The 70,061-nt window shown below is 41.9% G+C and overlaps 6 protein-coding genes across 7 annotated transcripts in view; all 6 read right to left on the bottom strand.

Moving 5' to 3' along the window:
* Positions 1–302: 302 nt before the first annotated feature.
* On the bottom strand, positions 303–9,919 carry LOC146718111 (uncharacterized). Of its 2 annotated transcripts, XM_085473537.1 has the most exons (3): positions 9,736–9,919; positions 8,200–8,418; positions 303–2,188 (listed from the first exon to the last, which is right to left on the bottom strand). In XM_085473537.1, exon 3 carries the CDS (start codon positions 1,894–1,896, stop codon positions 334–336), a length of 1,563 nt encoding a protein of 520 aa, XP_085329663.1. In that variant the 5' UTR covers positions 1,897–2,188; positions 8,200–8,418; positions 9,736–9,919; the 3' UTR covers positions 303–333. The 2 variants fall into 2 exon arrangements, with proteins under 2 accessions (XP_085329663.1, XP_085329748.1); XM_085473622.1 differs by lacking the exon at positions 8,200–8,418.
* Positions 9,920–10,043: 124 nt separating this feature from the next.
* LOC146718112 (uncharacterized) lies at positions 10,044–20,048 on the bottom strand. Its single transcript, XM_085473746.1, has 9 exons — positions 19,576–20,048; positions 19,309–19,373; positions 13,732–13,815; positions 12,889–13,004; positions 11,742–11,813; positions 11,521–11,671; positions 11,243–11,436; positions 10,762–10,910; positions 10,044–10,333 (listed from the first exon to the last, which is right to left on the bottom strand). Exons 1-9 carry the CDS (start codon positions 19,676–19,678, stop codon positions 10,101–10,103), a joined length of 1,167 nt encoding a protein of 388 aa, XP_085329872.1. The 5' UTR covers positions 19,679–20,048; the 3' UTR covers positions 10,044–10,100.
* Positions 19,478–33,141, bottom strand: LOC146718113 (uncharacterized). The gene is made up of 16 exons (XM_085464600.1): positions 33,096–33,141; positions 32,467–32,564; positions 31,624–31,739; positions 30,477–30,548; positions 30,256–30,406; positions 29,978–30,171; positions 29,425–29,573; positions 28,946–28,996; positions 28,679–28,743; positions 23,102–23,185; positions 22,259–22,374; positions 21,112–21,183; positions 20,892–21,041; positions 20,614–20,807; positions 20,055–20,203; positions 19,478–19,626 (listed from the first exon to the last, which is right to left on the bottom strand). The coding sequence occupies exons 1-13, from the start codon at positions 33,139–33,141 to the stop codon at positions 20,936–20,938; spliced, it is 1,320 nt and encodes a 439-aa protein (XP_085320726.1). The 3' UTR covers positions 19,478–19,626; positions 20,055–20,203; positions 20,614–20,807; positions 20,892–20,935.
* A 1,842-nt stretch (positions 33,142–34,983) lies between these two features.
* On the bottom strand, positions 34,984–45,322 carry LOC146718114 (uncharacterized). Its single transcript, XM_085464605.1, has 3 exons — positions 44,931–45,322; positions 44,706–44,800; positions 34,984–37,175 (listed from the first exon to the last, which is right to left on the bottom strand). The coding sequence occupies exon 3, from the start codon at positions 37,087–37,089 to the stop codon at positions 34,984–34,986; it is 2,106 nt and encodes a 701-aa protein (XP_085320731.1). The 5' UTR covers positions 37,090–37,175; positions 44,706–44,800; positions 44,931–45,322.
* LOC146718115 (uncharacterized) lies at positions 41,297–44,696 on the bottom strand. The gene has a single exon (XM_085474028.1). It carries the CDS (start codon positions 43,753–43,755, stop codon positions 41,548–41,550), a length of 2,208 nt encoding a protein of 735 aa, XP_085330154.1. The 5' UTR covers positions 43,756–44,696; the 3' UTR covers positions 41,297–41,547.
* A 4,146-nt stretch (positions 45,323–49,468) lies between the features above and the next one.
* The window catches only part of LOC146718116 (uncharacterized), a 59,310-nt gene continuing 38,717 nt past the window's right edge, over positions 49,469–70,061 (bottom strand). Inside the window, exons 34-50 of the mRNA XM_085464617.1 lie at positions 66,787–66,870; positions 65,944–66,059; positions 64,797–64,868; positions 64,576–64,726; positions 64,298–64,491; positions 63,844–63,992; positions 63,366–63,416; positions 63,099–63,163; positions 55,386–55,469; positions 54,543–54,658; positions 53,396–53,467; positions 53,175–53,325; positions 52,897–53,090; positions 52,445–52,593; positions 51,967–52,017; positions 51,700–51,764; positions 49,469–49,977 (exon numbers count right to left, since the gene is read on the bottom strand). Coding sequence (XP_085320743.1) covers positions 49,816–49,977; positions 51,700–51,764; positions 51,967–52,017; positions 52,445–52,593; positions 52,897–53,090; positions 53,175–53,325; positions 53,396–53,467; positions 54,543–54,658; positions 55,386–55,469; positions 63,099–63,163; positions 63,366–63,416; positions 63,844–63,992; positions 64,298–64,491; positions 64,576–64,726; positions 64,797–64,868; positions 65,944–66,059; positions 66,787–66,870 — 1,926 coding nt within the window. The 3' untranslated portion in view covers positions 49,469–49,815. The remainder of the gene's footprint in view (positions 49,978–51,699; positions 51,765–51,966; positions 52,018–52,444; positions 52,594–52,896; positions 53,091–53,174; positions 53,326–53,395; positions 53,468–54,542; positions 54,659–55,385; positions 55,470–63,098; positions 63,164–63,365; positions 63,417–63,843; positions 63,993–64,297; positions 64,492–64,575; positions 64,727–64,796; positions 64,869–65,943; positions 66,060–66,786; positions 66,871–70,061) is intronic.

The raw sequence follows: 70,061 nt of genomic DNA on the forward strand, positions 1-70,061 counted from the left end.
GAAAACCTTATATTATGAAATGAAAACTTAAAACTTCTAAAAGTACAAGCATGAAAACCTTATACTTAAAATGATGCAAACCTTAAATTGAAAACTTTATGTGTAAACTAATGAAAACTTCATATTTAAAATGGAAACTTTATGTTTAAAACTGAAGACTTCAAAAAATAAAATAAAAGCATGAAAACTTTATATTCAAAATGAAAAACTTTATGTTTAAAAGTCAAGACTTCAAAAAATAAAAGTATGAAAACTTGCATAACCTACTAATGTTTTAATCAGTGCATGATCACTTGACAAGTCATTTTTAATCACCACGTCATTTATTAGCAGCTAGTACAAGTTCTCCTCTAACAGAATTGCAACGGGATGTTGTTCTTCTTCAGGCACGGCAACATAAGCAGTCATTGTAGTTGTTATCATCTGTGAAATCATTACTCTTAGGCATGGCAACACACACAACACTAATATGAGCAGTGCTATCATGATGAGACCTAAAAGGAAAAATGGCTTTGCTACAGCAGCCGGCCATGAACCGCTGAACAGCCAGTCCAGCCAGCTTTGTGCTGTAGCTGCTCCAGGTGTGTGTTCAGTGACATATTTTTGCAGAGCGGTCAAATTCTGCAAAGCTTCATAAATGTCTCCTCCAGTTTCGTATCCATCAGGGATAAAAGTGCAACATGTTTCCCCGATCAGCTTGCAAACTCCTCCTTGTGATGCTGTTAGCAGGTCTAGTGTCAGTCTGTTCTGCAGCACCATCGTTCTGATGGCCTGCTGTTCTCCTGCTAAGGCGGTTCCCAGGGTCTTAGTCAAGTTGATGTGTCGTAGCAGAGCATATCGGTTGATTTCCACATGATCTCGCACCTCGGCAACTCCAATGCCGGGGATCAAGCTCTGTAAGAATTTCACTCCTCCTCCCCAGATGCGAAACTCTCCCGGCACTCCAGTGTCCACGGTAATGCCGAAAGAATTGGGGGAGGCGATGTCCACTTCACGTCTCTGCCGGCTGCTTGGGTGATGTGCAACACTTTGCATGAAGAAAACGTGATCTGATAATTCCACCAGGGCGCACAGACCTCCCCAACCTTCAGGGAGTGACAGATAAGCCTTGTTGCCACATAGGAAGTACCAGTCAGCCAAAACTCTGGTTCCTCTGCTGCTGGGTGCCGTCCGTGCACATCCTGTCTGGTACTGAGTCTTTGTTTGTAGTGGCATTCGGTAGCTGTAGTCGGAGCGACAGTTTAGGCCCATCAGCGTCGTGTTACTGGCACAGGTGGCGTTGATTGAACAGGTCATACACTTCCTCTCGTTCCTTGGTGGGCAGAAAGTGTATATGGACTTACATAGGTGAGTAGGCAGCTCCCCCACTGCCCGCGATCCATTGTTCATCACACATACTGGCAGTTGTGATGCGTTCAGTTTGTTCAGTAGAATTACATCAGGCAGCGTGTCTGAGACTTGGGGCCAGGTCAGTAGGTAGGTCTGTCCGGAACAGTTCACATTTGTGAGTGATGATGACCTCCAGGTTGCTTTTGCTGGGATGCTGTAGTTGGCTTTGGACCAAAGAGTACCGTAGCCTGGATGTGTTGCCAGGCCCAACAGACACCAACTGCGATCTTCAGGTATGCTGTACGGCCACAGGCCAGACGTCTGTGAGGATAGGGGCATATGGGTACATGCATAGCAGTCAGTTTTGTTATTCAAATGAGCTGTAGTGTTCATAAACTGCCACCAGAAGTTAGTGGCGTATCCATGGGGAAACTTGGTGTACTTTCCTTTGTCATACAGTGTCTGCCTTTTCTCCATATAGCGTGACTTGTTGTCCCTCACGGAAGCAAAGGTGAGGAGCCCGGCCATGGTCAGGGCCGCTGCAGTTGATAAGAGCCACCACCTCATGACGACGGAACACGCCCTCCTGTCGCGAGTAGACCCCCCGGCCAGGAAAGCTGACCCCTCCACCGGGCGAGATCACAACAAGTAGGCAAGCCTGCCGTCAGCTGTGTTTAGATGGCTTCACTGACTCGCCTGCAGTGACTCTGATGGACCCAGGATGGTCGTTCCGCAATTTTGCAAGCGGTCGGTGTAGTGAGGAGGACTTGGTATGGCCCCTCCCACCTGGGTGTGCTCCAGTTTTTCCTTTGGAGCACCTTGATCAGAACCCAGTCACCGGGCTTTAGTCTGCAAGACACTGGAGAAACATCATCAGGTTGTTGATTATGTACAATGATCTCTTTGTTTTCTAACAGCTTAGACATCCATTCTGCTAATGTGTTTTCTCTGATTGCTTTGTCTATTGGTTGACTGGTAATAGGCAGTGGAAACGGCCTGCCATGAATGATTTCAAATGTAGTTAGTTTATGGGAGCCTTGTGTTAAGCGCATCCACATCTTCACTAAACCCAAACATTCAGGCCACGGCCTTCCTGTTTCTGCCATGCATTTCCTGAGCCTTTGTTTTATAGTGCCGTTAGTTCTCTCTACAAGGCCTGCGCTCTGAGGGTGATAAGCACAGTGGTGTTTTATGCTGAAACCGAGTGCTTCAGAGACCTTAGTGATGACATCATTTACAAAATGAGTGCCGTTGTCTGATCGTATCAAAGCTGGAATGCCATATGTGGGTATGAAGTGATTGCACAGGCACTTTGCTACTGAAATTGCATCTGCCTTTTTCACTGGATAGATTTCCGGCCACTTTGAGAACACGTCTATAACCACTAGGGCGTATTTTGACCCTTGACATTCGCTTAGTTCAATAAAATCCATATGAATTGTGTGAAAAGGATGAGGCGGAGTTGGAAAACGGCCTCTTCTTGGTCGCAGGTTACCTTGAGCATTATATTTTTGACACGTCATGCACGTTCTGACAAATTGTTTTGCTGAAGTTTCAAAATTTACAGTGTAGAAATGAGAGTTGACAATACAGGTCATTCCCCCCGATGACAAATGCGTACAGCCATGAGTCACTAATGCTGCCATCTTGTGGAGCGATTTTGGCAACACTGGCTTGCCATAACACATCATTAAGTCGTTTGTCAGAACTGCACCGTGTTTTAACCATTTTGCCTGCTCTGCTGTGCTTGCTGCTTTTTGTTCACTTTGCAACACATCCAGTGGAATCTGATGCGTGTTTACTGCCATTAGTGTCATGTTTGTCTTTTGTGCCGCCTGTTTTGCGGCACTGTCAGCAAAATTGTTGCCTGTAGTAATAAAAGAGCTATCAGTTTTGTGTGCTGCACATTTACACAATGCGAGTTGTTGTGGTAAATTTATTACAGTCAGCAGTCGTTGTAAGAGGCTTGCATGCTGGACTGGTTTACCGGTTGATGTAATCATTCCTCTGTTTTGCCAGAGCTTTGCAAAATGATGCACAGCAGAGAAAACATACTGGCTGTCTGTATAAACGTTTATTTGTTTATCTTTGTGTATTTCACATGCACGAATAACAGCTATCAGCTCAGCGCTCTGTGCAGAATATGAAGAAGAAAGTGGTTTTGCTTCTATTATTCTACTGTCTGTGGTTACTGCGTAACCTACACAATTACGGCCTGTGTTGTCTTTAGAGGCCGATCCGTCCACAAAGACATCACGAAAACCAGCTTGTGGCTCAGCATGGATGTCAGGGCGGGGTTTGGTGTCTTTGTCTAATTCTGCATGGCAGTTGTGCACATCCCCATCAGCTGGTGTGCTCACTAGAGTCCCTGGATTCAGTGTGCCACATTTTTCCAGTGTGATGTGAGACTGTGGTAGTAAAATGCCTACATACGATAGCTGTCTGGCATGAGTCAGGTAAGAGAGATTGGCTTGCAGCAGTATAGATGTGACAGCATGCGGGACCTTCACAACTAATTTGTGCCCTAAGACAATGTCTGCTGACTTCTTTACTGCTTCTGTGGCCGCTGCACAGCTTTGGACGCAAGTCGGCAGGCCCGAAACTACAGCGTCTAACTTACACGAGTAGAATGCTAAAGGGCGCTGTTTGTCACCAAAAGCCTGTGTCAGAACTGCCTTCATGTAGCCGGCCCCCCCATCAACATGCAGCACGAAAGGCTTGTCATAATCAGGCAGGGCCAGGACTACATTTGTTTGTAAAGCCACCTTTAGGTTAGTAAATGCTGTGTCTGCCTCTACCGTCCACGTTATTGTGTCGCGCAAAGCGAGGTTTTTGCCATAAATCATGTCTTGGAGTGGCTGAACTGTTAGTGCATACTCTGGAATCCAAGCTCTACAGAAATTACACAAACCTAAAAAACTCATCATCTGTTGTTTTGTTTTAGGTTTGGGTGTGTTTTGCACTGCCAGCTTTCTGGTTCCCAGCAGTGTTTTGCCCTGGCCTGTGAGTGTGTGTCCGAGATATGTAACGTTATCACTCCACAGCTGCAGTTTGTGTTTTGAGACTTTGTGGCCCTGTTCAGCCAAATGCTGTAGCACAGCAAGTGTGTTGTCTTTGCACGCCTGCTGTGTATGACCGGTTATTAAAATGTCATCTACATACAGCAAGTATTGACCTAGCTGTGGGAGCTTACAGCTAGACATTGACTTCTTCAGTGCTTCTGCATAGAGGGTTGGGCTATTCTGGAAACCCTGGGGCAAACGAGTGTATGTGTACCTCTGACCCTCAAAGGTGAAGCCAAACAATGGCTGTGAGTCTGGATGTAGTGGAACTGAGAAAAAAGCGTTTGAAAGGTCGATTACTGAGAACCACTGTTCGTTCGGTGTGACCTGATTTAAAACAGTGTGTGGATTAGCAACCACAGGTGGGATTTGTTCAGTCACTTCGTTTATAGCTCTCAGGTCATGTACTAGACGGTATGCACCCGTGATAGCTTTTTTAACAGGAAAGATAGGAGTGTTACAGGTGGCTGTCTTTGTTTTTATTAAAATTCCTGCCTTTTCCATGTCTGCTATCACTGGGCGAATGCCATGTCTAGCCTCAGTAGTGAGTGGGTATTGAGATATCAGTGGTCTGTGTTTTGAGAGAGGTTTTACTCTTACTTCATCTGCATTTTTTATAAGGCCTACATCAGCAGGGCCTGTAGACCAGAGAGTTTTAGGCAGCTGAGCTAGTGCTGCCTGATGTCATTCAGTTAATTGTGCATGTGTTTCAGCGGCATCGGCTAGGTGTACAGCGGGCCTGACTGCGACCAGCCAACCCGTCCGGCGGCCTTGAAGCCAGCCTTCATGAGTGTCTTCCGTTTTTTCATAAGTGTCTGCTTCAACCCTGGCTAACACATTTCCTAAATCCTTCCAGTCTGAATGATAGTCATGCGCTACAGACACGTGTGGCTTAGGCATGCGGTTCAAAGCCTTCACGGCTGCTGATTGGATTACTGAGCACACTGCATTTCCCGACTTTGTGACATACAGGTGTTGTAAAGTCAAACTCTGTTGTCCTAGCTTCCACACTTGCTGATCGTAAAGTGGGTCTGGGCCTGGAGTTTGTTTAAATCTCAACGTGTTGTGATAGTCAGTGGGTTTCTGGAAATAGGATGTGGGGGGTGTATATTTGCGGGCCACATTGTGTAGCTTTGTGAGCTCGGGCAACTCAAGAGTCCAGTAATAATGTGGGACACCGTAGCCTTGAGAGAGACACACGTTGCTGCTGTGTGCCGTGTTAATGCTATCTGGCTCTGGAGTGTTGTCATTTAGCATGCATTCAGCAATCATGCCATTCTCTTCCGGTACCACGCCTATCTTGAGTTCTGTCAGAGCATCTCTTCCTAGTAGGTTTACTGGGCATGACGGGTCATATATGCATTTAATGAAGCACCTGCGGCCACTTTCGGTATGCATTAGTTCTAACGGGGCAGTTAGTTGTTGTACAGTGGTGTGGCCTGTGGCTGACTTCACAACTAATGTGTCTTTTGAGTACTGTAAGTTTTTAGGCGGCTGCCTTAGAACCGTTTTACATGCTCCGGTGTCACACAACATTTGGATTGGTTGCCCGTTCACATGAATTAGCAGCATTGGTTTGTATTCTGACCCTAATAGCAATTGTTCTATGTTAAAAACTTCCCCTCCCTCATCAATGTTCATGTCTTGTGTGTTTTCTAGTCACATGTCATTGTTTACCATAGATTCGCCACTGTTTTGCCTGTCATTGTTCCTCCTACTATTATGTGTCTGTGGCTTACTTCTGCACTCTCGTTCAAAGTGACCTCGTTTTCCACAGTTGAAACAGGCATTGTCTCTTTCATATCTGCTGTCTCTGTTTCTGTGTCTGCGGCCTTGCTGTCGATTACCTTGCTTCCCTTTCTGTCTCTGATAGCCTCCCGAAAATGCAAGGAAACCTGTCTCTGAATCTATGGTGAAGACGTCAGCCTTATTTTTCTGTTTGTGCACTTTTGTGGCGTGCTCAGCATGTAACAGGGCATCTGGCAGGTTGCCAGTGTTCATTGTGACCCAATGTTTCTCTACATGTGCTCTGATTGGTGGGAGCAGGCCATTTAGAAACGCATTTTTTAATTGCTGCTGGAATGGCGTTGCATCGCCATCGGCATAATCTAAACCTGAATGCTGCCTAAAAACTGGGCGCAGGCGGTCTAAAAAATCTGATGCAGTTTCATTTTCTTTCTGTTTTACCTCTCCTATTTTATTGTAGTTTGGCTTGGGGGCCAGCTGTAGTTTCACACGTTCATAGAAATTATGTAGTTGGCCTTCTAATTCAGGGTCACCTGCACGCAGGGGTTGTGGTCCGTTGCCGACCACTAAAGAATCTAAAGGATTATTAATTGCCCCCCCAGTGAAAGAGCCTTTCACTGAGCCAAACTTCAAACCTAAAAGATCTTGAAGTACCTGGTACATTTCATGACCGTTTAAATACCACTGAGTCCTAATTGCTTCAACTGCTCTCTTCCATGTGTCAAAACCGTCATGCAGGGGCGGGACATCTTTAAGAACATTTTTGCGATCCTCATGTGACCATGGTCTAAACACAAGAATTGTGGGGTGTGCGTCTTGATGCCCCATAGGTCCAATCGGCTGACCATATCTGGGGTTAGGTGAACTTATTAATGGAAATACTCCTGGGGGGCTTGGGGGGTCAGGCCATGTTTCCCTGCCTACATGATCTTCCCCTATATCTGCTTCAGGTGCATGTGTTAATGACATTTTAGCTAAATCTGCCTGCACTGAACCGTAAGGGTTATTCACAGCTGCATCTTTGTCTGTTTGCTTGGGAGTTGATGCAGAGGCAGTAACATAGGGGGGAGGGGCTGCAGCCGTTGCTTCAGGCACCTCACAGCTTTGCTTTTGTTTTTTATTCTGTCTCTTTTCTCTATTCTCAGCACGTCTCTGTTGCTCTTTTTTCCATGCATCTAGGAAAGTTAATTCACTTGTGCGTTTTCCTTTCTTTCTAAGATTTGTGGTTGCACTTATTTCCTTTAATAAGCTATCTTTGAGCTGTGTTAAAGCTGCGGGGCTGCACGTACCCTCCCACCCAGGACATGACGTCTTTTTAGGATTACGCCATCTCCTTGCGCTGATTTTTCCTGCACCTGGATATTTATTTTCTATCCATTGTTCGTCATTAATGAACTTTTGTGTATACTGCCCATTATTGGCAAGAGGTTTAGAGGTTTTATTCCCCATTTTTCAATTTTTATTATTTAGTGTATCTTACTTATGTATTTATTTAGTTATTTATTTTTATTTATACACTGGCAATACAGCTGCTATCCACCTTCGCTGATATGAGGAATGAGAGTGGTTGCTCACACGCCCTTCTACTTTCGGACTATTTCCAAAAGCGGTGTGAACTTTACGAGGCGAAACTCGACCGTTCTCCCAAACCACCAGCACTTCAGCGAACAGCAGTGAAAGAAAAACACAGTAGGAGCGGCTCAGTCTCTTATTGGACCGTGAAAAGTCAGCTTGCTCCGTTAGTTACAACAATACACACATACATTCACATTCACACTTATTCGCGCGATCGGAACCCTTATAATAAGGGGAGCTGCCAGTCTTTCTGTAGACGAGCTACTTATTCCCTTGACCCAGCTGGGGGAGCTACTCAGAGCTCCAAACCTAACCCACAAGAGTGGGGAGCTTCCAGTCGACGAGCTCCAAGCTACCAGCCGACGAGCTACTTTAAACCCACAGAAGTGGGGAGCTTCCAGTCGCGACGAGCTGCTTTCGCTATTTTAAATTCCCTGAATTTAAAATACGATTTTACGCAAGATTGTGTCAGTGTGTCTGTATCTACCTGGTCAGTGTCGCCGGGTCTGGTCCACCTCGATCGGGCCCCACCACCGTGGGTCGCTTTCTAAGAACGTTGGCCAAGACTCGAATTTAACGCCCTTGGTCTTTGACCACACACCTAGTGTGTGGGCTGTCGACAGACGAGCAACGTGGACTGGTCACGGAGATGGGACACGATGGAGGCGCTCCGGCTCGAAGGACCAAGAAATGTTGGGGGAAAACTCTGTAAAAGACCCAGGAGAAATAAAGACACAATGAGACAAAGTTACTTTCTTTATCAAACGTGTACACGGGTGAGCTGCTAAGGACAACTCACACCATGCACAGTGGCTTGGTAATTTTTATAGGAAAGACAGTGAGAACAGGATAAGAAAATACAAAACAAATAAAATAAACAACTCCATATGTGGCGCTAGTCTCGTCAGCAGAGAGCTGGGAGAAGGCTGTGAGAGATAAAACAATCTAAAACAATATGTCCCAAAACAGTATGTCTTTGCTGAGAAAGTCTAAAAAGATAATTCTAAACTAATCTAACCATAGACAAAAGGGCATGCTTGCACATTTAAAAGAAGGTAAAGAAACATAGAAACATTTTTCCTGTAACAGATCCAAATTTAATTTTTTTTGTCTCCATCTGTTTTTAATCTTTTTTTCTCTGCACCGTGTTCGATGGAGGATTTTCAGGCTGAAACCTTAAAGTGTACTTTTTTTCTTCATAAAGTTTAGATAAATTTTAAGGTTTTTTTTCATGTGTGTTGTGTTCCCATCTGTAGTTTCTGGAGGCTTTCCTCCTTTATCCAATCAGGGTACTCCACTGATCCCAAGCTGTCCAATAGGACGTGAGCAATACGAGGAAATCTGTACATCGCGTCTCAGTCTTCTGCTCCGGTGGACGTTCCTTTTATTTCAAACTTCCTTCAGCTTGAAGAACAAAAAGACTCGAATCGTATCTAAACTCATTTCTTCTCTGTGTGCTTCTGCTGTCGTCTCTTCACCTGTTTGGAGAAAACAAAAACCTCCAGGAAGCCACTGGTGACCTTTGACCTGAGACAGAACACGTGTAGCTGTTGACTTGGTGCGAAGTGGACTGTTAGCTGTAGCTGTAGTAAACAGGAATGCTTAGAAACGCGATGAGCTGCTGTGTGTTGACCTGATGATCAAACTCTGCTTGCTGTTTTTGTTTTGTAATTACTTTTTAATAAACGCTCCAGAACAAACGCACACGTCGGCATCGTGTGGACACAAATATTTAAAAGAGCAGTAAAAAGGAGTGTTTGACACACCATCACTGTAGATTTGAAAATGACATGACCAAGAGGTGAGTTGAGTTAATCTAAAGGGCGTTAATAAAATGACTGAATTAACCACTTTTTTCCCCTAGCACCACTTTCAGACTCAAATAACTGGACAAACTGAGCTGAGTTTGTGATTAAACCTCATTTCCTGTCTATGCCTCCAATGTTCCCACACAGCTTAAATCACATTTAAGGATCGCATCAGTCAGGAAGGCTTTAGACAAAAGGTGAATGATCATTTCTACCTGCAGTAATTGGCTCCGACTTGATGTCACCTGTTGACACCTGCTCAGTTCCTCAGGCTGGCGGAATAGGAGAAGGTGGGCTGCAAAGCGGCTTGCAGGTGCAGAGATTTGTTTAGGATGTGTAGATTTGCCAGGGCCGTCACAGAGTTTAATTTTGAGGTGCTTCAGGATGTTTCAGCTCTCACCCAACCCAAGCTCTGATAGGTTCGTTGCATTTATAGTCCGCTGTCCTAAGGCGTCCATGTTTCCACACAGACACACGGCTGCTGCGTTCACTGACCTGCTGTTTATCAGGAAAATGAGTCTTTATGTCCTTCAGCTGCCGGCTGATCGCCAAAATGGACTCTGAGCAGAAGAAGAAATCATCAGGAAACGACCCAGTAACCACAAAACAGGAGCTGAAACACCTCTGTCGTGTGTTTTTGTGTCGTGTGTTTTTCACTGTCGAACACGTGATTTATTGTTCGTGTTTCATCTATAAACTGAAACGTCGGAGGCGCGTCGTCTCCTGATGTCTCACAGAAACGTGAAGCTGTGCTGGACTCACCGTCCTCTGGAGGAGCGGGAAAAGGCTCCGACATCTTAGGAGGAGTGCGAGCTGGAAGAGAGGAGAACGAGGAGCTCAGACTGCAAAATAAATGTGACGACATGAAAACAAAAGAAGAAATGACGAGAGTGTCTTTGTCCTCATTAGGATGAATATTTTAAAAAGGCACAAAGAACCAATCAGATCCTCCCATCCTGTTTGGCTCTTACAGCGAGTAATGTTTACTCCTCTCACTTTTCAAATATGGCCTGCTTCTCAAAATCAGCCAGAGCAGAACTGATGGCGATGCTGCAGGTGGATCAACAGGTGAGGAAATAGAAGCTTTCGGGGAAACTAAACACAGATTTTGTTGGTGCAGTGTTGATTAAAGATGAACTCAGCGTCCTTTTCAATAGCAATATTTCACAGATCTCGTTGTATGTACGTATAACTGTATTCGTTATTCAACATCTGAGCTGCGATGCTCCGGGTCCACCTACAGATGGCGCTCTTTGGCTGGAAGATGGCCTTGTAGTCCTCGGCGTTGTGGATCTCAGCAGACGACAGCTTCTCGTCCGCCTCGTCCTCGCTAGGGCTCCGCCTCTCCCCTTCGGGGCTCCGCCTGTCAGACTCTGAACGGTGCTTCAACCTGATGACATCACAAACATTTGTTTGTTTGTTTTTAGAAGAAAAACTGCAAATTTTTTACTTTATTTACTTTTATTAAAGAATCTGGAAGCGAAACTTTTCCACTGAAGTCAAATAAGATTTTATATATATATATATATTATTATATATATATATATATATATATATATATATATATATATTTTATATATATATATATATATATATATATATATGACATGTGATCTGAGTGTTTGATGAATGAAACCAGTGGCTCATGTATAAAACTTTAAATCCAGGAGTCAGTACTTGCAGTATCTGGAGTATTTTCTCCTGTCTCTCAGTGTGCCGTACCTCTGCGATCTGCAGGTGGTCGTGGGTCTCTCGTAGTTCTTTCGCAGTGCCGCTCCTTTGGGGTCCTTCTTCGGCTCTGTGAGCGGCTGGTCGTCCTGGATGATCCTCTGGATCACGGCGCCACCGCTCTTCTTTACCCTCTTCAGATCGACCACGTAGGACGACACACTCGACAGCTGATGAGACACGCCGATCTGACATGTGGAGAAGGTGGAAGATTAAGATTACCTAAAACTTCTGCACAGTACTGTTACTGAGCGGTGGGCGGAGCTACACACCAGCTGCTGGTTGCAGATGGCGAGGTCAGACACCTTTCCCCAGCTCACCGGCACCGCGTCAAAGCAGCGGTCCGGTTCCCAGCCGAAGACCCGCAGCGAGTCCGTGGCGCCGCTGTACAGGCAGGAGCCATCTGGGCTAAAACATATACACCTGAAACCACAGGGACAGGGGTCAGAGGTCACATTCCAGTTACACCCTGCTGCAACGGGGAAAAACTCACCTGACCGGAGTCGTGTCGCCCTCCAACGAGCCGATCATCGTAAACTTCTCCAGATCCCACAGCTTGATGGTCCTGCAAGCACATGCAGAGTTCATACAGCTGCAGCTCATTAGAGACACCTGTAGGTGTTTTATAGTGTCAGGTGAAGACGCTACAACACGGCTGAGGAACAGGAAGAGACCTCCAACAGATCCACGGTCAGCAGTGACAAGTCAGTAAATGAGGAGAAAGAGAAAAGAGGAACGAAACACGAACAAAAGAGGGAGTGGAGGGCAAAGTGCACCTCTCAGTGCATCATGGGAAGTCCCCAGGAACCTGAGGGATGGTTAGGGTCGCCTAACCCAGCTCTAACTACAAGCTAAGCTAAAGACATTTTTATAATTAATTGAAGAAAGTATGTGTTTGAGTCACTTCTTATTCTCATAAATGAGAGTAAGATTTATTCCATCAATAAACTGTTTGAGATAAAAATGACCCTGCTCCCTGTTCTGTCACTAAAACAGGCCAAAACCTACAAAATGTCTCATTTCTTTGAAGTGACACATTCAAAGCTTTAACGGCTCCATCACGATCACATGACAATCGGAAAATCAGGCCACAAACTACAGCTTTGCTTGCTGGTGTAACTTATAAACTGTCTCTAACACCAGGTCGATGTCCTCAAATTAAACATAATAATCAATTTAAGTGATTCATGTTGGAATACTTATTTATACTTCATATGCAAAAATAAAGAAATGATTAAATACTGAGTGCACTTGCTGGTTGTGTTGGAGAAAGGATGAGTTATTATTTCCATTTTATTATATTTATATTATATTTCCTGTTTACTTTTAGTTATAAATGTATGATTTAGTGGCACATGCAGAGGACATGTAGAAGACACAGGACATGTATGTGAAAAAAAGTAAAAGAATTTCAGACTAAAAGAAATGTTACATTTAAAAAAATGCCACAAACAATCAAACTCAGCACCAAAATAAAATCTTGGCGGCACAGAGAGAGGACAACCTCGCGCAGCCTCTGAGCTTCATGAAACAGAAAAACTAAACGAGCCACAAAGTGTCACAAACACTGATTCCACTCATGAGTCGCTCCTTCAGCTCCGAGCTGCTGCGTCTCGGGCGCTCGGCCTGCGGCGACGTACCTGTCGGAGCTTCCGGAGGCCAGCAGGTACTCGTTGGGGTGGAACTGGACGATGTTGACGGCGGCGGTGTGAGATTTGAATTCCGTGATGGTTTTCCCCTGAGCCAGGTCCCACAGCTGATGGAGACAAGAGGACAGGGCTGAGGTCATCGAACAGGAAGAGAGCAGAGCTCACCTCCTTCAGCCAATCAGAATGAGCGATTTTATTACAGGATGCTGCCGGTTTGATGCTTTCACAGCATTTACAGAATAAACACATCATGTTCACACTTTTAAATTCCCAAGATGCTCTCAAACACCCGAACATCCGACCGCTGCAAATGAAATGAAACTTAATTCTAAACATCGATGAAATGTTAGCCTAACGAGTCGTTACACATCACCAGCTTATTACTTTATTTAAATAAATGTAACTGAACCTGGGTCAAGAAGTGTCCTGAAAACTATTTTAATAGAAAAGATGGATCTTAAAAATCCTAAAACACTGAAGTGATTCAACAGACGGACCTTTTAAAACCATTTTAAAATGTAGAAGAATCTAAAAATGTTGCGATTCAATCGCTCGTTTTATTTTATGGGAACACGTGACTACCAAACATGAACCAGGACCAGCTGGAACATTTTAACGTCTTCCAGCCTTTCTGCACAGTTTCCTGCTGCTGATGTTCTGCTTCACAGTTTACATTCACAGCATCGTGTAACTCCTGCAGGTTATAGTTACTCTGAAGGTTTCTCAGCATCTACTGTTACAGAGTCAGAGTTACCACAACATGTAAGTACCGGGAAAAACAATCCTTAAAATATATTTTTTACATTAAAGGTGAGACGTCAGATCAGGTCGTACCTTGACGGTGCAGTCGTCGCTCGCTGAAGCTAACCACTTCCCATCAGGACTGAAGGCCAAACTCCTCACAGCCTGAGTGTGACCCTGCAACACCAACACTGGTCAGATTTTTGCTATCGAGACTCATGTGAAGCTTTTATTTTGAAGGAAAGTAGAAGCCCTGAGCCTGGTTCTGGAGTTTTTCCTTCCCACTGTCGCCAAAGTGCTCATAGGAGGTCATATGATTGTTGGTTTTTCTCTGTATGTAGATCTTAAAGTATAAAGCGCATTGAGGTGACTGATGTTGTGATTTGGCGCTGCATAAACAAAATTAAATTGAAGTCTCTCAGTTCTTTTAAATGCAATAATCCGTTTACTGTAAGACTCCATAAAAGCTCCGACTGACACAGTTTAATCCGAATCATTCTGAGCGTCCTCGGCTTTGGCGCACAGTGACACCCATAAAATCGGCTAGTCTGACAGATAAGGAGAAGACGACGGTGGTATGTAAACTGTGTTTTTGTGCTGCGTATTGTTTGTTTGAACGCAGTTTGGATTCTGACCATAGAAGATGTTTTTGTGACACGCCCACCGCTACGTTTGCTATTCGGTTTGGTGTGTGTGTGTGCTGTGGCTCTGCAGGCGTTCACCTGAGTTTGAAGGAATTGCTGTTGCCTTTGTTTTGGATTTTGGCATGCTGCTTATGTTGAATGCTTAAAATGAGTGGATCACAGGCTGCATCTGTTGTTGGATAAACTGAAATTGGATAAGATTAAGGAGTATGCTAGAAGAGAGAATAAAGCGATCAGCAAAGAAGGCACCCACAGCTGTGGCCAAACAGACTGCAACAGATCGGTCTCAGAAGGAGCACCCAACAAACTCCAATGCCACCTTCCTCCCACTATCTGTTAAACTGTTTAAATGGAGTGTGAGGCAGACATGCTAAAACAGTGACCTAAAAGCATTACCAATAAACAATGGGATCAATACATAAATGAAAGAAATGCAGCTGATAAAAAAGCCATAAACTACTTTCATTTGTTTAGTGGTGATTGCCAGTTTAGTTGGGTTTTTTTTGAGACACAGAGAGTGAGAGATCCTGTCCTACATTACTTTAAAAAAGAAGATATTTTCAGAGCTGTTGATATATGAAGCTCTGAGCATTGAGTGTTGCATTGTGAGAGTTTCAGTAAAAAGCCTGCAAATTATTGCATTTATACTGGAGAGCAAAGAAAAATTAAATTCTACTTGTACTATGGAAAATCAGTTTCATAAAAGCTACATAAACAGAGCTGAAGAAGACTGCGTTTGTAAAACTAGCGGTAACGTGTGAGAATTATAAGTTATAAGACTGTTTCTGCTATCGATACAATTTGTGTTGTTAATCCTAAATGATTCACGGTGACAACATCATAAGAACAAGGTCATTTTACTCCACACACACACACATTTGGAAAATCACATAGTTTGACCATAAAAATTCCCAGAATAATTAGTATTTGAGATTGCTGAAGCAACATCACTAAAGAAAAATATCCTTGCATGTCACTTTCGTTTAAAAATATAAAAAATGTGAAGTTTTTTTTTTGTAAAACATAAAAACATAAAAACAACAAAACTTAAGACCTTAAGAATCTCCTTATGAATGTTGTGAATATCTAGATCATTGGTGTTTGGATTTGAGGGTCAACAGGGCGAACACTGAGGCTGGGTATTAGAAATACAACATGGCAACATGAGACATGTTAACTCTGAGAACACTAACATCTAGATTAAGGTGTGAGAGGTAAATACATAACAGAAGCTAAAAAGGAGTTGCTTGTCTCTAGTTAAAATAAATTGAAAATAAACTGATTTGAACACGTTTGATGCATTATACAAAAAAAGGTTCATGATATAGTTCACATGATCTAAGCAAGAGTGACTCGGAATCTCAAATGTTAAAGTACACTTACTGATTGTACTTTTACTACATGAGCTAATGTAGATGCTCTAAAAGCACGCTGGCTGAAAAAGAACCACACGTTTGGAGAAACTGTGCTGTAACTTCTCATACTGTGAAGTTTTCTGACAAAAGTGAATTGAAAACTTATGCTGTACAGTTTACTAAGGGGTCCTTTGCTGGGCCATGTGCAATTACACAAAAGAACAAGTTAAATTTCACCATAACACTGACTGGAGAAAAGCCAAATTGGGATTCTAATTGACATTACAACTGAAATCAGTGCTGTGATAGTTAGTTTAAGATCACAACCTGATTTAAAACACAGTCTAACATCAACATTCTTGCCCCTGAAAATAGGTCAGGATGGCCGAAAAATGTACTTTAAAAATGAGATTTTCTTTTTGTTTCATTGGAACGGTAAAGTACCATTACAAAGAAATGAGTACACCTTTGTAGTTAAACCGGGTTTGGAGTTTTTCATGTTTTACATACAGACTTTCTCATTTAAACCATGGTGACTTAAAAGTTTAGCAGCAAGACACTTGTTTCCTTTGTTCCATCAAACATTTCTTTCAGCCATCTGTGTTTATCAGAGCGATATGTGACTAATTTTTTATTGAATCACCAGAAAGTACACAAATACAAGATTAAATATTTTATTTATTTATCAAAGATACATAATTACACATTGATACAATGAATAAGGTGTCTATAAAAATTACACATGGTGTAAGAAAAACATTATAACATACAAATAAGTGTTTTAAGATAATCTGACATACTTTAAAAGCATAAGAATAAAAGTTTTTTTTTTTAAAAAAATCATGTTCTTTGATGATCACATTACATGTATCACATTTTTTAAAGCATAACGTAGGGTGTTCACAAAAACAGTTTTATGATTACTTTTTCCACAGTGCTTGTATGCCTCTTGCAAAACTATGTACTTATCACCATATGACATAATAACTCACGATTATGCAAGACCAGCCATGAAATGTCCGTCGCTTCATTACAATCATTTGTCCCCGCTGCTGCCCTCAGACCCAGTCTGTGGGGTAAAATTGCTTTTTTGGTGGTTCATAAAAAATATCTCAAAAAGCGATGTTAGTGAGGGGACCAGAAACACTGGGTTGCAGAGCAGTTGGTAAGGACTTGTATATTTCTGGAGAGTCTGCAAAAGCTGTCTTGCTCATGCTCCTGATTGGATATGTGGAGCCCGGCTCTGATATCTCACTGGTGGCAGCTAAAGGTAGGCATGCCTTGGAGGCGGAGTTGGTCTCGGGCGCAATCTTTCAAACGAGCCTCACGGCATTTCAGGCAACCTCAGGCCGGAAACAACATCCGGTCACTCGCGGTCAAAATCCACGCAGAGCTGGTGTTTCGCAGGGATCAGGTTAACACATCTGGGTCTAAAAATATAAAGAAAAACAAAAAGAGTTTTAAAACACGCAAACTAGCAAAATATCAAAGGAGCATAACATAACAATAACAAGATGATATGAGATACCCGATGAGGCCACGATAGGTGATGTAGACATGTAATGTATAAACTTTTACGGGAGTTAAAAGTGGAGCTTATATATATTTTAAAGTGTATTGTACGTGGGATAGGCTCCAGCGCACCGCGCGAGCCTGAGAAAAGGATAAGTGGAGGCGAATGGATGGATGGATGGTGTATTGTACCTGTTACAAACCATTGTGATATTTATTTATTTTTTTAAATGAAAGGATTGACAGAATGGTAAAAAGGAAAATGCAAAAATGTAGTTAGAGAGGAAGATTAACACTTACCGAATGATATGCGGATAAGGAAAGAGACGCAAGTTGCTGTTGAAATCGGCCGCTCCCTATGCGAACTCGCAAGCAGTCTGAGCGGCGCCAGTTGTTGATACGTCTGAAGTCAGATCTCTTCTGGGGTTCGAAGATAGTCTTAACATCAGCGGGAGATCGTAAAATCAGAGCTGGAGCGGATTGGCTAACCGGGGTGCGAAGGGAGCGGTGCAAGGGTTATGTGATTGGCAGCGGGGCGCAGTGAGGCGGAGTTGGTCTAAGGGGGGAATTTTCAAACGAGGTAAGCAGCGCATTCGGGACCAGAGCGGGGAGCGAACAAGCAGGAAAAAATTGTGCTCTGGAAGCTGTTGCGGGTCGGTGCGATTAAGAGCGAGGTAGAACTTAGACTCTGCGTAGAATTTTAGAGGTAGCTAGCAAGAGGCAAGTTTTTGAAGAAAAAAGAGTAAGGAGCTTTCCCAATGTTTTTGGATTATAGCGCTTTTTTTTGGGGAATAGAGGGGTAGCTAACAAGTTATTCTAGGGGTTTTGGAGAAATCGCGGAGAAATTTTTAAAAGGAGTTTTGGCTTTGTTTGGCTGAGCATGAAGGGAGCCGCGGGGCGCTGAATTTCAGAAAAAAGACTAAGGATTTTTTCAGGATTTTCCCTGTTATCGAATATAAGGTTTTGGGAATAGAGGGGGTACCCTAACAAGTTATTGTAGGGTTTTGGAGAAATAGCGGAGGGTTTTTTAAGGAGTTTTCCCTGCTTATGTATCTAAGGAGGGTTAGGGGATCGCGAATTTTTTCTGAGTATGAGTTTTATTCTAAATCTACAAATGCATATAAATCTAAATAAAGTTTTCCCCCAAGGCATATAGCATGTGTTTGTGGCCATACTGAACGTTACAAAAGCACAAGTTTAACTAAACAATTTTAATATGGTTTAATACATTTTTAAACACATGAGCACGGAGCCCGAGAGAGCACGGTCCGGAGACACGGGCGCACCCCGCGCGCCCAGACACACAGCCTCGGGCGCGCGCGCGCGCACACACACACACACTGACCCGCCACCAGATGGCGTTTTTTGAGCATAAAAAAAAATAAAAATAAAAATTTAATTGCTTAAAGAAATAAAAGAATGCTATTTTGATATATAAGAAACTTTCTAAATAATCAATTATATTTTTATGAATATCATATTTTTATGAATATCATATTTTTATGAATATCATATTTTTATTATTTAATTACTTCCTACTTCCGGAGCTCATGAATAATTTAATTAGGGGATAATTTAATTAGGGGTCATAAATCAATTAAGGGGGTCATAAATCACTGCGTTTGACGAAAGGGGTATAATATCACTCTCTTTTGACACCTAACTCTTTCTCAGTCAATTAGCATCAATATTATAGAGCCTAATTACTGTGTAGCTGTGCTTGCTTTCTTTTAGGTGTGACTGATGGTACTACTGTCAGTAAAATTATTGTCCTTGCGTGTCCTAAGGTTTCTGTTGTGGCAGAGATCAGAGGGAGCACTGTTGATGAAGCCACAAGAAGAATGATGGCCTTCATTTATTACAAAATAATTTCTCACACATCATTTTAGTTGTTAATTTAGACTCATAAAACCTCTCATATAACCGCACTCAGACCAAAGTCACACAGCTGTTAAAGGTTTTAGATGGTTTTGAATTAAACTGATTTTCTGAAGACAAAGAAAAATCTTTAACTAAAGAAAGAGAAAACCGAGCGGCTGGAGGACTACTTTGTTGTAAACAGCAGGTATTTGAGCTCTGATAGGTTCGTTGCATTTATAGTCCGCTGTCCTAAGGCGTCCATGTTTCCACACAGACACACGGCTGCTGCGTTCACTGACCTGCTGTTTATCAGGAAAATGAGTCTTTATGTCCTTCAGCTGCCGGCTGATCGCCAAAATGGACTCTGAGCAGAAGAAGAAATCATCAGGAAACGACCCAGTAACCACAAAACAGGAGCTGAAACACCTCTGTCGTGTGTTTTTGTGTCGTGTGTTTTTCACTGTCGAACACGTGATTTATTGTTCGTGTTTCATCTATAAACTGAAACGTCGGAGGCGCGTCGTCTCCTGATGTCTCACAGAAACGTGAAGCTGTGCTGGACTCACCGTCCTCTGGAGGAGCGGGAAAAGGCTCCGACATCTTAGGAGGAGTGCGAGCTGGAAGAGAGGAGAACGAGGAGCTCAGACTGCAAAATAAATGTGACGACATGAAAACAAAAGAAGAAATGACGAGAGTGTCTTTGTCCTCATTAGGATGAATATTTTAAAAAGGCACAAAGAACCAATCAGATCCTCCCATCCTGTTTGGCTCTTACAGCGAGTAATGTTTACTCCTCTCACTTTTCAAATATGGCCTGCTTCTCAAAATCAGCCAGAGCAGAACTGATGGCGATGCTGCAGGTGGATCAACAGGTGAGGAAATAGAAGCTTTCGGGGAAACTAAACACAGATTTTGTTGGTGCAGTGTTGATTAAAGATGAACTCAGCGTCCTTTTCAATAGCAATATTTCACAGATCTCGTTGTATGTACGTATAACTGTATTCGTTATTCAACATCTGAGCTGCGATGCTCCGGGTCCACCTACAGATGGCGCTCTTTGGCTGGAAGATGGCCTTGTAGTCCTCGGCGTTGTGGATCTCAGCAGACGACAGCTTCTCGTCCGCCTCGTCCTCGCTAGGGCTCCGCCTCTCCCCTTCGGGGCTCCGCCTGTCAGACTCTGAACGGTGCTTCAACCTGATGACATCACAAACATTTGTTTGTTTGTTTTTAGAAGAAAAACTGCAAATTTTTTACTTTATTTACTTTTATTAAAGAATCTGGAAGCGAAACTTTTCCACTGAAGTCAAATAAGATTTTATATATATATATATATATATATATATATATTTATTATATATATATATATATATATATATATATGTATATATATTTATTATATATATATATATTTATTATATATATATATATATATATTATATATATATATATTTATTATATATATATATATATATATATATATATATATGACATGTGATCTGAGTGTTTGATGAATGAAACCAGTGGCTCATGTATAAAACTTTAAATCCAGGAGTCAGTACTTGCAGTATCTGGAGTATTTTCTCCTGTCTCTCAGTGTGCCGTACCTCTGCGATCTGCAGGTGGTCGTGGGTCTCTCGTAGTTCTTTCGCAGTGCCGCTCCTTTGGGGTCCTTCTTCGGCTCTGTGAGCGGCTGGTCGTCCTGGATGATCCTCTGGATCACGGCGCCACCGCTCTTCTTTACCCTCTTCAGATCGACCACGTAGGACGACACACTCGACAGCTGATGAGACACGCCGATCTGACATGTGGAGAAGGTGGAAGATTAAGATTACCTAAAACTTCTGCACAGTACTGTTACTGAGCGGTGGGCGGAGCTACACACCAGCTGCTGGTTGCAGATGGCGAGGTCAGACACCTTTCCCCAGCTCACCGGCACCGCGTCAAAGCAGCGTCCGGTTCCCAGCCGAAGACCCGCAGCGAGTCCGTGGCGCCGCTGTACAGGCAGGAGCCATCTGGGCTAAAACATATACACCTGAAACCACAGGGACAGGGGTCAGAGGTCACATTCCAGTTACACCCTGCTGCAACGGGGAAAAACTCACCTGACCGGAGTCGTGTCGCCCTCCAACGAGCCGATCATCGTAAACTTCTCCAGATCCCACAGCTTGATGGTCCTGCAAGCACATGCAGAGTTCATACAGCTGCAGCTCATTAGAGACACCTGTAGGTGTTTTATAGTGTCAGGTGAAGACGCTACAACACGGCTGAGGAACAGGAAGAGACCTCCAACAGATCCACGGTCAGCAGTGACAAGTCAGTAAATGAGGAGAAAGAGAAAAGAGGAACGAAACACGAACAAAAGAGGGAGTGGAGGGCAAAGTGCACCTCTCAGTGCATCATGGGAAGTCCCCAGGAACCTGAGGGATGGTTAGGGTCGCCTAACCCAGCTCTAACTACAAGCTAAGCTAAAGACATTTTTATAATTAATTGAAGAAAGTATGTGTTTGAGTCACTTCTTATTCTCATAAATGAGAGTAAGATTTATTCCATCAATAAACTGTTTGAGATAAAAATGACCCTGCTCCCTGTTCTGTCACTAAAACAGGCCAAAACCTACAAAATGTCTCATTTCTTTGAAGTGACACATTCAAAGCTTTAACGGCTCCATCACGATCACATGACAATCGGAAAATCAGGCCACAAACTACAGCTTTGCTTGCTGGTGTAACTTATAAACTGTCTCTAACACCAGGTCGATGTCCTCAAATTAAACATAATAATCAATTTAAGTGATTCATGTTGGAATACTTATTTATACTTCATATGCAAAAATAAAGAAATGATTAAATACTGAGTGCACTTGCTGGTTGTGTTGGAGAAAGGATGAGTTATTATTTCCATTTTATTATATTTATATTATATTTCCTGTTTACTTTTAGTTATAAATGTATGATTTAGTGGCACATGCAGAGGACATGTAGAAGACACAGGACATGTATGTGAAAAAAAGTAAAAGAATTTCAGACTAAAAGAAATGTTACATTTAAAAAAATGCCACAAACAATCAAACTCAGCACCAAAATAAAATCTTGGCGGCACAGAGAGAGGACAACCTCGCGCAGCCTCTGAGCTTCATGAAACAGAAAAACTAAACGAGCCACAAAGTGTCACAAACACTGATTCCACTCATGAGTCGCTCCTTCAGCTCCGAGCTGCTGCGTCTCGGGCGCTCGGCCTGCGGCGACGTACCTGTCGGAGCTTCCGGAGGCCAGCAGGTACTCGTTGGGGTGGAACTGGACGATGTTGACGGCGGCGGTGTGAGATTTGAATTCCGTGATGGTTTTCCCCTGAGCCAGGTCCCACAGCTGATGGAGACAAGAGGACAGGGCTGAGGTCATCGAACAGGAAGAGAGCAGAGCTCACCTCCTTCAGCCAATCAGAATGAGCGATTTTATTACAGGATGCTGCCGGTTTGATGCTTTCACAGCATTTACAGAATAAACACATCATGTTCACACTTTTAAATTCCCAAGATGCTCTCAAACACCCGAACATCCGACCGCTGCAAATGAAATGAAACTTAATTCTAAACATCGATGAAATGTTAGCCTAACGAGTCGTTACACATCACCAGCTTATTACTTTATTTAAATAAATGTAACTGAACCTGGGTCAAGAAGTGTCCTGAAAACTATTTTAATAGAAAAGATGGATCTTAAAAATCCTAAAACACTGAAGTGATTCAACAGACGGACCTTTTAAAACCATTTTAAAATGTAGAAGAATCTAAAAATGTTGCGATTCAATCGCTCGTTTTATTTTATGGGAACACGTGACTACCAAACATGAACCAGGACCAGCTGGAACATTTTAACGTCTTCCAGCCTTTCTGCACAGTTTCCTGCTGCTGATGTTCTGCTTCACAGTTTACATTCACAGCATCGTGTAACTCCTGCAGGTTATAGTTACTCTGAAGGTTTCTCAGCATCTACTGTTACAGAGTCAGAGTTACCACAACATGTAAGTACCGGGAAAAACAATCCTTAAAATATATTTTTTACATTAAAGGTGAGACGTCAGATCAGGTCGTACCTTGACGGTGCAGTCGTCGCTCGCTGAAGCTAACCACTTCCCATCAGGACTGAAGGCCAAACTCCTCACAGCCTGAGTGTGACCCTGCAACACCAACACTGGTCAGATTTTTGCTATCGAGACTCATGTGAAGCTTTTATTTTGAAGGAAAGTAGAAGCCCTGAGCCTGGTTCTGGAGTTTTTCCTTCCCACTGTCGCCAAAGTGCTCATAGGAGGTCATATGATTGTTGGTTTTTCTCTGTATGTAGATCTTAAAGTATAAAGCGCATTGAGGTGACTGATGTTGTGATTTGGCGCTGCATAAACAAAATTAAATTGAAGTCTCTCAGTTCTTTTAAATGCAATAATCCGTTTACTGTAAGACTCCATAAAAGCTCCGACTGACACAGTTTAATCCGAATCATTCTGAGCGTCCTCGGCTTTGGCGCACAGTGACACCCATAAAATCGGCTAGTCTGACAGATAAGGAGAAGACGACGGTGGTATGTAAACTGTGTTTTTGTGCTGCGTATTGTTTGTTTGAACGCAGTTTGGATTCTGACCATAGAAGATGTTTTTGTGACACGCCCACCGCTACGTTTGCTATTCGGTTTGGTGTGTGTGTGTGCTGTGGCTCTGCAGGCGTTCACCTGAGTTTGAAGGAATTGCTGTTGCCTTTGTTTTGGATTTTGGCATGCTGCTTATGTTGAATGCTTAAAATGAGTGGATCACAGGCTGCATCTGTTGTTGGATAAACTGAAATTGGATAAGATTAAGGAGTATGCTAGAAGAGAGAATAAAGCGATCAGCAAAGAAGGCACCCACAGCTGTGGCCAAACAGACTGCAACAGATCGGTCTCAGAAGGAGCACCCAACAAACTCCAATGCCACCTTCCTCCCACTATCTGTTAAACTGTTTAAATGGAGTGTGAGGCAGACATGCTAAAACAGTGACCTAAAAGCATTACCAATAAACAATGGGATCAATACATAAATGAAAGAAATGCAGCTGATAAAAAAGCCATAAACTACTTTCATTTGTTTAGTGGTGATTGCCAGTTTAGTTGGGTTTTTTTTGAGACACAGAGAGTGAGAGATCCTGTCCTACATTACTTTAAAAAAGAAGATATTTTCAGAGCTGTTGATATATGAAGCTCTGAGCATTGAGTGTTGCATTGTGAGAGTTTCAGTAAAAAGCCTGCAAATTATTGCATTTATACTGGAGAGCAAAGAAAAATTAAATTCTACTTGTACTATGGAAAATCAGTTTCATAAAAGCTACATAAACAGAGCTGAAGAAGACTGCGTTTGTAAAACTAGCGGTAACGTGTGAGAATTATAAGTTATAAGACTGTTTCTGCTATCGATACAATTTGTGTTGTTAATCCTAAATGATTCACGGTGACAACATCATAAGAACAAGGTCATTTTACTCCACACACACACACATTTGGAAAATCACATAGTTTGACCATAAAAATTCCCAGAATAATTAGTATTTGAGATTGCTGAAGCAACATCACTAAAGAAAAATATCCTTGCATGTCACTTTCGTTTAAAAATATAAAAAATGTGAAGTTTTTTTTTTGTAAAACATAAAAACATAAAAACAACAAAACTTAAGACCTTAAGAATCTCCTTATGAATGTTGTGAATATCTAGATCATTGGTGTTTGGATTTGAGGGTCAACAGGGCGAACACTGAGGCTGGGTATTAGAAATACAACATGGCAACATGAGACATGTTAACTCTGAGAACACTAACATCTAGATTAAGGTGTGAGAGGTAAATACATAACAGAAGCTAAAAAGGAGTTGCTTGTCTCTAGTTAAAATAAATTGAAAATAAACTGATTTGAACACGTTTGATGCATTATACAAAAAAAGGTTCATGATATAGTTCACATGATCTAAGCAAGAGTGACTCGGAATCTCAAATGTTAAAGTACACTTACTGATTGTACTTTTACTACATGAGCTAATGTAGATGCTCTAAAAGCACGCTGGCTGAAAAAGAACCACACGTTTGGAGAAACTGTGCTGTAACTTCTCATACTGTGAAGTTTTCTGACAAAAGTGAATTGAAAACTTATGCTGTACAGTTTACTAAGGGGTCCTTTGCTGGGCCATGTGCAATTACACAAAAGAACAAGTTAAATTTCACCATAACACTGACTGGAGAAAAGCCAAATTGGGATTCTAATTGACATTACAACTGAAATCAGTGCTGTGATAGTTAGTTTAAGATCACAACCTGATTTAAAACACAGTCTAACATCAACATTCTTGCCCCTGAAAATAGGTCAGGATGGCCGAAAAATGTACTTTAAAAATGAGATTTTCTTTTTGTTTCATTGGAACGGTAAAGTACCATTACAAAGAAATGAGTACACCTTTGTAGTTAAACCGGGTTTGGAGTTTTTCATGTTTTACATACAGACTTTCTCATTTAAACCATGGTGACTTAAAAGTTTAGCAGCAAGACACTTGTTTCCTTTGTTCCATCAAACATTTCTTTCAGCCATCTGTGTTTATCAGAGCGATATGTGACTAATTTTTTATTGAATCACCAGAAAGTACACAAATACAAGATTAAATATTTTATTTATTTATCAAAGATACATAATTACACATTGATACAATGAATAAGGTGTCTATAAAAATTACACATGGTGTAAGAAAAACATTATAACATACAAATAAGTGTTTTAAGATAATCTGACATACTTTAAAAGCATAAGAATAAAAGTTTGTTTTTTTTTAAAAATCATGTTCTTTGATGATCACATTACATGTATCACATTTTTTAAAGCATAACGTAGGGTGTTCACAAAAACAGTTTTATGATTACTTTTTCCACAGTGCTTGTATGCCTCTTGCAAAACTATGTACTTATCACCATATGACATAATAACTCACGATTATGCAAGACCAGCCATGAAATGTCCGTCGCTTCATTACAATCATTTGTCCCCGCTGCTGCCCTCAGACCCAGTCTGTGGGGTAAAATTGCTTTTTTGGTGGTTCATAAAAAATATCTCAAAAAGCGATGTTAGTGAGGGGACCAGAAACACTGGGTTGCAGAGCAGTTGGTAAGGACTTGTATATTTCTGGAGAGTCTGCAAAAGCTGTCTTGCTCATGCTCCTGATTGGATATGTGGAGCCCGGCTCTGATATCTCACTGGTGGCAGCTAAAGGTAGGCATGCCTTGGAGGCGGAGTTGGTCTCGGGCGCAATCTTTCAAACGAGCCTCACGGCATTTCAGGCAACCTCAGGCCGGAAACAACATCCGGTCACTCGCGGTCAAAATCCACGCAGAGCTGGTGTTTCGCAGGGATCAGGTTAACACATCTGGGTCTAAAAATATAAAGAAAAACAAAAAGAGTTTTAAAACACGCAAACTAGCAAAATATCAAAGGAGCATAACATAACAATAACAAGATGATATGAGATACCCGATGAGGCCATGATAGGTGATGTAGACATGTAATGTATAAACTTTTACGGGAGTTAAAAGTGGAGCTTATATATATTTTAAAGTGTATTGTACGTGGGATAGGCTCCAGCGCACCGCGCGAGCCTGAGAAAAGGATAAGTGGAGGCGAATGGATGGATGGATGGTGTATTGTACCTGTTACAAACCATTGTGATATTTATTTATTTTTTTAAATGAAAGGATTGACAGAATGGTAAAAAGGAAAATGCAAAAATGTAGTTAGAGAGGAAGATTAACACTTACCGAATGATATGCGGATAAGGAAAGAGACGCAAGTTGCTGTTGAAATCGGCCGCTCCCTATGCGAACTCGCAAGCAGTCTGAGCGGCGCCAGTTGTTGATACGTCTGAAGTCAGATCTCTTCTGGGGTTCGAAGATAGTCTTAACATCAGCGGGAGATCGTAAAATCAGAGCTGGAGCGGATTGGCTAACCGGGGTGCGAAGGGAGCGGTGCAAGGGTTATGTGATTGGCAGCGGGGCGCAGTGAGGCGGAGTTGGTCTAAGGGGGGAATTTTCAAACGAGGTAAGCAGCGCATTCGGGACCAGAGCGGGGAGCGAACAAGCAGGAAAAAATTGTGCTCTGGAAGCTGTTGCGGGTCGGTGCGATTAAGAGCGAGGTAGAACTTAGACTCTGCGTAGAATTTTAGAGGTAGCTAGCAAGAGGCAAGTTTTTGAAGAAAAAAGAGTAAGGAGCTTTCCCAATGTTTTTGGATTATAGCGCTTTTTTTTGGGGAATAGAGGGGTAGCTAACAAGTTATTCTAGGGGTTTTGGAGAAATCGCGGAGAAATTTTTAAAAGGAGTTTTGGCTTTGTTTGGCTGAGCATGAAGGGAGCCGCGGGGCGCTGAATTTCAGAAAAAAGACTAAGGATTTTTTCAGGATTTTCCCTGTTATCGAATATAAGGTTTTGGGAATAGAGGGGGTACCCTAACAAGTTATTGTAGGGTTTTGGAGAAATAGCGGAGGGTTTTTTAAGGAGTTTTCCCTGCTTATGTATCTAAGGAGGGTTAGGGGATCGCGAATTTTTTCTGAGTATGAGTTTTATTCTAAATCTACAAATGCATATAAATCTAAATAAAGTTTTCCCCCAAGGCATATAGCATGTGTTTGTGGCCATACTGAACGTTACAAAAGCACAAGTTTAACTAAACAATTTTAATATGGTTTAATACATTTTTAAACACATGAGCACGGAGCCCGAGAGAGCACGGTCCGGAGACACGGGCGCACCCCGCGCGCCCAGACACACAGCCTCGGGCGCGCGCGCGCGCACACACACACACACTGACCCGCCACCAGATGGCGTTTTTTGAGCATAAAAAAAAATAAAAATAAAAATTTAATTGCTTAAAGAAATAAAAGAATGCTATTTTGATATATAAGAAACTTTCTAAATAATCAATTATATTTTTATGAATATCATATTTTTATGAATATCATATTTTTATGAATATCATATTTTTATTATTTAATTACTTCCTACTTCCGGAGCTCATGAATAATTTAATTAGGGGATAATTTAATTAGGGGTCATAAATCAATTAAGGGGGTCATAAATCACTGCGTTTGACGAAAGGGGTATAATATCACTCTCTTTTGACACCTAACTCTTTCTCAGTCAATTAGCATCAATATTATAGAGCCTAATTACTGTGTAGCTGTGCTTGCTTTCTTTTAGGTGTGACTGATGGTACTACTGTCAGTAAAATTATTGTCCTTGCGTGTCCTAAGGTTTCTGTTGTGGCAGAGATCAGAGGGAGCACTGTTGATGAAGCCACAAGAAGAATGATGGCCTTCATTTATTACAAAATAATTTCTCACACATCATTTTAGTTGTTAATTTAGACTCATAAAACCTCTCATATAACCGCACTCAGACCAAAGTCACACAGCTGTTAAAGGTTTTAGATGGTTTTGAATTAAACTGATTTTCTGAAGACAAAGAAAAATCTTTAACTAAAGAAAGAGAAAACCGAGCGGCTGGAGGACTACTTTGTTGTAAACAGCAGGTATTTGAGCTCTGATAGGTTCGTTGCATTTATAGTCCGCTGTCCTAAGGCGTCCATGTTTCCACACAGACACACGGCTGCTGCGTTCACTGACCTGCTGTTTATCAGGAAAATGAGTCTTTATGTCCTTCAGCTGCCGGCTGATCGCCAAAATGGACTCTGAGCAGAAGAAGAAATCATCAGGAAACGACCCAGTAACCACAAAACAGGAGCTGAAACACCTCTGTCGTGTGTTTTTGTGTCGTGTGTTTTTCACTGTCGAACACGTGATTTATTGTTCGTGTTTCATCTATAAACTGAAACGTCGGAGGCGCGTCGTCTCCTGATGTCTCACAGAAACGTGAAGCTGTGCTGGACTCACCGTCCTCTGGAGGAGCGGGAAAAGGCTCCGACATCTTAGGAGGAGTGCGAGCTGGAAGAGAGGAGAACGAGGAGCTCAGACTGCAAAATAAATGTGACGACATGAAAACAAAAGAAGAAATGACGAGAGTGTCTTTGTCCTCATTAGGATGAATATTTTAAAAAGGCACAAAGAACCAATCAGATCCTCCCATCCTGTTTGGCTCTTACAGCGAGTAATGTTTACTCCTCTCACTTTTCAAATATGGCCTGCTTCTCAAAATCAGCCAGAGCAGAACTGATGGCGATGCTGCAGGTGGATCAACAGGTGAGGAAATAGAAGCTTTCGGGGAAACTAAACACAGATTTTGTTGGTGCAGTGTTGATTAAAGATGAACTCAGCGTCCTTTTCAATAGCAATATTTCACAGATCTCGTTGTATGTACGTATAACTGTATTCGTTATTCAACATCTGAGCTGCGATGCTCCGGGTCCACCTACAGATGGCGCTCTTTGGCTGGAAGATGGCCTTGTAGTCCTCGGCGTTGTGGATCTCAGCAGACGACAGCTTCTCGTCCGCCTCGTCCTCGCTAGGGCTCCGCCTCTCCCCTTCGGGGCTCCGCCTGTCAGACTCTGAACGGTGCTTCAACCTGATGACATCACAAACATTTGTTTGTTTGTTTTTAGAAGAAAAACTGCAAATTTTTTACTTTATTTACTTTTATTAAAGAATCTGGAAGCGAAACTTTTCCACTGAAGTCAAATAAGATTTTATATATATATATATATATATATATATATATATATATTTATTATATATATATATATATATATATATATATATATATTTATTATATATATATATATTTATTATATATATATATATATATATTATATATATATATATTTATTATATATATATATATATATATATATGACATGTGATCTGAGTGTTTGATGAATGAAACCAGTGGCTCATGTATAAAACTTTAAATCCAGGAGTCAGTACTTGCAGTATCTGGAGTATTTTCTCCTGTCTCTCAGTGTGCCGTACCTCTGCGATCTGCAGGTGGTCGTGGGTCTCTCGTAGTTCTTTCGCAGTGCCGCTCCTTTGGGGTCCTTCTTCGGCTCTGTGAGCGGCTGGTCGTCCTGGATGATCCTCTGGATCACGGCGCCACCGCTCTTCTTTACCCTCTTCAGATCGACCACGTAGGACGACACACTCGACAGCTGATGAGACACGCCGATCTGACATGTGGAGAAGGTGGAAGATTAAGATTACCTAAAACTTCTGCACAGTACTGTTACTGAGCGGTGGGCGGAGCTACACACCAGCTGCTGGTTGCAGATGGCGAGGTCAGACACCTTTCCCCAGCTCACCGGCACCGCGTCAAAGCAGCGGTCCGGTTCCCAGCCGAAGACCCGCAGCGAGTCCGTGGCGCCGCTGTACAGGCAGGAGCCATCTGGGCTAAAACATATACACCTGAAACCACAGGGACAGGGGTCAGAGGTCACATTCCAGTTACACCCTGCTGCAACGGGGAAAAACTCACCTGACCGGAGTCGTGTCGCCCTCCAACGAGCCGATCATCGTAAACTTCTCCAGATCCCACAGCTTGATGGTCCTGCAAGCACATGCAGAGTTCATACAGCTGCAGCTCATTAGAGACACCTGTAGGTGTTTTATAGTGTCAGGTGAAGACGCTACAACACGGCTGAGGAACAGGAAGAGACCTCCAACAGATCCACGGTCAGCAGTGACAAGTCAGTAAATGAGGAGAAAGAGAAAAGAGGAACGAAACACGAACAAAAGAGGGAGTGGAGGGCAAAGTGCACCTCTCAGTGCATCATGGGAAGTCCCCAGGAACCTGAGGGATGGTTAGGGTCGCCTAACCCAGCTCTAACTACAAGCTAAGCTAAAGACATTTTTATAATTAATTGAAGAAAGTATGTGTTTGAGTCACTTCTTATTCTCATAAATGAGAGTAAGATTTATTCCATCAATAAACTGTTTGAGATAAAAATGACCCTGCTCCCTGTTCTGTCACTAAAACAGGCCAAAACCTACAAAATGTCTCATTTCTTTGAAGTGACACATTCAAAGCTTTAACGGCTCCATCACGATCACATGACAATCGGAAAATCAGGCCACAAACTACAGCTTTGCTTGCTGGTGTAACTTATAAACTGTCTCTAACACCAGGTCGATGTCCTCAAATTAAACATAATAATCAATTTAAGTGATTCATGTTGGAATACTTATTTATACTTCATATGCAAAAATAAAGAAATGATTAAATACTGAGTGCACTTGCTGGTTGTGTTGGAGAAAGGATGAGTTATTATTTCCATTTTATTATATTTATATTATATTTCCTGTTTACTTTTAGTTATAAATGTATGATTTAGTGGCACATGCAGAGGACATGTAGAAGACACAGGACATGTATGTGAAAAAAAGTAAAAGAATTTCAGACTAAAAGAAATGTTACATTTAAAAAAATGCCACAAACAATCAAACTCAGCACCAAAATAAAATCTTGGCGGCACAGAGAGAGGACAACCTCGCGCAGCCTCTGAGCTTCATGAAACAGAAAAACTAAACGAGCCACAAAGTGTCACAAACACTGATTCCACTCATGAGTCGCTCCTTCAGCTCCGAGCTGCTGCGTCTCGGGCGCTCGGCCTGCGGCGACGTACCTGTCGGAGCTTCCGGAGGCCAGCAGGTACTCGTTGGGGTGGAACTGGACGATGTTGACGGCGGCGGTGTGAGATTTGAATTCCGTGATGGTTTTCCCCTGAGCCAGGTCCCACAGCTGATGGAGACAAGAGGACAGGGCTGAGGTCATCGAACAGGAAGAGAGCAGAGCTCACCTCCTTCAGCCAATCAGAATGAGCGATTTTATTACAGGATGCTGCCGGTTTGATGCTTTCACAGCATTTACAGAATAAACACATCATGTTCACACTTTTAAATTCCCAAGATGCTCTCAAACACCCGAACATCCGACCGCTGCAAATGAAATGAAACTTAATTCTAAACATCGATGAAATGTTAGCCTAACGAGTCGTTACACATCACCAGCTTATTACTTTATTTAAATAAATGTAACTGAACCTGGGTCAAGAAGTGTCCTGAAAACTATTTTAATAGAAAAGATGGATCTTAAAAATCCTAAAACACTGAAGTGATTCAACAGACGGACCTTTTAAAACCATTTTAAAATGTAGAAGAATCTAAAAATGTTGCGATTCAATCGCTCGTTTTATTTTATGGGAACACGTGACTACCAAACATGAACCAGGACCAGCTGGAACATTTTAACGTCTTCCAGCCTTTCTGCACAGTTTCCTGCTGCTGATGTTCTGCTTCACAGTTTACATTCACAGCATCGTGTAACTCCTGCAGGTTATAGTTACTCTGAAGGTTTCTCAGCATCTACTGTTACAGAGTCAGAGTTACCACAACATGTAAGTACCGGGAAAAACAATCCTTAAAATATATTTTTTACATTAAAGGTGAGACGTCAGATCAGGTCGTACCTTGACGGTGCAGTCGTCGCTCGCTGAAGCTAACCACTTCCCATCAGGACTGAAGGCCAAACTCCTCACAGCCTGAGTGTGACCCTGCAACACCAACACTGGTCAGATTTTTGCTATCGAGACTCATGTGAAGCTTTTATTTTGAAGGAAAGTAGAAGCCCTGAGCCTGGTTCTGGAGTTTTTCCTTCCCACTGTCGCCAAAGTGCTCATAGGAGGTCATATGATTGTTGGTTTTTCTCTGTATGTAGATCTTAAAGTATAAAGCGCATTGAGGTGACTGATGTTGTGATTTGGCGCTGCATAAACAAAATTAAATTGAAGTCTCTCAGTTCTTTTAAATGCAATAATCCGTTTACTGTAAGACTCCATAAAAGCTCCGACTGACACAGTTTAATCCGAATCATTCTGAGCGTCCTCGGCTTTGGCGCACAGTGACACCCATAAAATCGGCTAGTCTGACAGATAAGGAGAAGACGACGGTGGTATGTAAACTGTGTTTTTGTGCTGCGTATTGTTTGTTTGAACGCAGTTTGGATTCTGACCATAGAAGATGTTTTTGTGACACGCCCACCGCTACGTTTGCTATTCGGTTTGGTGTGTGTGTGTGCTGTGGCTCTGCAGGCGTTCACCTGAGTTTGAAGGAATTGCTGTTGCCTTTGTTTTGGATTTTGGCATGCTGCTTATGTTGAATGCTTAAAATGAGTGGATCACAGGCTGCATCTGTTGTTGGATAAACTGAAATTGGATAAGATTAAGGAGTATGCTAGAAGAGAGAATAAAGCGATCAGCAAAGAAGGCACCCACAGCTGTGGCCAAACAGACTGCAACAGATCGGTCTCAGAAGGAGCACCCAACAAACTCCAATGCCACCTTCCTCCCACTATCTGTTAAACTGTTTAAATGGAGTGTGAGGCAGACATGCTAAAACAGTGACCTAAAAGCATTACCAATAAACAATGGGATCAATACATAAATGAAAGAAATGCAGCTGATAAAAAAGCCATAAACTACTTTCATTTGTTTAGTGGTGATTGCCAGTTTAGTTGGGTTTTTTTTGAGACACAGAGAGTGAGAGATCCTGTCCTACATTACTTTAAAAAAGAAGATATTTTCAGAGCTGTTGATATATGAAGCTCTGAGCATTGAGTGTTGCATTGTGAGAGTTTCAGTAAAAAGCCTGCAAATTATTGCATTTATACTGGAGAGCAAAGAAAAATTAAATTCTACTTGTACTATGGAAAATCAGTTTCATAAAAGCTACATAAACAGAGCTGAAGAAGACTGCGTTTGTAAAACTAGCGGTAACGTGTGAGAATTATAAGTTATAAGACTGTTTCTGCTATTGAAGGATATAAAAAAACCAACAACAGCAATAGAATAATATTAAACACAAAGTGAACCCGTCTTCCTTCATTAAATAGGTTCTTTTAGATGTTAAGGAGGAATTGACTTAACCAGGCTGGCGGAGAATGAAGACAACCGGACACCTGCAGCAGATGGGGAATCAGTGAACTTTTATTGAGACAGAGACAACCTCTCAACACAGCTCACATCAGGAGATTCCCAAGATTTGCTGTGAGGATAGGTATATATTCTCTAAAACTTACAGGAGGGGGTTGTGAGGAAAGTGCTGCATTAGCAGAAAAACAACTCCATAAAAGGAAATCGGCCTTGGGTGTTCTAGTCTCTTCGCTTGCAGATATCTTGCACCTGCAGGATGAGGCGATCGCTTCTTATCGCTCTCAAGGCCAAAGTCGTGAGCACATTTTTATTACACAGTTGCACAGTAACTTTAAAGCTGAACAATATTTAAAGCTGAATAATGTTTGATCAGATTATATTTTCTTCAAATCCCCCTTTTGACCCATCTTAAATGGGTCAACACACAAAAATAAGTAACATTCAAAGGAACACAGAGACGTGTCGAAGCCTGGCTCGAAAAACTCCTCGGGTCTTATCATTTGTCTTTATCTGTCATTGCAGATGAGGAGAAAAGAGTCCAGGCACCACCCTGCCCAGGGGTCGGCTGCAAGCAGTCTCGGTTCCCGACGAAAGCAGTAACAGCTGTCCTGCACACAAGGATACACGAGTCAGTGCAACCAGGGTAGTGACACAAAATTAACAGTTCCTGTAACCCAGCAACCAAAAAGCATAAGTAATGATAAAAATGTGGAGAGTACAGAGTATACTATAATAATGAGAGATATAAACGTGAAAATGTGAAAGAATAAATCAACCGTAAAATAAACCCAGAACGGTAACTGCTAAGGACATTCAAAAGTGAATATGGTAAAACGTGAGGAAGGGGTGTGGAAAAAAAAACAATTTATATCCAGTGGTGGGAGTACACATTCGCTCAGGCTTAAGTCCGGAGACCCTGAGAACATCGCTTAACCCTCACAACCCGACCAGACACAGTTCAACCAGATATATCCTTCAAGAGGAAGTGGGTGAGGGAAACAATTAATAACAAGCCTAATACAAAATACCACAGAGAAACAACCATTCTAGAAGCATTTAAACAAGAGAAAGACGATAATGTTCGTCACCCTCACGATCAGAGTTTTCATCATCCATTGGCGAGGAGGTGGGAAGTTGACTAGCCAATAAAGGCATCTGCCGGGCGAGATCCTTATCCTCAGGAGTGAGAGCTGTAACAATCAGTCTCTGGAAGAGGGATCGAATGCATGGAATACAACAGCAACCGCAGGTGACTAGGATAGCAACAAAAACTGAGATGGAAACTAGGATGGAAGCTACAAGGGCCTTATATTTGCCAAACATGTTAAGCCAAGAGTCCCACATGGCAGTATCAACGCCCGAGTGTTCCTTCATTTTAACAGTAAGAGCTGTGAGACCAGTAATAGCTTTAGTGAGGGAACCATCAGGAGCTGTGTTATTGGGGATATAGGTACAGCACTCCTGACCAAAAAGGCTGCAGACTCCGCCTCTTTCTGCGAGGAGAAAATCCGTTGCGACCCTGTTTTGGAAAGCCATTAGGGAAGTGGCAGATAACTGTGCATGCACAGCTTCAAAACCATCTCGAGTGTAATTAGCTAACAGTTGCACATTAAAGTGAATGTAGTTAATTCTGTCTACATTCGCATTTATTTCAACCATCCAAAGTATCGAGGCCCATCCTGCTTTAACCTGGTCTCGCAGTTTATATTCATCGGGGACCCCACGGGGTATACCTACAGCATCAATATAGGTTGGATTATGAGCTGAACCTGGGATTAGAGAACGTTTAGAGCGGCGTTCAGAGGAGGATGGGAGGCCAACTTCGTGTACTTCTATAGAGAGATCTACTGGAGTGACTAAAACAGGTAAAATAAGAGTTATGAGAGCGCAAAGACCTGACGCATCCCGAGGGAAACCATCATATAACTTGTTTTTGCCACACCACCACCACAAATCAGCCCTAGCCGTAGGTCGGAAGTTTGGTTTCATAACCGTCATCTCAGTGCACCAAGAAGAGTTCAAGCTACCTAGTTTTACTGCATTGCCAGTCAGGTTAATACAAGTGAAATTGTTCACAGCTACATCTGAAGAAAAGAAAGGTGGTTTATTAGAGACCGAGCGTTGAGTTTTAGGAAAGTGGTTTTCCAGATATGAGCAATGACCTCGTTTTGTATTGTTCATAAGATGCAGGAGGCATGCACTATTGACTGGCGCCGGTACAACTCTTAAAGTGGGGCGGGCTCCCATACATACTATGCAGTCGGAAGCCGTCTTGTCAGCAGCTTGTTCAGCTAGTAGTAACCAGTTGTTTGTTGCTCCAGAAATACCGGTTAGAATTTGGAAGAGGTCATCTTTAGACATTTTATTTGTGTCTACAATGCGTATTCGGCCGTTTCTCCCCCCGTTTGTATATGTCACCGGAGGGCCATTAAAGGTGGGGTTATCATCTTTAACTACAGAGCTTGGAGCTGCACCAACGCTAGGGCATATTTCCATTTGCCAATACAGGGCGGTGCGATCAGTCCAAGGGGCAAGTATAAATTGTTGACAGGAGGTCAAGGCCAGATCCTTTAGGGTAAAAATTAAGCCTGAAAGATCCGGTTTTTTTGCTATTCTGAGCATATTTTGGTTTCTCCAGTGCAAAGCCTGACCCCTAGAGTGCTTGGACCAATCGAGGTCCGTTTCTGACACTAAACTGGACCACTTCCACTGATGCCAACCTCCCAGGGTTATATACCACACTGAGGAGGAGAGATGTACTGCAAGGTTAAAAAGATCCCCCCCTTGGTCTTTGGTGACGGGAGTGACTGGGAAGCTAGCGAAATCTATTTCGACTACCCAACTTTTATTGTTGGGGACACAGAGAGTAATCATTCTAGTCGTACTTGGGGTGCAGGAGGTAACCGTGTGTCGTTTCTTTCTAAATCGATCGGGCGTGGGCAAAACTGGAGAGGAAGTGGTGGGCAAGACCCTAGGGGCTACATTTGTCAGATTGGGACTGTCAGAAGGGGGCGAAGCTTTTGAACTTGAAGGTGTCAGAAGTGTCGGGGGCCCTTCACAGATCAGGATTATGCCAATGGGAATGAGACCCAGGGCCAGGAAGCAAACAAAGACGCAACATCTTTGCCTGCCTGTCATTTCAGGGGGAAAGGGCCAAGACATGTTTACTTAGCTTGGGTGTCTTCTAATAGAGGATGATGGGGCAGAGAAAGGTGGTCCAGTTCCCCCCACCTCGCCAAGGGCGTGTTCTAGGAGTTAAAGAGCAACAAAAAGTATCAGTGACACAACTTTAAATGAGCTTTCAGCGGTTAAAACTATTGCAATGTAAAATATAAATCTTAAAAACTCAAGCCAATATAAAAGCAAAGTCATAAAAGATGTTAAAAATAGAAAAATAAAAATGTTTTTAGTTCAGTATGAAGAACACCCCCTTTTGTAACCAGCCGGCTTGTAGGTTGAGTTTTGGCTCCCTCAAGTGGTTGGTGATGCTGTTGCAGCTCCTTCTGACAGGTCCTTCTGCACCTCTCTCAAGGTTCTTCCTGGTTCGGTGGCAGCAGCGCACTGTGTGTAATGAAACCAGGTGTCACCTTTCCCTTCGAGCCTGACAGCGTGGGAGGTCCGCTCTGTTATGCGGTAAGGGCCTGTCCAGCGAGGCTCAGCCCACTTTCTCTTTGTGACTTTCAGGAGGACGTAGTCCATTCCAGGTGTAGCCGCCTCTTTCAGCTCTTGCTGGTTTCTTTCAGCGACCTGTGAGGAATACTGGGCAACAAAACTGCGGAGCATGTTATAATATGTCCTCGGATCGAGGTCTGAATCAGCTTCATCCGACATTAACAGGCGAGAGGAGGGGCCAGGAAAAGGCCTGCCATGCTCCAACTCAAATGGAGTGTAACCAGAGGTTTGATTTACTGAGCATCTTATGGACATTAATGCAAGAGGCAATGCCTTAACCCAATCTAATTTGGTCTGTGCACAGATTTTAGCCAATTTAGTTTTTAGAGTTTGATTCATCCTTTCCACTTTCCCCTGGGACTGGGGGTGGTAAACTGAGCCAAACTTATGTTTCAAACCTAATGCGGCTTCAACCCTCTGCAGATCGTGGTTCCTGAAATGTGAACCATTGTCCGACCTTATGACCTCGGGAAACCCATGCTGTGGTATATAATGATTAATCAGACACTTCACCACAGTTCTACTGTTTTCACTTGCTGTCGGCCAGGCTTCTGGCCAACCTGAAAATGCATCCACAGCCACCAGCAGGTACCTGTAACTACCTACTCTGTCCACCATGTCTGTGTAATCAATGATTATTTCTTTCCCTGGGCAAAGTGGGATGGGGAAGTACCCTGCTATTGGCTTGAAGGCGGGCTTGATTCCAAATTGGTTGCACTCCTTACAGGTTTTAACCATGTATTTTGTCATGTCTTTTAGATAAGGGTGCCACCAGGCGGCTAAGTTCCTCATCATTTGTGCAGGTCCCACATGCCCCACTCCATGTGCCTCTTCCATTGCTGTCTGTCTGACCCCTGGCGGTAGAATGGGCCTTCCATCTGGGCCACGCCAAACATCTGTGTTTGTGGCCCCTCTTGTTACCCATAATGATTTTTCCTGGGGGCTGGCTTTGTCCTGTAACTCTCTGATTGTGGCTAGGCCTAGTTGTATGGGTGGTCTTTCTGGAGGGGGTGTGGCTTCTGGGTCCATTACCATAATCAGGGAGGGTAAGTAACCAGCTGTCTGCTTAGCTACTAAGTCGGCCTGTTTGTTACCTAATGCCACTAAGTCCAATCCGGCACTGTGTCCTTTGCATTTTACCACTGCCACCTTAACAGGTAACAACAGTGCTTCCGCTAATTCCCTCATTTCTATCTCATGTTTAATAGGCTTTCCGCTGGCTGTCAAAAAACCAGCTCTTAGCCACTGCTTGAGCTCCACATGCACTGCTCCCACAGCATAAGCTGAATCACTGTATATATTCACTTTCTGTCCCTTTCCCATCCTTAAGGCTTCAATCACCGCTCTCAGTTCAGCTCTCTGTGCAGACTGTTGTCCTGTCAACTGCTCTGCTTTCACTGTTTTCCATCTCATGTCTGTCTGTTCCACTATTGCCCATGCAGCCTTCAACATTCCACTTTCAGTTCTGAAACAACATCCATCTGTGAACCAATCTTTTTCTGCATCCATTAGAGGTTCTGCCTGCAAATCTGGCCTGATTTTCTCCTGTACCTGCACAACCTCTTCACACATATGTGGTTCCCCCGATCCCATGTGATCAGCCATGTTTATGCCTTCATGTGAGTAGGTGATGTGTGGTGCTTCCAAAATGGTACTGAGGCGTCTCTGCCTGAGTGAAGTGAGTGTGAAGGCCTGTGAGGAGACGTAGGCCACCACACTGTGTGATGTCAAAATTTTTAGTGGGTGGTTCATCACTATGTGTGCTGTTTTCTGAATGATTTTTGCAAGTCCAGAAACGTGTTGTGTGCACGGTGGGTGGCGTTTTTCAGTGTTGTCAAGCATTACGCTTACATATGTCAACACTTTTCTCTCTCCCCCTTTTTTCTGGAACAGGATACCATTGATATGGGTTCCAGTTCCAGAAACATCAAGATGAAAAGGCAAAGCATAATCTGGCACAGCAAGGTCAGAGGCGACAGAAAGCTGTTGTTTTAACTTTATAAACGCCTGTTCTGTTTCTGTAGTCCATGAGAGGGGAGCAGAGAGGTTTCTCATGCCTTGTTCATTTACCAAAGCGCGCAAAGGGGAGGTAAGGCCAACATAGTCTGGGACATAGGTCCTGCTGTAACCAGTCAGGCCCAAAAATGACAACATGTCTTTTACAGTTAGAGGTTTTGGATGGTGCAAAATGGAGTTCCTGTGTTCTGGGGACAAGGAAATACCGGACTGTGAGACCATGCGGCCTAGAAAAGAAACCTGTTTTCTTGCAATCTGTAGTTTGTTTTTGCTCACTTTAAAACCTGTGTTGGCCAGGTGGTGAAGTACCACTCTGGTGGCCTCCAAACAGATGTCAGCCGTGGGGGCAGACAGCAAAAGGTCATCCACATATTGTATTAACATACAGTCAGATGGTAGTGGGCAGGTTTGTAAAAGTTCTTTCAAACACTGATTAAACAGTCCTGGGGAGAGGGCAAATCCCTGTGGTAAGCGAGTGTAACGCCATTGTCGGCCTCTAAATGTAAATGAGAAAATGTCACGCAGTGACTCACGAAGTGGGAGGCAGAAAAAGGCATTAGCCAAGTCAATGCAGGTGAACCAGGCATGAGATGGTGGGAGGTTGGTCAAGGCAACATAAGGATTAGGCACAGGCAAAGTAGGAGTGCCAAGTAAGGCATTAATCCTTCTCAAATCATGTGCCATTCTGAACTTCCCCGTGCCTTTTTTCTCAACGGGTAGGATGGGCGTGTTCCACTTAGAGCAGGAGGGCTCCAAGACACCGGCAGTGACCAAACCAGAAATTGTTTCTGCAATCCCAGCCTCAGCCTCCGGTCTGTGTGGGTACTGAGGCTGCCACAAAGGGGTAGCAGATGACAGTTGAAAAGAGACTGGCTCCACATCAACTAAACCTACATCTGTGGGTCCAAGGGACCACAAACAATCTGGAAGAGAGTCGAGTAAAGGCGCAGCATCACAGTGGTCTGTGTGTTCTCTTCCATGTGACCCGCTGACCACTCCATGTTGCAGTGTTGAGGAATTAAAGCAATCATTTAAAATTTGGTATGTCTTGGTAGATGGAGAAAACAAAACCTGTGGGAGTTTTGTAGGTGTCCAGTCAGTGGCCGCAAGGGAACGTTTAACCATTCCACCCAGCTCCCTAGCCTGGTGTCCAGGATGTAAGGCCAGTGACACATGGGGAGCTGCCTCATCAGACATCATGTACCACTGTAATTGATCTGTTGTAAAAGTAACCGCTGCTGCCACTCCCTCCGGTGCCGCAAAAATGCACGACATGTTCAGAGACCAAGCCCGCCCCTCACACTGCTTTTGGAACATGTGCTGGTACCAGGTGGTGTCATGCCTGTCATAAAACAGTGTAACATGAGGTGGGTCAGGGGGAGGGACATAAGGATGTAGGAGTGAGAGCCACGGCCGCCATTGCTGAAAAGCAGTCCAAACTCCTGGTTCAGCAGGTGTTTCAACTTCCAATAATGCCCAGTAGATGTCAGCAGAGTCCGCCAAACAGGAGGAGGGTTGCAGCAGAAACTGACCACCTCCCTCTGGCCCATCAGAGCAGGGAAGTACAACCCCAGTAGGGAGAGTCACAGTTAGGCCTTGTGAAGAGCAGAGTATTGTGGCTCCTAATTTAATCAACAAGTCTCTTCCCAGTAAATTTACAGGCGCCTGTTTTGAACAAACATAGCTGTGTAACAAGGTCTGATCTCCAACCGTTGTGGGGAGGGGCACGGTGTAAGGCAGAGTTTTAGGTTCCCCAGATATGCCCACCACTGTAATCACTCTGTCAGTAAGTCTTTCACGAGCAACATCCTTAATGGTGGAGTACGTAGCTCCAGTGTCCACTAAAAAGCTGCTTCTTCTTCTATCTACAGTTATGGACAGCATAGGGTCCGCCGTTGTCCCTTCACCGTCCTGGGCAGTCTGTGGGGTGTCCTATAGCTGGGGACCACCCTCGTAGTACTCCCACCCCATCACAGGCATCTGTGGGGCCGGGGGCACTTCAACTAAAGCACCACGAGGTCCACCTCTGTGGCCAGGATGCTGATAGGGCCCACCACGGGCTCCCCTGCCTCTTCCAGCAGCCGGGTTCAAAGGGCACGCTTTAGCCCAGTGTCCAGGTTGTCCACACCGGAAACAAACATACATCTGGCCTCCCCTACCACCTCCCATCTGACCCCTTCCCCTGAAACCACCTCTGTTTCCTCCAAATGGGGAACCTCTCTGCCCATAAGGGGCCGGGGAGTGATAAGCACCATACTGGGGGGGCTGTGGATCAGTTGGCCATGGGTTCGGATACAAATCAGGGGCAACTGGACCAGGAGGGGGAGCCGCAGCGGCCACAAGCTGCTTTTTAGGCTTGTCACCTTTTCCACCCAGGTCGTTTTTAGCTTTCTGCAGCTGAACCTTCAACAGTTGCAACTGTAAATCTTCGACGCTCTCCGCTTTATCATCAGACTTAATCTGCACTTTGTTAAGATTAAAAATCAAATGTTTCTTCCAGATTGCAAAGTCACAGTCCTGCAAATCAGGATTATCCTCCATTTTCTGGCTTACTGACTCCGGAATGCCCCTCAGCACCGCCCTTCTAAACCACATGCTCTGTGAACAAGTCCTACTGGGGTGATGACCTGTATGGTTCACCCAGTCTTCAACAGCCTGATTTAGATAATGGGTGGGATTTTGCTTTCCCTCCCATTTAAATTTCTGTAAGGTGCCTTGATTTTTGGGTGGGAATTGTTTGCGCAGGGCCGGTCCAATAAACCTCAAGGCCTGCATTAGTGGCACCTCGTTCTCATGCATGGTAGTACCCGCATTTTGTTCCAGGTCCGCTGCCTGAGATCGGGATGTGCACCTAGTTATAATAGCTCTAAAATCTCCCAGTGCGAGGTCCTGTCCAGCTGTGTATTTATCCAAACCAGCCAACCAGGCATTCCCTCCCTCCGTTATGTCAGGGAGTTTGTCCACTAGGGCCTGGACATCTCCGAATGAATAAGGTTGATACACTGGTCTACGTTGCGCTTTAGTCTGGACCAGGGGAAACATGCCTGGAGGCTGAGGCACAGGGCCCTTAGATCTAGTCTGATATCCTAAACTGGGAGAGGTAGAGAGGGGTGTATTGTTAAGGTCACTGAGTTCATCATCAGTATCCTCAGTTTCTTCCCCGCCTGGTGGGTTAGCAGTGTCAGCAAAAACGTGGGCTAAACTCATCTGTGTTTCCGGATCCTGACGGCCCACCAAAGACATGGTAACTGTGACATTTGGTGAAGTGCCAGGCTCAGTTTTTGCAGTAGCGGTCAGATCTCCTTTAACAGCGACAGGAGTGCTGGCAAAGGGGTTGGACCGGGAAAGAGGGGCTGACGCAACACGATTATTCACCTGGACCACTGATCTATGTTCATTTAAGCAGCTGCGTAATGCTGCTTCTTGATCAGTTAATTGTTGTTCAGTGGGTTCCTGTCTGTTCATTCGAACCGCAAATGGTGCGCTCGCAAATGGGTCAGTTAGGCCCTCAGATCCGGTTCCAAAACAATGGGACATAGAAGAGGGGGCTCTACTACTAGCTGAGGATGTCGTCGACAGAGAGGAGCTTCCTGGGCAAAAATGCTTGGTATCTATGGGAGTTGGAGCTACGGGCGGTTCTTCTCCAATAGTCATTATTCCACCAGAGATATTAAGTACCGGATATATGCCTGCTGAGGGAGGAGTTGAGGCAGAATAGGGAGGTGGCTGAGACCTATTTTTCTTCATGTGTGGTTTTGCAGTTTCCCATAAACACACCCAGTGATTAAATTTAACTTTGCGGCCTGCGTGCTTATCTGCTTCCTTTCTGTGTCTCACCCCGCTCATCACACCTGCACCTGCTGCTGCTGAGTTGGCTTCTTCCTCTTTCTCTTTTGCCTGCATAGCCTTATTCTGCCAAATTATTCCCCAATTACCACTACTCCCCTCGTCCTTTCCCTTTTCTTTCATTAACCTTTCAGCTGTTTTCCTCAATGACTCTTTCTGCTTTTTTGCTTCTTTAGGCTGGTGTGTGGAGTTGATGACTGTCTCAACACATGTTAATTGTTCTCCCAATGTGCTAAGAATAACACCGGGACCCCAACCATCATCATTAGTTTCTCGATCTAATTCTCCATCCATTTTACTGTCAATGGAGGAGTGTTCTTTTATTGATTTTAAAGGAGAATTTGGGCCAGCTGGGTTTCTGCCTCTGTTAGGCACTAACAGCTGGGGCGCTGCTTTAAAGGTGAGTCAGCACTGAAATATCCCTTCAGGTGTTACCAAGCTTCTACCAAACCGGAGTCTGGCGGGTAACCTTGCCTAGAGCTTCCTGATAGGGGTGCTAGTTGGTTGTCACCTTGTTCACACGTCTCATTCACACTTCATACATTACCTGCAGTCACTCATTACCCTCCTTATGTATGTAATAAATGTGTAAAAAAAAAAAATTCTATGTGTGGTGTATTATTTTAACCAAAAGAGGAACCTAGTTCCTTTAATTGTGTAATCTGTGAACAACGGAGAACCAAACTGTCCTGCCCAGTGTTCCACAGCAAGCATTCAGCGTGTATTTATGTGTGTCCAATATCAAACAGAACATCAAAACATTTAAAACACTAAAATCATCGGGGTTTTAAGAAGAGATCCGTTTTCTCCTATTGATCAAAGGGACCCCTCCTTTGGACTCCAACCAGTACTTCTCCTTTTTAAGTTTTAGAGGATCTTTTCTAATAAAGTCCTCTGGGCCTTCCTAACCCTTCTGTAGTTTAGAGAATATTACTAAAAAATATTCTCAAGGCCTTTAACCTTTTAATTTGTTTAGAAAGGCGTTACTAATAAACCCTTTCAAGGTCCCAGACCTGCACTGAGGTATTTATCCGACACCGGAGAGCAACCCGTCGGCTGCAACCGTGGTCAGACCTCAGTTCACTCTTATCTTTATTCACTTATTCACTTATCTCTTATTCACTTATTTCTTATTCTCAACAAGCCTTAAGTAAGCCAGACAATTTTGGTTATGAATTACTAGGAGTTTGGACACTAAGTATTTTTATAATGTTCAATATAGCAGAAATAAAAGGTCTGCTTACCTTGTTTTTGTGTGCACACAGCTTTTGTCCAAACTCCGTTCACTCAGACCACTGCCGATGTCCTCCCATCCGTTCCAGTTGCCCTGGAGCGGATCCTGTTCCGTGACGCCAATTGAAGGATATAAAAAAACCAACAACAGCAATAGAATAATATTAAACACAAAGTGAACCCGTCTTCCTTCATTAAATAGGTTCTTTTAGATGTTAAGGAGGAATTGACTTAACCAGGCTGGCGGAGAATGAAGACAACCGGACACCTGCAGCAGATGGGGAATCAGTGAACTTTTATTGAGACAGAGACAACCTCTCAACACAGCTCACATCAGGAGATTCCCAAGATTTGCTGTGAGGATAGGTATATATTCTCTAAAACTTACAGGAGGGGGTTGTGAGGAAAGTGCTGCATTAGCAGAAAAACAACTCCATAAAAGGAAATCGGCCTTGGGTGTTCTAGTCTCTTCGCTTGCAGATATCTTGCACCTGCAGGATGAGGCGATCGCTTCTTATCGCTCTCAAGGCCAAAGTCGTGAGCACATTTTTATTACACAGTTGCACAGTAACTTTAAAGCTGAACAATATTTAAAGCTGAATAATGTTTGATCAGATTATATTTTCTTCACTATCGATACAATTTGTGTTGTTAATCCTAAATGATTCACGGTGACAACATCATAAGAACAAGGTCATTTTACTCCACACACACACACATTTGGAAAATCACATAGTTTGACCATAAAAATTCCCAGAATAATTAGTATTTGAGATTGCTGAAGCAACATCACTAAAGAAAAATATCCTTGCATGTCACTTTCGTTTAAAAATATAAAAAATGTGAAGTTTTTTTTTTGTAAAACATAAAAACATAAAAACAACAAAACTTAAGACCTTAAGAAAGAGATAAAGGATTGAGAAAGTTTATTCATGCAGGTCCATATGACAGAGAATATGCATGTTCTTTTAGTTTTCATATTATTATAATTTATATTTAATTGTGTTGTGGTTTGCAGTGTTTTGTGTTCTTTTCACTTTAAATTTGTGAAAGGAAAAAGCTGAAATTTAAATAGTTAAAACTTGAAATGTGAATAGTTGATTTTTGTATTATATGATTTATTTATTACATTTTATGTGGAGTGAATAAATAAAAGTATATTTACGGTGGCCCCTAGAGACAAAGCACATACAAACTTCAAATCACGTACGAACTCTGAAGCATGTACAAACTCCAAAACACGTAAAAACACGTACAAACTCCAAAACACGTAAAAACACGTACAAACTCCGAAGCACGTAAAAACTCAGAAGCATATAAAAACTCAGAAGCATATAAAAACTCAAAACACGTACAAAAGACAACAGAAGTGCTCCAGGATGCTGGGCGCAGTGTTGAGCCTTTGTTATCTTGTGGCTACACAAGCCAGCAAGTACCAACGACCGGATTTGGTGTGTGGTAATAACAGGTAAATGAACTTTTTTTTAAATTATTTGAATATATATATGAGTGCCTGTGTATAAATACACAAACAATACACACATGCTTTCAATTGTGTAATTTAAGTGATCTAGTAGCTCTGCTTTGGAAGTTCAGTTCATGCTAGAAATGTGTTTTGGAGTTTGTACGTGTTTTGTCTCTAGGGGCCACCGCATATATTTATATATAAACATATATAAATAAAACCACTTGTTTTTATGTTAGTAATTCCTTTTGTGCATAATTTTATATTATTGTTAATAATAAATTAATTAAAGCAACAAAACAACCTGAAGAGCCGGTTCGGAGCCGAAAGAGCCGGCTCTTTTTAGTGAGCCGAACCGAAAGAGCCGGATCTCTAAAAAGAGCCGGAAATCCCATCACTACACTACACCCATAAAATCGGCTAGTCTGACAGATAAGGAGAAGACGACGGTGGTATGTAAACTGTGTTTTTGTGCTGCGTATTGTTTGTTTGAACGCAGTTTGGATTCTGACCATAGAAGATGTTTTTGTGACACGCCCACCGCTACGTTTGCTATTCGGTTTGGTGTGTGTGTGTGCTGTGGCTCTGCAGGCGTTCACCTGAGTTTGAAGGAATTGCTGTTGCCTTTGTTTTGGATTTTGGCATGCTGCTTATGTTGAATGCTTAAAATGAGTGGATCACAGGCTGCATCTGTTGTTGGATAAACTGAAATTGGATAAGATTAAGGAGTATGCTAGAAGAGAGAATAAAGCGATCAGCAAAGAAGGCACCCACAGCTGTGGCCAAACAGACTGCAACAGATCGGTCTCAGAAGGAGCACCCAACAAACTCCAATGCCACCTCTATCTGTTAAACTGTTTAAATGGAGTGTGAGGCAGACATGCTAAAACAGTGACCTAAAAGCATTACCAATAAACAATGGGATCAATACATAAATGAAAGAAATGCAGCTGATAAAAAAGCCATAAACTACTTTCATTTGTTTAGTGGTGATTGCCAGTTTAGTTGGGTTTTTTTTGAGACACAGAGAGTGAGAGATCCTGTCCTACATTACTTTAAAAAAGAAGATATTTTCAGAGCTGTTGATATATGAAGCTCTGAGCATTGAGTGTTGCATTGTGAGAGTTTCAGTAAAAAGCCTGCAAATTATTGCATTTATACTGGAGAGCAAAGAAAAATTAAATTCTACTTGTACTATGGAAAATCAGTTTCATAAAAGCTACATAAACAGAGCTGAAGAAGACTGCGTTTGTAAAACTAGCGGTAACGTGTGAGAATTATAAGTTATAAGACTGTTTCTGCTATCGATACAATTTGTGTTGTTAATCCTAAATGATTCACGGTGACAACATCATAAGAACAAGGTCATTTTACTCCACACACACACACATTTGGAAAATCACATAGTTTGACCATAAAAATTCCCAGAATAATTAGTATTTGAGATTGCTGAAGCAACATCACTAAAGAAAAATATCCTTGCATGTCACTTTCGTTTAAAAATATAAAAAATGTGAAGTTTTTTTTTTGTAAAACATAAAAACATAAAAACAACAAAACTTAAGACCTTAAGAATCTCCTTATGAATGTTGTGAATATCTAGATCATTGGTGTTTGGATTTGAGGGTCAACAGGGCGAACACTGAGGCTGGGTATTAGAAATACAACATGGCAACATGAGACATGTTAACTCTGAGAACACTAACATCTAGATTAAGGTGTGAGAGGTAAATACATAACAGAAGCTAAAAAGGAGTTGCTTGTCTCTAGTTAAAATAAATTGAAAATAAACTGATTTGAACACGTTTGATGCATTATACAAAAAAAGGTTCATGATATAGTTCACATGATCTAAGCAAGAGTGACTCGGAATCTCAAATGTTAAAGTACACTTACTGATTGTACTTTTACTACATGAGCTAATGTAGATGCTCTAAAAGCACGCTGGCTGAAAAAGAACCACACGTTTGGAGAAACTGTGCTGTAACTTCTCATACTGTGAAGTTTTCTGACAAAAGTGAATTGAAAACTTATGCTGTACAGTTTACTAAGGGGTCCTTTGCTGGGCCATGTGCAATTACACAAAAGAACAAGTTAAATTTCACCATAACACTGACTGGAGAAAAGCCAAATTGGGATTCTAATTGACATTACAACTGAAATCAGTGCTGTGATAGTTAGTTTAAGATCACAACCTGATTTAAAACACAGTCTAACATCAACATTCTTGCCCCTGAAAATAGGTCAGGATGGCCGAAAAATGTACTTTAAAAATGAGATTTTCTTTTTGTTTCATTGGAACGGTAAAGTACCATTACAAAGAAATGAGTACACCTTTGTAGTTAAACCGGGTTTGGAGTTTTTCATGTTTTACATACAGACTTTCTCATTTAAACCATGGTGACTTAAAAGTTTAGCAGCAAGACACTTGTTTCCTTTGTTCCATCAAACATTTCTTTCAGCCATCTGTGTTTATCAGAGCGATATGTGACTAATTTTTTATTGAATCACCAGAAAGTACACAAATACAAGATTAAATATTTTATTTATTTATCAAAGATACATAATTACACATTGATACAATGAATAAGGTGTCTATAAAAATTACACATGGTGTAAGAAAAACATTATAACATACAAATAAGTGTTTTAAGATAATCTGACATACTTTAAAAGCATAAGAATAAAAGTTTGTTTTTTTTTAAAAATCATGTTCTTTGATGATCACATTACATGTATCACATTTTTTAAAGCATAACGTAGGGTGTTCACAAAAACAGTTTTATGATTACTTTTTCCACAGTGCTTGTATGCCTCTTGCAAAACTATGTACTTATCACCATATGACATAATAACTCACGATTATGCAAGACCAGCCATGAAATGTCCGTCGCTTCATTACAATCATTTGTCCCCGCTGCTGCCCTCAGACCCAGTCTGTGGGGTAAAATTGCTTTTTTGGTGGTTCATAAAAAATATCTCAAAAAGCGATGTTAGTGAGGGGACCAGAAACACTGGGTTGCAGAGCAGTTGGTAAGGACTTGTATATTTCTGGAGAGTCTGCAAAAGCTGTCTTGCTCATGCTCCTGATTGGATATGTGGAGCCCGGCTCTGATATCTCACTGGTGGCAGCTAAAGGTAGGCATGCCTTGGAGGCGGAGTTGGTCTCGGGCGCAATCTTTCAAACGAGCCTCACGGCATTTCAGGCAACCTCAGGCCGGAAACAACATCCGGTCACTCGTGGTCAAAATCCACGCAGAGCTGGTGTTTCGCAGGGATCAGGTTAACACATCTGGGTCTAAAAATATAAAGAAAAACAAAAAGAGTTTTAAAACACGCAAACTAGCAAAATATCAAAGGAGCATAACATAACAATAACAAGATGATATGAGATACCCGATGAGGCCATGATAGGTGATGTAGACATGTAATGTATAAACTTTTACGGGAGTTAAAAGTGGAGCTTATATATATTTTAAAGTGTATTGTACGTGGGATAGGCTCCAGCGCACCGCGCGAGCCTGAGAAAAGGATAAGTGGAGGCGAATGGATGGATGGATGGTGTATTGTACCTGTTACAAACCATTGTGATATTTATTTATTTTTTTAAATGAAAGGATTGACAGAATGGTAAAAAGGAAAATGCAAAAATGTAGTTAGAGAGGAAGATTAACACTTACCGAATGATATGCGGATAAGGAAAGAGACGCAAGTTGCTGTTGAAATCGGCCGCTCCCTATGCGAACTCGCAAGCAGTCTGAGCGGCGCCAGTTGTTGATACGTCTGAAGTCAGATCTCTTCTGGGGTTCGAAGATAGTCTTAACATCAGCGGGAGATCGTAAAATCAGAGCTGGAGCGGATTGGCTAACCGGGGTGCGAAGGGAGCGGTGCAAGGGTTATGTGATTGGCAGCGGGGCGCAGTGAGGCGGAGTTGGTCTAAGGGGGGAATTTTCAAACGAGGTAAGCAGCGCATTCGGGACCAGAGCGGGGAGCGAACAAGCAGGAAAAAATTGTGCTCTGGAAGCTGTTGCGGGTCGGTGCGATTAAGAGCGAGGTAGAACTTAGACTCTGCGTAGAATTTTAGAGGTAGCTAGCAAGAGGCAAGTTTTTGAAGAAAAAAGAGTAAGGAGCTTTCCCAATGTTTTTGGATTATAGCGCTTTTTTTTGGGGAATAGGAGGGGTAGCTAACAAGTTATTCTAGGGGTTTTGGAGAAATCGCGGAGAAATTTTTAAAAGGAGTTTTGGCTTTGTTTGGCTGAGCATGAAGGGAGCCGCGGGGCGCTGAATTTCAGAAAAAAGACTAAGGATTTTTTCAGGATTTTCCCTGTTATCGAATATAAGGTTTTGGGAATAGAGGGGGTACCCTAACAAGTTATTGTAGGGTTTTGGAGAAATAGCGGAGGGTTTTTTAAGGAGTTTTCCCTGCTTATGTATCTAAGGAGGGTTAGGGGATCGCGAATTTTTTCTGAGTATGAGTTTTATTCTAAATCTACAAATGCATATAAATCTAAATAAAGTTTTCCCCCAAGGCATATAGCATGTGTTTGTGGCCATACTGAACGTTACAAAAGCACAAGTTTAACTAAACAATTTTAATATGGTTTAATACATTTTTAAACACATGAGCACGGAGCCCGAGAGAGCACGGTCCGGAGACACGGGCGCACCCCGCGTGCCCAGACACACAGCCTCGGGCGCGCGCGCGCGCACACACACACACACTGACCCGCCACCAGATGGCGTTTTTTGAGCATAAAAAAAAATAAAAATAAAAATTTAATTGCTTAAAGAAATAAAAGAATGCTATTTTGATATATAAGAAACTTTCTAAATAATCAATTATATTTTTATGAATATCATATTTTTATGAATATCATATTTTTATGAATATCATATTTTTATTATTTAATTACTTCCTACTTCCGGAGCTCATGAATAATTTAATTAGGGGATAATTTAATTAGGGGTCATAAATCAATTAAGGGGGTCATAAATCACTGCGTTTGACGAAAGGGGTATAATATCACTCTCTTTTGACACCTAACTCTTTCTCAGTCAATTAGCATCAATATTATAGAGCCTAATTACTGTGTAGCTGTGCTTGCTTTCTTTTAGGTGTGACTGATGGTACTACTGTCAGTAAAATTATTGTCCTTGCGTGTCCTAAGGTTTCTGTTGTGGCAGAGATCAGAGGGAGCACTGTTGATGAAGCCACAAGAAGAATGATGGCCTTCATTTATTACAAAATAATTTCTCACACATCATTTTAGTTGTTAATTTAGACTCATAAAACCTCTCATATAACCGCACTCAGACCAAAGTCACACAGCTGTTAAAGGTTTTAGATGGTTTTGAATTAAACTGATTTTCTGAAGACAAAGAAAAATCTTTAACTAAAGAAAGAGAAAACCGAGCGGCTGGAGGACTACTTTGTTGTAAACAGCAGGTATTTGAGCTCTGATAGGTTCGTTGCATTTATAGTCCGCTGTCCTAAGGCGTCCATGTTTCCACACAGACACACGGCTGCTGCGTTCACTGACCTGCTGTTTATCAGGAAAATGAGTCTTTATGTCCTTCAGCTGCCGGCTGATCGCCAAAATGGACTCTGAGCAGAAGAAGAAATCATCAGGAAACGACCCAGTAACCACAAAACAGGAGCTGAAACACCTCTGTCGTGTGTTTTTGTGTCGTGTGTTTTTCACTGTCGAACACGTGATTTATTGTTCGTGTTTCATCTATAAACTGAAACGTCGGAGGCGCGTCGTCTCCTGATGTCTCACAGAAACGTGAAGCTGTGCTGGACTCACCGTCCTCTGGAGGAGCGGGAAAAGGCTCCGACATCTTAGGAGGAGTGCGAGCTGGAAGAGAGGAGAACGAGGAGCTCAGACTGCAAAATAAATGTGACGACATGAAAACAAAAGAAGAAATGACGAGAGTGTCTTTGTCCTCATTAGGATGAATATTTTAAAAAGGCACAAAGAACCAATCAGATCCTCCCATCCTGTTTGGCTCTTACAGCGAGTAATGTTTACTCCTCTCACTTTTCAAATATGGCCTGCTTCTCAAAATCAGCCAGAGCAGAACTGATGGCGATGCTGCAGGTGGATCAACAGGTGAGGAAATAGAAGCTTTCGGGGAAACTAAACACAGATTTTGTTGGTGCAGTGTTGATTAAAGATGAACTCAGCGTCCTTTTCAATAGCAATATTTCACAGATCTCGTTGTATGTACGTATAACTGTATTCGTTATTCAACATCTGAGCTGCATGCTCCGGGTCCACCTACAGATGGCGCTCTTTGGCTGGAAGATGGCCTTGTAGTCCTCGGCGTTGTGGATCTCAGCAGACGACAGCTTCTCGTCCGCCTCGTCCTCGCTAGGGCTCCGCCTCTCCCCTTCGGGGCTCCGCCTGTCAGACTCTGAACGGTGCTTCAACCTGATGACATCACAAACATTTGTTTGTTTGTTTTTAGAAGAAAAACTGCAAATTTTTTACTTTATTTACTTTTATTAAAGAATCTGGAAGCGAAACTTTTCCACTGAAGTCAAATAAGATTTTATATATATATATATATATATATATATATATATATATATATATATATATATATATATATATATGACATGTGATCTGAGTGTTTGATGAATGAAACCAGTGGCTCATGTATAAAACTTTAAATCCAGGAGTCAGTACTTGCAGTATCTGGAGTATTTTCTCCTGTCTCTCAGTGTGCCGTACCTCTGCGATCTGCAGGTGGTCGTGGGTCTCTCGTAGTTCTTTCGCAGTGCCGCTCCTTTGGGGTCCTTCTTCGGCTCTGTGAGCGGCTGGTCGTCCTGAATGATCCCCTGGATCACGGCGCCACCGCTCTTCTTTACCCTCTTCAGATCGACCACGTAGGACGACACACTCGACAGCTGATGAGACACGCCGATCTGACATGAGGAGAAGGTGGAAGATTAAGATTACCTAAAACTTCTGCACAGTACTGTTACTGAGCGGTGGGCGGAGCTACACACCAGCTGCTGGTTGCAGATGGCGAGGTCAGACACCTTTCCCCAGCTCACCGGCACCGCGTCAAAGCAGCGGTCCGGTTCCCAGCCGAAGACCCGCAGCGAGTCCGTGGCGCCGCTGTACAGGCAGGAGCCATCTGGGCTAAAACATATACACCTGAAACCACAGGGACAGGGGTCAGAGGTCACATTCCAGTTACACCCTGCTGCAACGGGGAAAAACTCACCTGACCGGAGTCGTGTCGCCCTCCAACGAGCCGATCATCGTAAACTTCTCCAGATCCCACAGCTTGATGGTCCTGCAAGCACATGCAGAGTTCATACAGCTGCAGCTCATTAGAGACACCTGTAGGTGTTTTATAGTGTCAGGTGAAGACGCTACAACACGGCTGAGGAACAGGAAGAGACCTCCAACAGATCCACGGTCAGCAGTGACAAGTCAGTAAATGAGGAGAAAGAGAAAAGAGGAACGAAACACGAACAAAAGAGGGAGTGGAGGGCAAAGTGCACCTCTCAGTGCATCATGGGAAGTCCCCAGGAACCTGAGGGATGGTTAGGGTCGCCTAACCCAGCTCTAACTACAAGCTAAGCTAAAGACATTTTTATAATTAATTGAAGAAAGTATGTGTTTGAGTCACTTCTTATTCTCATAAATGAGAGTAAGATTTATTCCATCAATAAACTGTTTGAGATAAAAATGACCCTGCTCCCTGTTCTGTCACTAAAACAGGCCAAAACCTACAAAATGTCTCATTTCTTTGAAGTGACACATTCAAAGCTTTAACGGCTCCATCACGATCACATGACAATCGGAAAATCAGGCCACAAACTACAGCTTTGCTTGCTGGTGTAACTTATAAACTGTCTCTAACACCAGGTCGATGTCCTCAAATTAAACATAATAATCAATTTAAGTGATTCATGTTGGAATACTTATTTATACTTCATATGCAAAAATAAAGAAATGATTAAATACTGAGTGCACTTGCTGGTTGTGTTGGAGAAAGGATGAGTTATTATTTCCATTTTATTATATTTATATTATATTTCCTGTTTACTTTTAGTTATAAATGTATGATTTAGTGGCACATGCAGAGGACATGTAGAAGACACAGGACATGTATGTGAAAAAAAGTAAAAGAATTTCAGACTAAAAGAAATGTTACATTTAAAAAAATGCCACAAACAATCAAACTCAGCACCAAAATAAAATCTTGGCGGCACAGAGAGAGGACAACCTCGCGCAGCCTCTGAGCTTCATGAAACAGAAAAACTAAACGAGCCACAAAGTGTCACAAACACTGATTCCACTCATGAGTCGCTCCTTCAGCTCCGAGCTGCTGCGTCTCGGGCGCTCGGCCTGCGGCGACGTACCTGTCGGAGCTTCCGGAGGCCAGCAGGTACTCGTTGGGGTGGAACTGGACGATGTTGACGGCGGCGGTGTGAGATTTGAATTCCGTGATGGTTTTCCCCTGAGCCAGGTCCCACAGCTGATGGAGACAAGAGGACAGGGCTGAGGTCATCGAACAGGAAGAGAGCAGAGCTCACCTCCTTCAGCCAATCAGAATGAGCGATTTTATTACAGGATGCTGCCGGTTTGATGCTTTCACAGCATTTACAGAATAAACACATCATGTTCACACTTTTAAATTCCCAAGATGCTCTCAAACACCCGAACATCCGACCGCTGCAAATGAAATGAAACTTAATTCTAAACATCGATGAAATGTTAGCCTAACGAGTCGTTACACATCACCAGCTTATTACTTTATTTAAATAAATGTAACTGAACCTGGGTCAAGAAGTGTCCTGAAAACTATTTTAATAGAAAAGATGGATCTTAAAAATCCTAAAACACTGAAGTGATTCAACAGACGGACCTTTTAAAACCATTTTAAAATGTAGAAGAATCTAAAAATGTTGCGATTCAATCGCTCGTTTTATTTTATGGGAACACGTGACTACCAAACATGAACCAGGACCAGCTGGAACATTTTAACGTCTTCCAGCCTTTCTGCACAGTTTCCTGCTGCTGATGTTCTGCTTCACAGTTTACATTCACAGCATCGTGTAACTCCTGCAGGTTATAGTTACTCTGAAGGTTTCTCAGCATCTACTGTTACAGAGTCAGAGTTACCACAACATGTAAGTACCGGGAAAAACAATCCTTAAAATATATTTTTTACATTAAAGGTGAGACGTCAGATCAGGTCGTACCTTGACGGTGCAGTCGTCGCTCGCTGAAGCTAACCACTTCCCATCAGGACTGAAGGCCAAACTCCTCACAGCCTGAGTGTGACCCTGCAACACCAACACTGGTCAGATTTTTGCTATCGAGACTCATGTGAAGCTTTTATTTTGAAGGAAAGTAGAAGCCCTGAGCCTGGTTCTGGAGTTTTTCCTTCCCACTGTCGCCAAAGTGCTCATAGGAGGTCATATGATTGTTGGTTTTTCTCTGTATGTAGATCTTAAAGTATAAAGCGCATTGAGGTGACTGATGTTGTGATTTGGCGCTGCATAAACAAAATTAAATTGAAGTCTCTCAGTTCTTTTAAATGCAATAATCCGTTTACTGTAAGACTCCATAAAAGCTCCGACTGACACAGTTTAATCCGAATCATTCTGAGCGTCCTCGGCTTTGGCGCACAGTGACACCCATAAAATCGGCTAGTCTGACAGATAAGGAGAAGACGACGGTGGTATGTAAACTGTGTTTTTGTGCTGCGTATTGTTTGTTTGAACGCAGTTTGGATTCTGACCATAGAAGATGTTTTTGTGACACGCCCACCGCTACGTTTGCTATTCGGTTTGGTGTGTGTGTGTGCTGTGGCTCTGCAGGCGTTCACCTGAGTTTGAAGGAATTGCTGTTGCCTTTGTTTTGGATTTTGGCATGCTGCTTATGTTGAATGCTTAAAATGAGTGGATCACAGGCTGCATCTGTTGTTGGATAAACTGAAATTGGATAAGATTAAGGAGTATGCTAGAAGAGAGAATAAAGCGATCAGCAAAGAAGGCACCCACAGCTGTGGCCAAACAGACTGCAACAGATCGGTCTCAGAAGGAGCACCCAACAAACTCCAATGCCACCTTCCTCCCACTATCTGTTAAACTGTTTAAATGGAGTGTGAGGCAGACATGCTAAAACAGTGACCTAAAAGCATTACCAATAAACAATGGGATCAATACATAAATGAAAGAAATGCAGCTGATAAAAAAGCCATAAACTACTTTCATTTGTTTAGTGGTGATTGCCAGTTTAGTTGGGTTTTTTTTGAGACACAGAGAGTGAGAGATCCTGTCCTACATTACTTTAAAAAAGAAGATATTTTCAGAGCTGTTGATATATGAAGCTCTGAGCATTGAGTGTTGCATTGTGAGAGTTTCAGTAAAAAGCCTGCAAATTATTGCATTTATACTGGAGAGCAAAGAAAAATTAAATTCTACTTGTACTATGGAAAATCAGTTTCATAAAAGCTACATAAACAGAGCTGAAGAAGACTGCGTTTGTAAAACTAGCGGTAACGTGTGAGAATTATAAGTTATAAGACTGTTTCTGCTATCGATACAATTTGTGTTGTTAATCCTAAATGATTCACGGTGACAACATCATAAGAACAAGGTCATTTTACTCCACACACACACACATTTGGAAAATCACATAGTTTGACCATAAAAATTCCCAGAATAATTAGTATTTGAGATTGCTGAAGCAACATCACTAAAGAAAAATATCCTTGCATGTCACTTTCGTTTAAAAATATAAAAAATGTGAAGTTTTTTTTTTGTAAAACATAAAAACATAAAAACAACAAAACTTAAGACCTTAAGAAAGAGATAAAGGATTGAGAAAGTTTATTCATGCAGGTCCATATGACAGAGAATATGCATGTTCTTTTAGTTTTCATATTATTATAATTTATATTTAATTGTGTTGTGGTTTGCAGTGTTTTGTGTTCTTTTCACTTTAAATTTGTGAAAGGAAAAAGCTGAAATTTAAATAGTTAAAACTTGAAATGTGAATAGTTGATTTTTGTATTATATGATTTATTTATTACATTTTATGTGGAGTGAATAAATAAAAGTATATTTACGGTGGCCCCTAGAGACAAAGCACATACAAACTTCAAATCACGTACGAACTCTGAAGCATGTACAAACTCCAAAACACGTAAAAACACGTACAAACTCCAAAACACGTAAAAACACGTACAAACTCCGAAGCACGTAAAAACTCAGAAGCATATAAAAACTCAGAAGCATATAAAAACTCAAAACACGTACAAAAGACAACAGAAGTGCTCCAGGATGCTGGGCGCAGTGTTGAGCCTTTGTTATCTTGTGGCTACACAAGCCAGCAAGTACCAACGACCGGATTTGGTGTGTGGTAATAACAGGTAAATGAACTTTTTTTTAAATTATTTGAATATATATATGAGTGCCTGTGTATAAATACACAAACAATACACACATGCTTTCAATTGTGTAATTTAAGTGATCTAGTAGCTCTGCTTTGGAAGTTCAGTTCATGCTAGAAATGTGTTTTGGAGTTTGTACGTGTTTTGTCTCTAGGGGCCACCGCATATATTTATATATAAACATATATAAATAAAACCACTTGTTTTTATGTTAGTAATTCCTTTTGTGCATAATTTTATATTATTGTTAATAATAAATTAATTAAAGCAACAAAACAACCTGAAGAGCCGGTTCGGAGCCGAAAGAGCCGGCTCTTTTTAGTGAGCCGAACCGAAAGAGCCGGATCTCTAAAAAGAGCCGGAAATCCCATCACTACACTACACCCATAAAATCGGCTAGTCTGACAGATAAGGAGAAGACGACGGTGGTATGTAAACTGTGTTTTTGTGCTGCGTATTGTTTGTTTGAACGCAGTTTGGATTCTGACCATAGAAGATGTTTTTGTGACACGCCCACCGCTACGTTTGCTATTCGGTTTGGTGTGTGTGTGTGCTGTGGCTCTGCAGGCGTTCACCTGAGTTTGAAGGAATTGCTGTTGCCTTTGTTTTGGATTTTGGCATGCTGCTTATGTTGAATGCTTAAAATGAGTGGATCACAGGCTGCATCTGTTGTTGGATAAACTGAAATTGGATAAGATTAAGGAGTATGCTAGAAGAGAGAATAAAGCGATCAGCAAAGAAGGCACCCACAGCTGTGGCCAAACAGACTGCAACAGATCGGTCTCAGAAGGAGCACCCAACAAACTCCAATGCCACCTCTATCTGTTAAACTGTTTAAATGGAGTGTGAGGCAGACATGCTAAAACAGTGACCTAAAAGCATTACCAATAAACAATGGGATCAATACATAAATGAAAGAAATGCAGCTGATAAAAAAGCCATAAACTACTTTCATTTGTTTAGTGGTGATTGCCAGTTTAGTTGGGTTTTTTTTGAGACACAGAGAGTGAGAGATCCTGTCCTACATTACTTTAAAAAAGAAGATATTTTCAGAGCTGTTGATATATGAAGCTCTGAGCATTGAGTGTTGCATTGTGAGAGTTTCAGTAAAAAGCCTGCAAATTATTGCATTTATACTGGAGAGCAAAGAAAAATTAAATTCTACTTGTACTATGGAAAATCAGTTTCATAAAAGCTACATAAACAGAGCTGAAGAAGACTGCGTTTGTAAAACTAGCGGTAACGTGTGAGAATTATAAGTTATAAGACTGTTTCTGCTATCGATACAATTTGTGTTGTTAATCCTAAATGATTCACGGTGACAACATCATAAGAACAAGGTCATTTTACTCCACACACACACACATTTGGAAAATCACATAGTTTGACCATAAAAATTCCCAGAATAATTAGTATTTGAGATTGCTGAAGCAACATCACTAAAGAAAAATATCCTTGCATGTCACTTTCGTTTAAAAATATAAAAAATGTGAAGTTTTTTTTTTGTAAAACATAAAAACATAAAAACAACAAAACTTAAGACCTTAAGAATCTCCTTATGAATGTTGTGAATATCTAGATCATTGGTGTTTGGATTTGAGGGTCAACAGGGCGAACACTGAGGCTGGGTATTAGAAATACAACATGGCAACATGAGACATGTTAACTCTGAGAACACTAACATCTAGATTAAGGTGTGAGAGGTAAATACATAACAGAAGCTAAAAAGGAGTTGCTTGTCTCTAGTTAAAATAAATTGAAAATAAACTGATTTGAACACGTTTGATGCATTATACAAAAAAAGGTTCATGATATAGTTCACATGATCTAAGCAAGAGTGACTCGGAATCTCAAATGTTAAAGTACACTTACTGATTGTACTTTTACTACATGAGCTAATGTAGATGCTCTAAAAGCACGCTGGCTGAAAAAGAACCACACGTTTGGAGAAACTGTGCTGTAACTTCTCATACTGTGAAGTTTTCTGACAAAAGTGAATTGAAAACTTATGCTGTACAGTTTACTAAGGGGTCCTTTGCTGGGCCATGTGCAATTACACAAAAGAACAAGTTAAATTTCACCATAACACTGACTGGAGAAAAGCCAAATTGGGATTCTAATTGACATTACAACTGAAATCAGTGCTGTGATAGTTAGTTTAAGATCACAACCTGATTTAAAACACAGTCTAACATCAACATTCTTGCCCCTGAAAATAGGTCAGGATGGCCGAAAAATGTACTTTAAAAATGAGACTTTCTTTTTGTTTCATTGGAACGGTAAAGTACCATTACAAAGAAATGAGTACACCTTTGTAGTTAAACCGGGTTTGGAGTTTTTCATGTTTTACATACAGACTTTCTCATTTAAACCATGGTGACTTAAAAGTTTAGCAGCAAGACACTTGTTTCCTTTGTTCCATCAAACATTTCTTTCAGCCATCTGTGTTTATCAGAGCGATATGTGACTAATTTTTTATTGAATCACCAGAAAGTACACAAATACAAGATTAAATATTTTATTTATTTATCAAAGATACATAATTACACATTGATACAATGAATAAGGTGTCTATAAAAATTACACATGGTGTAAGAAAAACATTATAACATACAAATAAGTGTTTTAAGATAATCTGACATACTTTAAAAGCATAAGAATAAAAGTTTTTTTTTTTTTAAAAATCATGTTCTTTGATGATCACATTACATGTATCACATTTTTTAAAGCATAACGTAGGGTGTTCACAAAAACAGTTTTATGATTACTTTTTCCACAGTGCTTGTATGCCTCTTGCAAAACTATGTACTTATCACCATATGACATAATAACTCACGATTATGCAAGACCAGCCATGAAATGTCCGTCGCTTCATTACAATCATTTGTCCCCGCTGCTGCCCTCAGACCCAGTCTGTGGGGTAAAATTGCTTTTTTGGTGGTTCATAAAAAATATCTCAAAAAGCGATGTTAGTGAGGGGACCAGAAACACTGGGTTGCAGAGCAGTTGGTAAGGACTTGTATATTTCTGGAGAGTCTGCAAAAGCTGTCTTGCTCATGCTCCTGATTGGATATGTGGAGCCCGGCTCTGATATCTCACTGGTGGCAGCTAAAGGTAGGCATGCCTTGGAGGCGGAGTTGGTCTCGGGCGCAATCTTTCAAACGAGCCTCACGGCATTTCAGGCAACCTCAGGCCGGAAACAACATCCGGTCACTCGCGGTCAAAATCCACGCAGAGCTGGTGTTTCGCAGGGATCAGGTTAACACATCTGGGTCTAAAAATATAAAGAAAAACAAAAAGAGTTTTAAAACACGCAAACTAGCAAAATATCAAAGGAGCATAACATAACAATAACAAGATGATATGAGATACCCGATGAGGCCATGATAGGTGATGTAGACATGTAATGTATAAACTTTTACGGGAGTTAAAAGTGGAGCTTATATATATTTTAAAGTGTATTGTACGTGGGATAGGCTCCAGCGCACCGCGCGAGCCTGAGAAAAGGATAAGTGGAGGCGAATGGATGGATGGATGGTGTATTGTACCTGTTACAAACCATTGTGATATTTATTTATTTTTTTAAATGAAAGGATTGACAGAATGGTAAAAAGGAAAATGCAAAAATGTAGTTAGAGAGGAAGATTAACACTTACCGAATGATATGCGGATAAGGAAAGAGACGCAAGTTGCTGTTGAAATCGGCCGCTCCCTATGCGAACTCGCAAGCAGTCTGAGCGGCGCCAGTTGTTGATACGTCTGAAGTCAGATCTCTTCTGGGGTTCGAAGATAGTCTTAACATCAGCGGGAGATCGTAAAATCAGAGCTGGAGCGGATTGGCTAACCGGGGTGCGAAGGGAGCGGTGCAAGGGTTATGTGATTGGCAGCGGGGCGCAGTGAGGCGGAGTTGGTCTAAGGGGGGAATTTTCAAACGAGGTAAGCAGCGCATTCGGGACCAGAGCGGGGAGCGAACAAGCAGGAAAAAATTGTGCTCTGGAAGCTGTTGCGGGTCGGTGCGATTAAGAGCGAGGTAGAACTTAGACTCTGCGTAGAATTTTAGAGGTAGCTAGCAAGAGGCAAGTTTTTGAAGAAAAAAGAGTAAGGAGCTTTCCCAATGTTTTTGGATTATAGCGCTTTTTTTTGGGGAATAGAGGGGTAGCTAACAAGTTATTCTAGGGGTTTTGGAGAAATCGCGGAGAAATTTTTAAAAGGAGTTTTGGCTTTGTTTGGCTGAGCATGAAGGGAGCCGCGGGGCGCTGAATTTCAGAAAAAAGACTAAGGATTTTTTCAGGATTTTCCCTGTTATCGAATATAAGGTTTTGGGAATAGAGGGGGTACCCTAACAAGTTATTGTAGGGTTTTGGAGAAATAGCGGAGGGTTTTTTAAGGAGTTTTCCCTGCTTATGTATCTAAGGAGGGTTAGGGGATCGCGAATTTTTTCTGAGTATGAGTTTTATTCTAAATCTACAAATGCATATAAATCTAAATAAAGTTTTCCCCCAAGGCATATAGCATGTGTTTGTGGCCATACTGAACGTTACAAAAGCACAAGTTTAACTAAACAATTTTAATATGGTTTAATACATTTTTAAACACATGAGCACGGAGCCCGAGAGAGCACGGTCCGGAGACACGGGCGCACCCCGCGCGCCCAGACACACAGCCTCGGGCGCGCGCGCGCGCACACACACACACACTGACCCGCCACCAGATGGCGTTTTTTGAGCATAAAAAAAAATAAAAATAAAAATTTAATTGCTTAAAGAAATAAAAGAATGCTATTTTGATATATAAGAAACTTTCTAAATAATCAATTATATTTTTATGAATATCATATTTTTATGAATATCATATTTTTATGAATATCATATTTTTATTATTTAATTACTTCCTACTTCCGGAGCTCATGAATAATTTAATTAGGGGATAATTTAATTAGGGGTCATAAATCAATTAAGGGGGTCATAAATCACTGCGTTTGACGAAAGGGGTATAATATCACTCTCTTTTGACACCTAACTCTTTCTCAGTCAATTAGCATCAATATTATAGAGCCTAATTACTGTGTAGCTGTGCTTGCTTTCTTTTAGGTGTGACTGATGGTACTACTGTCAGTAAAATTATTGTCCTTGCGTGTCCTAAGGTTTCTGTTGTGGCAGAGATCAGAGGGAGCACTGTTGATGAAGCCACAAGAAGAATGATGGCCTTCATTTATTACAAAATAATTTCTCACACATCATTTTAGTTGTTAATTTAGACTCATAAAACCTCTCATATAACCGCACTCAGACCAAAGTCACACAGCTGTTAAAGGTTTTAGATGGTTTTGAATTAAACTGATTTTCTGAAGACAAAGAAAAATCTTTAACTAAAGAAAGAGAAAACCGAGCGGCTGGAGGACTACTTTGTTGTAAACAGCAGGTATTTGAGCTCTGATAGGTTCGTTGCATTTATAGTCCGCTGTCCTAAGGCGTCCATGTTTCCACACAGACACACGGCTGCTGCGTTCACTGACCTGCTGTTTATCAGGAAAATGAGTCTTTATGTCCTTCAGCTGCCGGCTGATCGCCAAAATGGACTCTGAGCAGAAGAAGAAATCATCAGGAAACGACCCAGTAACCACAAAACAGGAGCTGAAACACCTCTGTCGTGTGTTTTTGTGTCGTGTGTTTTTCACTGTCGAACACGTGATTTATTGTTCGTGTTTCATCTATAAACTGAAACGTCGGAGGCGCGTCGTCTCCTGATGTCTCACAGAAACGTGAAGCTGTGCTGGACTCACCGTCCTCTGGAGGAGCGGGAAAAGGCTCCGACATCTTAGGAGGAGTGCGAGCTGGAAGAGAGGAGAACGAGGAGCTCAGACTGCAAAATAAATGTGACGACATGAAAACAAAAGAAGAAATGACGAGAGTGTCTTTGTCCTCATTAGGATGAATATTTTAAAAAGGCACAAAGAACCAATCAGATCCTCCCATCCTGTTTGGCTCTTACAGCGAGTAATGTTTACTCCTCTCACTTTTCAAATATGGCCTGCTTCTCAAAATCAGCCAGAGCAGAACTGATGGCGATGCTGCAGGTGGATCAACAGGTGAGGAAATAGAAGCTTTCGGGGAAACTAAACACAGATTTTGTTGGTGCAGTGTTGATTAAAGATGAACTCAGCGTCCTTTTCAATAGCAATATTTCACAGATCTCGTTGTATGTACGTATAACTGTATTCGTTATTCAACATCTGAGCTGCATGCTCCGGGTCCACCTACAGATGGCGCTCTTTGGCTGGAAGATGGCCTTGTAGTCCTCGGCGTTGTGGATCTCAGCAGACGACAGCTTCTCGTCCGCCTCGTCCTCGCTAGGGCTCCGCCTCTCCCCTTCGGGGCTCCGCCTGTCAGACTCTGAACGGTGCTTCAACCTGATGACATCACAAACATTTGTTTGTTTGTTTTTAGAAGAAAAACTGCAAATTTTTTACTTTATTTACTTTTATTAAAGAATCTGGAAGCGAAACTTTTCCACTGAAGTCAAATAAGATTTTATATATATATATATATATATATATATATATATATATATATATATATATATATATATATATATATGACATGTGATCTGAGTGTTTGATGAATGAAACCAGTGGCTCATGTATAAAACTTTAAATCCAGGAGTCAGTACTTGCAGTATCTGGAGTATTTTCTCCTGTCTCTCAGTGTGCCGTACCTCTGCGATCTGCAGGTGGTCGTGGGTCTCTCGTAGTTCTTTCGCAGTGCCGCTCCTTTGGGGTCCTTCTTCGGCTCTGTGAGCGGCTGGTCGTCCTGGATGATCCCCTGGATCACGGCGCCACCGCTCTTCTTTACCCTCTTCAGATCGACCACGTAGGACGACACACTCGACAGCTGATGAGACACGCCGATCTGACATGAGGAGAAGGTGGAAGATTAAGATTACCTAAAACTTCTGCACAGTACTGTTACTGAGCGGTGGGCGGAGCTACACACCAGCTGCTGGTTGCAGATGGCGAGGTCAGACACCTTTCCCCAGCTCACCGGCACCGCGTCAAAGCAGCGGTCCGGTTCCCAGCCGAAGACCCGCAGCGAGTCCGTGGCGCCGCTGTACAGGCAGGAGCCATCTGGGCTAAAACATATACACCTGAAACCACAGGGACAGGGGTCAGAGGTCACATTCCAGTTACACCCTGCTGCAACGGGGAAAAACTCACCTGACCGGAGTCGTGTCGCCCTCCAACGAGCCGATCATCGTAAACTTCTCCAGATCCCACAGCTTGATGGTCCTGCAAGCACATGCAGAGTTCATACAGCTGCAGCTCATTAGAGACACCTGTAGGTGTTTTATAGTGTCAGGTGAAGACGCTACAACACGGCTGAGGAACAGGAAGAGACCTCCAACAGATCCACGGTCAGCAGTGACAAGTCAGTAAATGAGGAGAAAGAGAAAAGAGGAACGAAACACGAACAAAAGAGGGAGTGGAGGGCAAAGTGCACCTCTCAGTGCATCATGGGAAGTCCCCAGGAACCTGAGGGATGGTTAGGGTCGCCTAACCCAGCTCTAACTACAAGCTAAGCTAAAGACATTTTTATAATTAATTGAAGAAAGTATGTGTTTGAGTCACTTCTTATTCTCATAAATGAGAGTAAGATTTATTCCATCAATAAACTGTTTGAGATAAAAATGACCCTGCTCCCTGTTCTGTCACTAAAACAGGCCAAAACCTACAAAATGTCTCATTTCTTTGAAGTGACACATTCAAAGCTTTAACGGCTCCATCACGATCACATGACAATCGGAAAATCAGGCCACAAACTACAGCTTTGCTTGCTGGTGTAACTTATAAACTGTCTCTAACACCAGGTCGATGTCCTCAAATTAAACATAATAATCAATTTAAGTGATTCATGTTGGAATACTTATTTATACTTCATATGCAAAAATAAAGAAATGATTAAATACTGAGTGCACTTGCTGGTTGTGTTGGAGAAAGGATGAGTTATTATTTCCATTTTATTATATTTATATTATATTTCCTGTTTACTTTTAGTTATAAATGTATGATTTAGTGGCACATGCAGAGGACATGTAGAAGACACAGGACATGTATGTGAAAAAAAGTAAAAGAATTTCAGACTAAAAGAAATGTTACATTTAAAAAAATGCCACAAACAATCAAACTCAGCACCAAAATAAAATCTTGGCGGCACAGAGAGAGGACAACCTCGCGCAGCCTCTGAGCTTCATGAAACAGAAAAACTAAACGAGCCACAAAGTGTCACAAACACTGATTCCACTCATGAGTCGCTCCTTCAGCTCCGAGCTGCTGCGTCTCGGGCGCTCGGCCTGCGGCGACGTACCTGTCGGAGCTTCCGGAGGCCAGCAGGTACTCGTTGGGGTGGAACTGGACGATGTTGACGGCGGCGGTGTGAGATTTGAATTCCGTGATGGTTTTCCCCTGAGCCAGGTCCCACAGCTGATGGAGACAAGAGGACAGGGCTGAGGTCATCGAACAGGAAGAGAGCAGAGCTCACCTCCTTCAGCCAATCAGAATGAGCGATTTTATTACAGGATGCTGCCGGTTTGATGCTTTCACAGCATTTACAGAATAAACACATCATGTTCACACTTTTAAATTCCCAAGATGCTCTCAAACACCCGAACATCCGACCGCTGCAAATGAAATGAAACTTAATTCTAAACATCGATGAAATGTTAGCCTAACGAGTCGTTACACATCACCAGCTTATTACTTTATTTAAATAAATGTAACTGAACCTGGGTCAAGAAGTGTCCTGAAAACTATTTTAATAGAAAAGATGGATCTTAAAAATCCTAAAACACTGAAGTGATTCAACAGACGGACCTTTTAAAACCATTTTAAAATGTAGAAGAATCTAAAAATGTTGCGATTCAATCGCTCGTTTTATTTTATGGGAACACGTGACTACCAAACATGAACCAGGACCAGCTGGAACATTTTAACGTCTTCCAGCCTTTCTGCACAGTTTCCTGCTGCTGATGTTCTGCTTCACAGTTTACATTCACAGCATCGTGTAACTCCTGCAGGTTATAGTTACTCTGAAGGTTTCTCAGCATCTACTGTTACAGAGTCAGAGTTACCACAACATGTAAGTACCGGGAAAAACAATCCTTAAAATATATTTTTTACATTAAAGGTGAGACGTCAGATCAGGTCGTACCTTGACGGTGCAGTCGTCGCTCGCTGAAGCTAACCACTTCCCATCAGGACTGAAGGCCAAACTCCTCACAGCCTGAGTGTGACCCTGCAACACCAACACTGGTCAGATTTTTGCTATCGAGACTCATGTGAAGCTTTTATTTTGAAGGAAAGTAGAAGCCCTGAGCCTGGTTCTGGAGTTTTTCCTTCCCACTGTCGCCAAAGTGCTCATAGGAGGTCATATGATTGTTGGTTTTTCTCTGTATGTAGATCTTAAAGTATAAAGCGCATTGAGGTGACTGATGTTGTGATTTGGCGCTGCATAAACAAAATTAAATTGAAGTCTCTCAGTTCTTTTAAATGCAATAATCCGTTTACTGTAAGACTCCATAAAAGCTCCGACTGACACAGTTTAATCCGAATCATTCTGAGCGTCCTCGGCTTTGGCGCACAGTGACACCCATAAAATCGGCTAGTCTGACAGATAAGGAGAAGACGACGGTGGTATGTAAACTGTGTTTTTGTGCTGCGTATTGTTTGTTTGAACGCAGTTTGGATTCTGACCATAGAAGATGTTTTTGTGACACGCCCACCGCTACGTTTGCTATTCGGTTTGGTGTGTGTGTGTGCTGTGGCTCTGCAGGCGTTCACCTGAGTTTGAAGGAATTGCTGTTGCCTTTGTTTTGGATTTTGGCATGCTGCTTATGTTGAATGCTTAAAATGAGTGGATCACAGGCTGCATCTGTTGTTGGATAAACTGAAATTGGATAAGATTAAGGAGTATGCTAGAAGAGAGAATAAAGCGATCAGCAAAGAAGGCACCCACAGCTGTGGCCAAACAGACTGCAACAGATCGGTCTCAGAAGGAGCACCCAACAAACTCCAATGCCACCTTCCTCCCACTATCTGTTAAACTGTTTAAATGGAGTGTGAGGCAGACATGCTAAAACAGTGACCTAAAAGCATTACCAATAAACAATGGGATCAATACATAAATGAAAGAAATGCAGCTGATAAAAAAGCCATAAACTACTTTCATTTGTTTAGTGGTGATTGCCAGTTTAGTTGGGTTTTTTTTGAGACACAGAGAGTGAGAGATCCTGTCCTACATTACTTTAAAAAAGAAGATATTTTCAGAGCTGTTGATATATGAAGCTCTGAGCATTGAGTGTTGCATTGTGAGAGTTTCAGTAAAAAGCCTGCAAATTATTGCATTTATACTGGAGAGCAAAGAAAAATTAAATTCTACTTGTACTATGGAAAATCAGTTTCATAAAAGCTACATAAACAGAGCTGAAGAAGACTGCGTTTGTAAAACTAGCGGTAACGTGTGAGAATTATAAGTTATAAGACTGTTTCTGCTATCGATACAATTTGTGTTGTTAATCCTAAATGATTCACGGTGACAACATCATAAGAACAAGGTCATTTTACTCCACACACACACACATTTGGAAAATCACATAGTTTGACCATAAAAATTCCCAGAATAATTAGTATTTGAGATTGCTGAAGCAACATCACTAAAGAAAAATATCCTTGCATGTCACTTTCGTTTAAAAATATAAAAAATGTGAAGTTTTTTTTTTGTAAAACATAAAAACATAAAAACAACAAAACTTAAGACCTTAAGAAAGAGATAAAGGATTGAGAAAGTTTATTCATGCAGGTCCATATGACAGAGAATATGCATGTTCTTTTAGTTTTCATATTATTATAATTTATATTTAATTGTGTTGTGGTTTGCAGTGTTTTGTGTTCTTTTCACTTTAAATTTGTGAAAGGAAAAAGCTGAAATTTAAATAGTTAAAACTTGAAATGTGAATAGTTGATTTTTGTATTATATGATTTATTTATTACATTTTATGTGGAGTGAATAAATAAAAGTATATTTACGGTGGCCCCTAGAGACAAAGCACATACAAACTTCAAATCACGTACGAACTCTGAAGCATGTACAAACTCCAAAACACGTAAAAACACGTACAAACTCCAAAACACGTAAAAACACGTACAAACTCCGAAGCACGTAAAAACTCAGAAGCATATAAAAACTCAGAAGCATATAAAAACTCAAAACACGTACAAAAGACAACAGAAGTGCTCCAGGATGCTGGGCGCAGTGTTGAGCCTTTGTTATCTTGTGGCTACACAAGCCAGCAAGTACCAACGACCGGATTTGGTGTGTGGTAATAACAGGTAAATGAACTTTTTTTTAAATTATTTGAATATATATATGAGTGCCTGTGTATAAATACACAAACAATACACACATGCTTTCAATTGTGTAATTTAAGTGATCTAGTAGCTCTGCTTTGGAAGTTCAGTTCATGCTAGAAATGTGTTTTGGAGTTTGTACGTGTTTTGTCTCTAGGGGCCACCGCATATATTTATATATAAACATATATAAATAAAACCACTTGTTTTTATGTTAGTAATTCCTTTTGTGCATAATTTTATATTATTGTTAATAATAAATTAATTAAAGCAACAAAACAACCTGAAGAGCCGGTTCGGAGCCGAAAGAGCCGGCTCTTTTTAGTGAGCCGAACCGAAAGAGCCGGATCTCTAAAAAGAGCCGGAAATCCCATCACTACACTACACCCATAAAATCGGCTAGTCTGACAGATAAGGAGAAGACGACGGTGGTATGTAAACTGTGTTTTTGTGCTGCGTATTGTTTGTTTGAACGCAGTTTGGATTCTGACCATAGAAGATGTTTTTGTGACACGCCCACCGCTACGTTTGCTATTCGGTTTGGTGTGTGTGTGTGCTGTGGCTCTGCAGGCGTTCACCTGAGTTTGAAGGAATTGCTGTTGCCTTTGTTTTGGATTTTGGCATGCTGCTTATGTTGAATGCTTAAAATGAGTGGATCACAGGCTGCATCTGTTGTTGGATAAACTGAAATTGGATAAGATTAAGGAGTATGCTAGAAGAGAGAATAAAGCGATCAGCAAAGAAGGCACCCACAGCTGTGGCCAAACAGACTGCAACAGATCGGTCTCAGAAGGAGCACCCAACAAACTCCAATGCCACCTCTATCTGTTAAACTGTTTAAATGGAGTGTGAGGCAGACATGCTAAAACAGTGACCTAAAAGCATTACCAATAAACAATGGGATCAATACATAAATGAAAGAAATGCAGCTGATAAAAAAGCCATAAACTACTTTCATTTGTTTAGTGGTGATTGCCAGTTTAGTTGGGTTTTTTTTGAGACACAGAGAGTGAGAGATCCTGTCCTACATTACTTTAAAAAAGAAGATATTTTCAGAGCTGTTGATATATGAAGCTCTGA

This window comes from Copadichromis virginalis, linkage group LG1 (genome assembly GCF_057382275.1).
Source record: "Copadichromis virginalis isolate Kocher_CV1m ecotype Utaka linkage group LG1, C_Virginalis_male_GT1.1, whole genome shotgun sequence".
Taxonomy (NCBI): domain Eukaryota; kingdom Metazoa; phylum Chordata; class Actinopteri; order Cichliformes; family Cichlidae; genus Copadichromis; species Copadichromis virginalis.

Coding starts and splice junctions, on each gene's coding strand:
- LOC146718111 (XM_085473622.1), bottom strand. CDS start 1,896: ATGAGGTGGTGGCTCTTATCAACTGCAGCGGCCCTGACCATGGCCGGG.
- LOC146718112 (XM_085473746.1), bottom strand. CDS start 19,678: ATGTCGTCACATTTATTTTGCAGTCTGAGCTCCTCGTTCTCCTCTCTT. Junction 13,816..19,308: donor ATTTTCCTGATAAACAGCAG/GTCAGTGAACGC, acceptor TTGGTGTTGCAG/GGTCACACTCAGGCTGTGAG. Junction 13,005..13,731: donor GCGACGACTGCACCGTCAAG/GTACGACCTGAT, acceptor TGTCTCCATCAG/CTGTGGGACCTGGCTCAGGG.
- LOC146718113 (XM_085464600.1), bottom strand. CDS start 33,141: ATGCCAAAATCCAAAACAAAGGCAACAGCAATTCCTTCAAACTCAG. Junction 30,407..30,476: donor GGCGACACGACTCCGGTCAG/GTGAGTTTTTCC, acceptor CTGTGGTTTCAG/GTGTATATGTTTTAGCCCAG. Junction 28,997..29,424: donor CCAGCCAAAGAGCGCCATCT/GTAGGTGGACCC, acceptor CCTCTCTTCCAG/CTCGCACTCCTCCTAAGATG.
- LOC146718114 (XM_085464605.1), bottom strand. CDS start 37,089: ATGTCTTGGCCCTTTCCCCCTGAAATGACAGGCAGGCAAAGATGTTGC.
- LOC146718115 (XM_085474028.1), bottom strand. CDS start 43,755: ATGGATGGAGAATTAGATCGAGAAACTAATGATGATGGTTGGGGTCCC.